This window comes from Oncorhynchus keta, unplaced genomic scaffold, assembly GCF_023373465.1.
Source record: "Oncorhynchus keta strain PuntledgeMale-10-30-2019 unplaced genomic scaffold, Oket_V2 Un_contig_19_pilon_pilon, whole genome shotgun sequence".
Classification (NCBI taxonomy): Eukaryota; Metazoa; Chordata; class Actinopteri; order Salmoniformes; family Salmonidae; genus Oncorhynchus; species Oncorhynchus keta.
Window position 1 is genome coordinate 1 of NW_026281771.1, and position 56,381 is coordinate 56,381.

Sequence of the window (56,381 nt, forward strand, 5' to 3'; positions counted from 1 at the left end):
TACAGCCTTGATTCGAACCAGGGACTGTATTGACACCTCTTGCACTGAGATGCAGTGCCTTAGACCGCTGTGTGTGTGAACTTTTTAACTGTACTAGAATGCTTAAACGGACGCTAAAAGTTTTACTATCTGTTACCGGTATCGTTTTTTTGGCAAGGAAAATATTGTATATCGGGATAATCTCAAATTTGGACTCATCAGACCAAATGACAGATTTCCACCGGTCTAATGTCCATTGCTCGTGTTTCTTGGCCCAAGCAAGTCTCTTCGTATTATTGGTGTCCTTTAGTTGTGGTTTCTTTGCAACCATGAAGGTCTCTTCTGAACAGTTGATGTTGAGGTGTGTTTGTTACTTGAACTCTGAAGCTTTTATTTGGGCTGCAATCTGAGGTGCAGTTAGATCTAATGAACTTATCATCTGCAGCAGATGTAACTCTGGGTCTTCCTTTCCTGTGGCGGTCCTCATGAGAGCCAGTTTCGTCATAGCGCTTCATGGTGTATTTGAAGGAACTTTCAAAGTTCTTAATGTTCCGCATTGACTGACCCTCATGTCTTCAAGTAATGGACTGTCGTTTCTCTTTTTTTCTTAATTGAGCTGTTCTTGCCATAATATGGACTTGGTCTTAGCCCTATTTGATATATCTTCTGTATACCCAACCATACCTTGTCACAACCCAGCTGATTGGCTCAAACGTATTAAGAAGGACAGAAATTTCACAAATGGACTTTTTAGGAACACCTGTTAATTTAAATGCACTTAAAACACTTTTGGTTACTACACGATTCCATATGTGTTATATCATAGTTTTGATGTCTTCACTATTATTCTACAATGTAGAAATAAAGAGAAACCCTTGACTGGTACTGTATATATAAATCTAACCAATTTCCAGTGCGGTCCTCCGGGCCTCGAAGACAGAATGCGGCCCCAGGGCAAAATGACCTCTGTTCTAATGCCTCAAGGGTAAAGTAATCTAAAATTATCAAAGTAATCAGATTACCATTTACATTTAAGTCATTTAGCAGACGCTCTTATCCAGAGCGACTTACAAATTGGTGCATTCACCTTATGACATCCAGTGGAACAGCCACTACAATAGTGCATCTAAATCTTTTAAGGGGGGTGAGAAGGATTACTTCATCCTATCCTAGGTATTCCTTAAAGAGGTGGGGTTTCAGGTGTCTCCGGAAGGTGGTGATTGACTCCGCTGTCCTGGCGTCGTGAGGGGTTTGTTCCACCATTGGGGAGCCAGAGCAGCGAACAGTTTGACTGGGCTGAGCGGGAACTGTACTTCCTCAGTGGTAGGGAGGCGAGCAGACCAGAGGTGGATGAACGCAGTGCCCTTGTTTGGGTGTAGGGCCTGATCAGAGCCTGGAGGTACTGAGGTGCCGTTCCCTCACAGCTCCGTAGGCAAGCACCATGGTCTTGTAGCGGATGCGAGCTTCAACTGGAAGCCAGTGGAGAGAGCGGAGGAGTGGGGTGGCGTGAGAGAACTTGGGAAGGTTGAACACCAGACGGGCTGCGGCGTTCTGGATGAGTTGTAGGGGTTTAATGGCACAGGCAGGGGAGCCCAGCCAACAGCGAGTTGCAGTAATCCAGACGGGAGATGACAAGTGCCTGGATTAGGACCTGCGCCGCTTCCTGTGTGAGGCAGGGTCGTACTCTGCGGATGTTGTAGAGCATGAACCTACAGGAACGGGCCACCGCCTTGATGTTACTTGAGAACGACAGGGTGTTGTCCAGGATCACGCCACGGTTCTTAGCGCTCTGGGAGGAGGACACAATGGAGTTGTCAACCGTGATGGCGAGATCATGGAACGGGCAGTCCTTCCCGGGAGGAAGAGCAGCTCCGTCTTGCCGAGGTTCAGCTTGAGGTGGTGATCCGTCATCCACACTGATATGTCTGCCAGACATGCAGAGATGCGATTCGCCACCTGGTCATCAGAAGGGGAAAGGAGAAGATTAATTGTGTGTCGTCTGCATAGCAATGATAGGAGAGACCATGTGAGGTTATGACAGAGCCAAGTGACTTGGTGTATAGTGAGAATAGGAGAGGGCCTAGAACAGAGCCCTGGGGGACACCAGTGGTGAGAGCGCGTGGTGAGGAGACAGATTCTCGCCACGCCACCTGGTAGGAGCGACCTGTCAGGTAGGGACGCAACCAAGCGTGGGCCGCGCCGGAGATGCCCAACTCGGAGAGGGTGGAGAGGAGGATCTGATGGTTCACAGTATCGAAGGCAGCCGATAGGTCTAGAAGGGTGAGAGCAGAGGAGCGAGAGTTAGCTTTAGCAGTGCGGAGCGCCTCCGTGATACAGAGAAGAGCAGTCTCAGTTGAATGACTAGTCTTGAAACCTAACTGATTTGGATCAAGAAGGTCATTCTGAGAGAGATAGCGGGAGAGCTGGCCAAGGACGGCACGTTCAAGAGTTTTGGAGAGAAAAGAAAGAAGGGATACTGGTCTGTAGTTGTTGACATCGGAGGGATCGAGTGTAGGTTTTTTCAGAAGGGGTGCAACTCTCGCTTTCTTGAAGATGGAAGGGACGTAGCCAGCAGTCAGGGATGAGTTGATGAGCGAGGTGAGGTAAGGGAGAAGGTCTCCGGAAATGGTCTGGAGAAGAGAGGAGGGGATAGGGTCGAGCGGGCAGGTTGTTGGGCGGCCGGCCGTCACAAGACGCGAGATTTCATCTGGAGAGAGAGGGGAGAAAGAGGTCAGAGCACAGGGTAGGGCAGTGTGAGCAGAACCAGCGGTGTCGTTTGACTTAGCAAACGAGGATCGGATGTCGTCGACCTTCTTTTCAAAATGGTTGACGAAGTCATCTGCAGAGAGGGAGGAGGGGGGATTCAGGAGGGAGGAGAAGGTGGCAAAGAGCTTCCTAGGGTTAGAGGCAGATGCTTGGAATTTAGAGTGGTAGAAAGTGGCTTTAGCAGCAGAGACAGAGGAGGAAAATGTAGAGAGGAGGGAGCGAAAGGATGCCAGGTCCGCAGGGAGGCGAGTTTTCCTCCATTTCCGCTCGGCTGCCCGGAGCCCTGTTCTGTGAGCTCGCAATGAGTCGTCGAGCCACGGAGCGGGAGGGGAGGACCGAGCCGGCCTGGAAGATAGGGGACATAGAGAGTCAAAGGATGCAGAAAGGGAGGAGAGGAGGGTTGAGGAGGCAGAATCAGGAGATAGGTTGGAGAAGGTTTGAGCAGAGGGAAGAGATGATAGGATGGAAGACCTTACTTACCTTACTGAGTTTGGCTAACCTAAAAGTTACTTAACTGATTTAGCCATTTTGAACTGTTAAATAGTTACTATAACAGGGTACATTTAGAAAGTAAACTACCCTGCCCATGGTCTGTGTCATGGTTCATTTCTATAAGGAGAATTTGAATTTCAGTTTACTGACTGTAAATGGAATTGACCCCGAACTTGGACTACCCCTCACTATAGTGAGTCCTTGTTTTATCCATCTTGGAATGGGAATAGTGGTAAAGCAGTATATACATTTACCTTCACACAGGCTAGCAAGATGCTTATTACAATGGAGCATTGTCACAGTTCAGCTGCTCACCCTCACAGAAATACTCAGTATTTCACCACTAGTTGCAATTGATGTAGGATTTGTTTACTTGCAAGTTGTCTATCACATGGTGTTTTTGTATAGGAGCGTTTTTTACTATTGACATTTTTACTTTTTACTTATTGAAATGAGTCTTCTAGGCCGGGTAACTATAAAGCACATTGTCACAGTTGGGTGTAAAAATGGCTTTATAAATTACATTTGATTTTAAATTTGCTTTGAGCTGATTCAGTGTGTGTGGTAACTGTTTTCCTTTCAATATTTTCCTTTCATCCATCTGGTTCAGTATTGATGTTAATTGTATGCTTTAGGTTTTCTAATATTGAGCACTTTTTTTTTTATCTTCTTGTCCCAGGACCTTCATGGGGAAATCCTTGCGACCATATCCGGTTCACTGACATCACGTCCTCTCCTGGTGTTTCAGAAGAAGAAACCCATTCCCCTCAAACTGTTCACACCAAAGATTGTGGAAGTGTGAGTGAGATCTCTAAATTCAGTTATTTGTGTGGAGAAAAAGGAAGACAAAAGTGATTGTATTCCGTGTAATGTCATCTTCAATCCAAGATTGTAGAGTGAGACTCGTCTTAATTCAGTTATTTGCGTAGCATTACCCCGCTGAAGATGTAATTTTTTATTGAACCTTTATTTAACTAGGCAAGTTAGTTAAGGTACAAATTCTTATTTACAACGATGGCCTACCAGGGAACAGTGGGTGTAACTGCCTTGTTCAGGGGCCAAATGACAGATTTTCACCTTGTCAACTCTGGGATTTGATCCAGCTACCTTTCGGGTACTGGCCCAATGCTTTAACCACTAGGCTTCCTGCCAGCGATGGATTGTAATTCTCTTGTAGTGTCACATGCACCCATTTGGCTTACATCAAATATTGTAGAAAGATTGTGTGAGACTAAATTAATTTATGTATAACAAATGCCTATGAAAATTGGGAGTACAAAAGAACTATGTTCCCCTTTAGTTTCACCTTCCATTTTGTAAACTTCTCAATTCCAGGCTGGACTATGGGAAAAAGCGAGGGAACACAAAGGAGGAGAGGGAGAAGGAAAGGTTGAACCACAAGTATAAGAAAGAGTTCAAGGGAGCTCTGAGAGAGATCCGTAAAGACACCGCTTCCTGGCCCGAGAGAAACTCAACGAGGTCATGGGCAGGTCTGTATGACATTACGTACACTTATCACTATAACACATGCCAGAGTCTGGTCTAGTGGTAGCGCTGCCAACTCCTGACTACATACCCCTTGGTGATGGGTATTTAAGCCCCGCCTTGGCCACTTTCTCTTCTGTGCCCTTCACCTTTCATCCCCTACTTATCCTTTTATTTTTTTAAATACTTGAAAATATATGGACTTTTTTCATGTGCAGATGACCTGATGGTTTTTTTCTTGCCCCTGTGTGTAGGGATGCGGAGAGGAAGAGGAAGGTGAAGGAGCTGTTTGGCAGTCTGGCCACCCAGGAGGGGGAGTGGAAGGCTCTGAAGAGAAGGAAGAACAGCAGACACTGACCTATTCAAAATGGCTTTGTATTGTCAGTTACAAACTTTGTAGTATTTTCTATTATACTTTTGTTTTAAACATTGCAAAATAAAATTGCTGAGAACAACGTGCACGATTTGTATTAATTTGTGGATATCATCCATTTCATATGTTATATTTGTATAACATATTTGTACAATGTCATTTTCTAAATGTACAATGTTTCAAATTTGCAAAATGTACAATATGTTAATTTACAAAACTTGTTACAAATTCCAATTTGTTGTGGCTAACGTTTGCTAGGCTTGGAGTTAAGGTTAGGAGTAAGGTTAAGGGGAAGGGTTAGCTAACATGCAAAGTAGTTGAAAGTTGCCAAAATGCTGAAGTTGTCTGTGGTTAGATTCAAACATGCAACCTTTGGGGAGCTAGATGTTTGCGTTATACACCCACCCAACCAACCACCCTACTTTAGTTTTTGCTTCAAGTAACCTTCTGTCTTATGTGCAACCATACCAAACGTAACATTTCAAAAATAAATTGAGTTTCCTGGATATATGTTCACTATGTTATGTCTAGTCTGAGACTTGTTGTGGAATTATTGTAATAAAAAGGAGAGACTTAAATGTCAACGTTATTATTTATTTCCTGCAGTAATGGAGCTTGTCAACGAGCCCCCCCGTTGGTAATTCGTTGAGAGCCCAACAAGCGGATTTGAGCCACAGCGTTTTATAGCAAAGTCCATCCTCATGAAAAACAGCAGATGTATGGAATGGGTCACAAGGTTCGGATTCATATGAAGGATACTAATAATTCTCCGCAAACAGTATCGGCTGTAAAAACTTCTCATTATGTTGAGAACAGGTTCTGGCCCTGGGGCCTTCTCCCCTTGGTACCCAGTACAGAAACATTAACTCATGCTATGGAATACGGTCTTGTTAGGCTTATCACCCAAAGGCCATGTAAATATTCTGTCCGTGTTAAATCTCCCTGAGGCCCACTTTCAGTCCAAACACAGATGGGTGTTCTTTAAAAAAAACTATTCTGTTGCATAAAACAAGCAGTTGATGCAGTAACAGTATTCTAACAATCTTGTAATTCCTGTTCTGACATCATCCTGGTTGACTTGTAATCTTACCATGTACATTAAAATATATGCATTTGTTCAAAGTAATAAACATCTTGATATTTATGTTTTCATTTCGTGTGAGTGGAAAGGTTTGTGTTTCCCCACATTTCAGAGTGTGCAGTAACAATTTCTAGTCAGGTTTTGGTTATTCTAATACAAAGTGGTTGGGAGCTCTTATATCTCTGACAAACTCAGACATCAATTTTAGACGGAAACTATTAGGAGATTAAAAATGATTACCAGAAACAAAACACAGCAGTTGTATGCACTCAAGTTAAGCTTTATTTATTATGTAGTAGTGGGTATACATTTATGTAAACAGCTTTAGTTATCTTACATAAAATGGGTGAGTCACAAGGTTTAAATTAAAATAAAGGGAATGTTTTTGTTTGAGGAGTTAACCATACAGTAGCAGGGCATGAGAAGGGTGCTCCAATGTCCGAGAGAGGTTGACAGGGTCAGGCAGGAATGGGAGCGACCGATGACGAGGGCTGGTCAGGGGAGCCGAAGCTGTGGTGGGTAGGACTTGGGGAGAAGGTAGGGTGCTGAGGGTCTGAGTGTGGACTGTTGAAAGGTTTGGACGGGAAGATCTGGGGTAGTGGAGGGAGAAGTTGACAGGCAATTAAGTCTGGGTGGGCTGACGGGTGGGAGATACAGTAGGGTGCTCAGGCAGACATTCTGGCAGCTGTGTGGGTCTCCACACTGAGGTGGTCCTCTCTCTGACCGCTCCTACATGGAGAAGTAGGTTTCATATGGAGGATTGAATCAGGGTACATAGCCTGAGTGGTAAACAGTGTATGTAGCCTGAGTGATACACAGCACAATTGAAAGTGACTATGGAAATTATAAATAAGGTGGGTACCTTTTTTTTATTTGAAGTTCTCTGTCTCGAATGATATTTGGACACCTACAAATATAATAAATGTTTCAGTTATGCAGTATTGAAAGTGTGAACAGTGCTTTAGTGTTGCAAGTAAATATTCAAATCATTTTCTGATGTCAACACATTTTCCTTTAAGCCTTAGCATCACAATGAGCCATAAAGCCATCCAGTCAGTCACACAACTTTCACTGTAACTCATTCTCTACATCAAAGCACCACTTAGACTTTGAGGACACTACAGTTACCCATCCATCGGTGATCAACCCACCTTAAACTTCTGGCTCTTTCCCTATCGAGATCCCCAGTCTGCTCTCTTCTCCCTCCAGCAGCTTCCTGTAGACGGCTATCTCAGCATCCAGCTTCAGCTTGATATGCAGCAGCTCCTGGTAGTCAGCCAGGTACTTGCCCATCTCCAGCTTGGTCTCGCAGAGTTGGTTTTCCAGCTGGGCAATGATGCCCTCCAGGCCTCCAACCTTATCCATGTGGGCCATCTCCATGTCCTCCAGCTGCTGCTCCAGGGCCATGTTGCGTGCCCTCAGCCCATCAATCTGGTTCTGGAGGTCTGTCACCTGGTTGTGGAAAGTGGTGATCTCTTCTTTAATCGACTTCATCTGCTCTTCTTTCTTGCCGGCAACCTCTTTGAGGTTTTCGAACTTGCCCTTGTACCACTTCTCTGCTTCCTGTACGTTTTTGGCCGCCACAGCCTCGATCTCGGCACGCATGTTGCGCAGATATGCGGCCAGGTCTGGACGGTCACCGTCAATTTCCGCAGTCACCTTGGAGTCCTCGATCTGCTTCATGAGGTCGGCGACTTCCTCGTCGTGAAGCTTCTTGAGGAACTCGATCTCGGCCACCAGCTGTTCGACGCGCTTTTCAAGCTCCGCCTTCTGCAGGGTGGCATTGTCTACATCTTGACGGAACTCCCTCAGGATCATCTCTGCCTCCTCTGGAGATGGATAAATGGGGGAGGTGAGTAGATGTTTTAAAACATTACAGCAATGTTATTATAGTATTGCGATCAGGTTCACTTGGTGTATGTAGACAAAACTTTGGCTGATCATACACCCCTACGAGTACAAGCAATCTCAATCAACCAATGGTATGTCTAGAAACATTGTGTCATCAAATTTGGCATTTTGATTATTCAAGGAATAAAATTATAGCTAGAAATCCTGCGTTTATATCATCATACAATAATGTCAATATGGAAGACGATCGAGATCGGTAGATCTCGCCAGCCAGTGATCAGTGTGGGACTGGTACCATACCTTTCAGTGACAGCTCCTCTTCCAGTTTCAGCCTCCACACCTCCACCTCCTCCTCAATGTATCCCCTCTCGATATCAGCAGCTGCCTTCTCATTGGTCAAAGCTTCAATCAGCTCCCTCATCTCCTTGAACTTGAGTTCATACTCTTCTCCGATGCCGGTGGGGCCTCCTTGAAGCGGCCCTGTAGGGCGGCGAGCTCTGCAGTCAGCTGGGCGTTCCTCTGTTCAAGGGCCTGAACCTTCTCGATGTAGCCGGCGAACCTCACGTTCAGCTCCTGCATCTCCTCCTTCTCGTTGGCATGCTGCTGGTGTATCTCTGTGCCGATTTCCACGGCGGATGACAAATTGCCGCCCTGGTGCCCGGACCGTCCACGGTTGTTGTACGAGGAACCGCGACACCGGGAGGGAGAGGGGCTCTGGACCCGCGTACTGCTACGAGAGCCGCTCACCTGCAGTGACTGGGATTTCTGGGAATAGGAATCTCCTCTCATGTTTGCTTCTCAGTGTGTTACAAAGTGTGTTCTAGAATCAGATTTTGTTTCTTGAGTATAGTTCCAGTTCCACCAAAAGGAATTGAAGGCCTCTTGTGTTCTCTTTCTTTGCTGGCTGGCCCACCTTATTACTGTACTGACAGTCTCTCAGATCGACCCGTGTCTTTTATAGGGTCACAAAGAATGTCTCGGACTCCCTTGAAACTCTTGCAGGGTTTTGACATGTTTTAAATGTGGATCATCACTCTCTTCCAAAGACCTGCAGCACAACAGTCTTCATTAGCTAGCTAGCATTGCGTTGTTAGTAGCGGTGACGGGTGGAGTTTGTGCGGCCCACGCCTCCGTGTGAAATAGTGATATGAGGATGTATGCCCGCTATTTTTCACTCTTACTTAGGGCACCGCTAGGGACTCGGGAGGGTATGGAGGCCATCTAGCACATTGGGAAAGACTGACGAAGTGACTGTGCTTTGGCAACAGATTTTCCTGTAAGACTTTCCGACACAGCTTCACGGTAGCCTCCCTCATACAATCAAGATGTCAGACACCATTGCAGTGGAGACATTCTTTGAACAATTAACCATCTCCAAGAATAACAAGAGTCTTTCTAATGCTGGGAACGGTGTTAAGGAGAGCATTAGGGTAATGCTTCATTTGAGTCTCCATGTAGTCTCAGGATAATGTGTTATGACAAATAGGGTTATAATGATAGTAAATCTATTCCTTGATATTTTAGATTCAGTTGCCTCTATTTGTGCACAGTAAGAAAAGCCTATATTAGAACTATGGACAACCACTATTTGTCAGTGAAATGGTCTAAAGCACATGCAACTGAGCACTATTGAAATGTTTGGAGATGTTTAAAAGTTGTAATCTGAACTGTCAAAAATTGAAATCTGCATTTCACGAGACAATTTAGTTACTTTAGTTTTTACAGTTCGCTCGCACACTCAAATCACATTGAAATCCCTTTTACAACCCCTCCTGTCATGCCATTTTCCCTAATCTCTTCATTCATGGACATGAGATTACTTTAGTTGGCCAAATGGTGAAGTAATACTCTTGTATTAGCTAACATTAGCTATGTATTACATAGCTAGATGTGTGCTGTGTCTTTGTGGGTGTTATCTGTGTCTGTGTGATTCCTCCGGCCCAAGTTGTCAGTCCCCTGTGAGGGCTCTACAGTCATGGATATAAGATGACATGTCTTCACCAAATGAGGAATTAATACATTGATATACCACATGTTTTGTAGTGAGTCAGGATTTGCTTGCTGCTGGCATTAGTGTGATGTGGGTGTATCTGTATGCTGCCTCCATGCCTATAGCCCCATACTCATTCCATTGTGAAAAGGCCTCAATCTTTGGTCTTCTCTTGACCAGAGAGGGTGAATAAATACTGCATGTTTAGTAGATAGCCAATCATCACTGCTATCTAGCTGTGTGTGGGTGTTATCTATTTGTACTCCTCCAGCCCAGGTCAGACTCATTCCCCTGCTAAGGCCTCTACATTCATGGATATACGATTTAAGTAATGCCTTAATGTACCACATATTTAATAGGGATTCATGATTAGCTAGCTGCTAACATTGGTGTGCTGTGTGTGGGTCTATCTCTGTACAATATCTGTTTTAATGCCTCCAGCCCCAGTCAGCCTCGTTCCCTGTGAGGGCAATGGCGTTGAGCAGGTTCAATCTCTAGGGTGCTTGTTAATTGGCTTGGGCCTCCGCTGTGACACGAGTCATGGAGACATTTTTAGTAATTTAGCAGACACTCTTATCCAGAGCGACTTACAGTAGTGAGTGCAAACACTTTCATACTATTCCCTATGTGGTGTGCACTACTACATACTATTCAATATGTAGTACACTACTTTTGACCAGAGACCCATGGGTTTCCCATTGCGGGCCCTGGACAAAAGTGCAATATAAAGAGAATAGAGTGCCATTTGGGATGCAGACGACTGACTCCTCCCCGCCGAAAGTCTATATGGGAGTGGCACTAGGATGTCCAGCAACAGTGTTAACTTTTTGGTTTCTCTAGAGTATACTGCATGGAGTCCAGGGTCATGATGAAGTAGGGAGGAGGAGAACATTTTTTTTTAAACAAAACGAGCATAAACGGCAGGCGGAGTGATGAGTTCAGGTAGTACCACCTTGCGGTTACTGATACATTGTGTGCCTACTTAACGCATTCCAGATTTACAATAAGTCACTGAAGTTTGTGGTCTAACCTCCACTGGAAACTGATAATTGTCTGACTGTGTTTTCTGTGACTTTAGAGGCTTTTTTTTAGAGGTGGTTGAAGTGCTGTGTTTCCCTTTTGACTCCAGGTTTAAGTGACAGTGGCAGAAGGGTGTGGAAAAAAACACAATTGTCTCTAGATATGGCAATCTGTGTCAATATGATAATATACAGTGACAAAAGTGCATTGCTATCTGTGGTCACAATAAGACTGACATTTTAGGGAAACTACTTTGACCTAGTAATGATTTTGATATATTTGTCAATAAAAAAAACTATGTGGACAAGCAAGTCATGTTCATTTTTCTTTGTGTGAGTTTCTCCTAGATAAAAAAAAAATGGAATCTTATTTATCATGCCCGTGTCTCTGTTGATTTAAGATGCCTTTGGCACTCATCGACAAACAGAGAGCTGATATGACTACACGCACAGCTAACACACACCCACAGGTAGTGTCTATGGGGACTGTCAATGCCTTCCGTCCTATTTCCATCTCTCAGCCACGACCATGTCACCTGTCTCGCTGAGGATCTGATATAATGAAAATAACTTGTTGCCTTAAAGACCCAGATAAGTCAAAAACTAGATTTTCCTGTGTTTTATATAAATTCAGTGGCCAGTTTATTATGTACACCCATCTAGTACTGGGTCGACCCCCTCCCACCTTTTGCTCCAGAACAGCCTGAATTCTTCAGGGCATTTTATTTTTTGATTGAACCTTTATTTAACTAGGCACAAGGCATGGAAAGGTTGCTCAATTGGTATCAAGGTACCTAATGTGTGCCAGGAAAACATTCTACACACCATTAAACCACCCCCACCAGCCTGTGCTGTTGACATCAGGCAGGATGGGGCCATGGACTCATGATGCTTACTCCAAATCCTGACAGCATTCAGCATGACGCAACAGGAACCGGGAGTCGTCTGACCAGGGGATGTTTTCCCCCTCCTCAATTTGCCAGTGTTGGTGATCGCATGCTCACTGGAGCCGCTTATTCTTCTTTTTAGCTGATAGGAGTGGAACCCTGTCTGGTTGGCCCATCCATGACAAGGACAATCAAGTTGTTCATTCTAAGATGTCGTTCTGCACACCACTGTTGTACTGTGCCGTCATTTTCCTGTTTGTGGACTGCCTGTTAGCTTGCACGATTCTTGCCATTCTCCTTTGTCGCACCGTTATCGGTAAACCCTAGACTCTGTCGTGTGAAAATCACAGGGGCCTCATTTATCAATATTGCATAGAAACTATTCTAAAATAGTACTTACGAATGGAATTTAGAATGGTGTAAGCATAGAAAAGTGTGTCATACACACACTGGTAGGCGATAACCATTGATAAATACCAATTGTACTCAGCCTCAGTGCTCATATGGTCAAAACCATCCCTTTAAAGCTCTTGGGGAATCTTCAACGCTGTACCATGAATTACAACGGCGCAACCAATAAAAGCTAAGAAAAAAACTTTTACGAGACTGGAATAGAGGTGCTAGTGTCAGAGATGGAGTACAACCTGAACGTTTTTATTTGGCTCGCTCAGTTGTCGCTTGACCAGTACAAATAAAAAAATATAGCTTCACAGAGAGCATCATTAGGACAATTAAAGTTGCTTCAGCAATGGCAAATATAACCTATGTCAAATGAGTAGGCAACAATCACCAATAAGCCACTATCCTCAACAGCTCCCTCCTGTAGGCGTAAAGGCCAACATTGCTGTTCTGCAGAATGAAGGAGTTGTTCCACCTGGCCACCACATTCAGCAGCGTCTTTTGCACATCACATACAGTGCATTCGGAAAGTATTCTTACCCCTTGACTTTTTCTACATTTTGTTACATTACAGCCTTATTATTAAATAAAAAATGTCTCATCAATCTACACACAAAATCTCATAATGACAAAGCGAAAACAGGTTTTGAGACAATTTTGCTAATTTATTCAAAATAGAAAACATACCATATTTACATACGCATTCCGACCCTTTGCTATGAGACTCGAAGTTGCGCTCAGGTGCATCCTGTTTCCATTCATCATCCTCGAGGTGTTTCTACAACTTGATTGGAGTACACCTGTGGTAAATTCAATTGATTGGACATGATTTTATAAGGCACACAACCATCTACATAAGGTCCCACAGTTGACAGTGCATGTCAGAGCAAAAACCAAGCCATATGGTCGGCAGAATTGTCCATAGAGCTCATAGAAAGGATTGTGACGAGGCACAGATCTGGGGAAGGGTACCAAAACATTTCTGCAGCAATGAAGGTCCCCAAGAACACAGTGACCTCCATCATTCTTAAATGGAAGAAGTTTGGAACCACCAAGACTCTTCCCAAAGCTGGCTGCCAGGGCAAACTGAGCAAGAGGGGGAGAGGCGTCTTGGTCAGGGAGGTGACCAAGAACCTGATGGTCACTCTGATAGAGCTCCAGAGTTCCTCTGGGAGAACCTTCCAAAAGGACAACCATCTCTGGAGCACTCCACTAATCGGGCCTTTATAGTAGAATGGCCAGTTGGAAGCTCCCCCTCAGTAAAAGGCACATGACAGCCCACTTGGGGTTTGCCAAAAAGCACCTAAAAGACTCTCAGACCATGAGAAACAAGATTCTCTGTTCTGATTAAACCAAGATTGAACTCTTTAGCCTGAATGCCAAGCGTCACGTCTGAAGGAAACTTGGCACCATCCCTACGGTGAAGCATGGTGGTGGAAGCATCATGCTGTGAGGATGATTTTCAGCGGCAGGGACTGGGAGACTAGTCAGGATCGAGAGAAAGATGAACGAAGCAAAGTACAGAGAGAACCCTGATGAAAACCTGCTCCAGGGCGATCAGGACCTCAGACTGGGACGAAAGTTCACCTTCCAACAGGACAACAACCCTAAGCACACAGCCAAGCAGCCAAGACAAGTCAGGAGTGGCTTCTGGACAAGTCTCTGAATGTCCTTGAGTGGCCCAGGCAGAAAGTACATATTGGTTTGTCATGTCTTTTCCTAAAACCACTCTTACAGGATTATTGTGAGGATTTAACACCTATCTTAAAACGGCTAAAATGTGTCATTCATTTGCAGATCCAAGTGCAATCCACCCTCAGATTTTTTTTTGCAACAGGCTCTTTTCAGCAACTCAAAGATTTTTTATTAAAGATTTTTATTTTTTATACATTGTTTTTAAACTGATATGTGACCAGTATTAATAACATGCAACACAGGCAACCCCAACAAATTGAAAAATGTTGTGGCTCAAAACAGGTGGGTCTCTGCATCTTTACTAAACTGTAGACATATTAGTTACCACACCCAGTCTCGGGATGGCTAACTCTCGATGGAAAGACCTGTGTGTTGTCCTTGTTAATGCAGACAGAAAAGAGCTCCAACTTCTTAATCATAGCCTTAATTTTGTCATTACATTGAATATAGTTGCGAAGAATCCCTGTAATCCTAGATTCAGATCATTCAGGTGAGAAAAAACATCACCCAAGAGGCCAGTCATGTGAGAAACTTGTCATCATGCAAGCTGCCAGACAAGTGAAAACTATGGTCAGTAAACTTTAAGCTCTTCTCTCAATGTAAAAAAAAATAAGTGTCAATACTTGATAACCAACGCACTTCTGCATGTTGTAAAAGCATTGCATGGTTGCTGCCTATGTCATTGCATAATTTAGAAAATACATGAGAGTTCAGCGGCCTTGCTTTAACAAAGTTAACCATTTTCACTGTAATGTCCATAACATCTTTCAAGCTGTCAGGCATTCCCTTGGCAGCAAGAGCCTCTAGGTGGATGCTGCAGTGTACCCAAGTGGTGTCGGGAGCAACTGCTTGCACACGCGTGCGTTACCACTCCACTATGTCTCCCTGTCATGGCTTTTGTGCCATCAGTACAGATACCAACATGAGCAGTAGCTACGTTTGGCTACGTTAGAATTCCCGCGAGAGTAACAGTTAATGTGATTGGATGTTAATTATTTGACTAGGCTACTTGTATTTGACATTGTGTTGTTATTTCGCTGAACACTAGATTATTCAATTTTAGTTTTGGCAGTGACACGAGGCTACTCAGGCAAGAAAAACACCTCACCCACACTTATAGCCCTGTTGGAAAATATAAATGGATTGTTTGAAAGAGTGAAGGATTTTTTTTTTTAAGAATAAAAAAAAAAGAATAGATGTATTTAAATGTGAAACCAATTTGTATTTAGTGTACCCCGACGGCATTGCGCATACCCCTGGGAGTATGCGCAATGCTGTCGGGGTTACCCCAGTTTGGGAATAACTGCTCTAGGGCAATTCAGAAAGCTGATTGTGGACATTATGACTGATGAATGTGTTGTTCTGGTGCCTCTAGGGCAATTCAGAAAACTGATTGAGGATCTTATTACTGATAAATGTGTTATTTTATTATGACCATGTTTTTATTTCTGCTTGCATTTTGCATGTTGTATTTATAGTTTTATAAATCACCATCCCAAAACTAGTTAATCTATGTGAACAGAAAAGGCTTCCACTCTTTGTGTGCAGGCGATAGGTTATGTGATGTGCAAAAAAAAGCTGTTGATGGAAGTGGCCATGTGGAACGCAGGACTCGTTCATTCTGCAGAACAGCAAAGTTCTGCAAGACCTAGAGGGAGCTGTTGAGGATGGATGGCTTATTGGTTTGTTGCCTACTCTTTTGCCATTGCTAAAGCAACTTGAATTGTCCTATTGGTCCTCTTTTTGTAGCTGTTCTTACTGGTCAAACCACATGAGCGAACCTTTTGGTTGTACTTTCTGACACTAGCACCGCTATGTATTTCAGTCTCTTTTGCACCATTGTAGGCTATTTCATGGTATGGCGTTGTATATTCCCCACAGGCTTTAAAGGGATGATTCTGACCATATTATGCTTATTCGGGGGCATTTCTAAATGCAAATAGCCAAAGTCGTATTTCCACAATCGTTGGAATAAAACTGTGAAGTTGTGTTAATGCCCTTTTAGTGTTACAGCTGTTTGAAAAGACCACCTGAGACTTCAGCCTGTTTTGGTGGGATGGAGTTTTGGCCTGCCTGGTGACATCACCAGGTGGTAAATTAGTTAATAGACCAATAAGAGTTCTAAACCAATGCCATTAATAGCGAGTTTTCTCCTCCCCACTTAAGACCACTCCTAGAAAAGTCCTAGCAACATTCTTGCTTGGGAAATTGCTCTTTGCTAAGAAGCTATTTTGATTTATTGTTGACCATTTTAATTGAAAGCAATCACAGTAAGGTACTTAATTGTTACAGAGAAATGCTTTGATAGAGATAAAAACAGCTGCATTTGATTTTTAAAGAAAAATACCATTCAAAAATGTAATTTTGGTGTTTGCTTCATTAGTCCACTGTTGATGCAGTCCCAAAATGTTTTGGATGTCAGCAATCAAGTTTTCAAGATATAGAACTTTCAAAATACAGAAAGTGTCACAGTATGGTGCTTGTGATGCATTTTGGAATTTTCTTTAAGATCCTGCTGAGACAGTCGGGCGGAGTCGGTGTTGGAAAAGACTGAAGTTGGCTCTCCTGTTACATACTAATACTGTACTTTTACAATGAGCATGCAGGCAAAACATAGAAATAGAATCCCTAGAATGGCACTCCTCAATACAGCCATATTGAGTGTACCCATGAATTTCCCAGTCACATAGCCTTGTGGAGAGGTTTTAACTACACTGCTCAAAAAATAAAGGGAACACTTAAACAACACAATGTAACTCCAAGTCAATCACACTTCTGTGAAATCAAACTGTCCACTTAGGAAGCAACACTGCTTGACAATAAATTTCACATGCTGTTGTGCAAATGGAATAGACAACAGGTGGAAATTATAGTCAATTAGCAAGACACCCCAATAAAGGAGTGGTTCTGCAGGTGGGGACCACAGACCACTTCTCAGTTCCTATGCTTCCTGGCTGATGTTTTGGTCACTTTTGAATGCTGGCGGTGCTTTCACTCTAGTGGTAGCATGAGACGGAGTCTACAAGAGGCTCAGGTAGTGCAGCTCATCCAGGATGGCACATCAATGCGAGCTGTGGCAAGAAGGTTTGCTGTGTCTGTCAGCGTAGTGTCCAGAGCATGGAGGCGCTACCAGGAGACAGGCCAGTACATCAGGAGACGTGGAGGAGGCCGTAGGACGGCAACAACCCGGCAGCAGGACTGCTACCTCCGCCTTTGTGCAAGGAGGAGCACTGCCAGAGCCCTGCAAAAGGACCTCCAGCAGGCCACAAATGTGCATGTGTCTGCTCAAACGGTCAGAAACAGACTCCATGAGGGTGGTATGAGGACCCGACGTCCACAGGTGGGGGTTGTGATGACAGCCCAAAACCGTGCAGGACGTTTGGCATTTGCCAGAGAACACCAAGATTGGCAAATTAGCCACTGGCGCCCTGTGCTCTTCACAGATGAAAGCAGGTTCACACTGAGCACATGACAGACGTGACAGAGTCTGGAGACGCCGTGGAGAACGTTCTGCTGCCTGCAACATCCTCCAGCATGACCGGTTTGGCAGTGGGTCAGTCATGGTGTGGGGTGGCATTTCTTTGGGGGCCGCACAGCCCTCCATGTGCTTGCCAGAGGTAGCTTGACATGCCTTTTTTGCTGAGTTTGTATCTCGGGTGTCCAATCAAAAACCCATCTTTTGACCAATGGGTAAAAATAATGTTAATTGTGTAGATAGAAGGATGGTCCAAATGTCTCAATTATACTCCGTTCAAAAGTTATTGGAGTTATATTCTCCTTTTATCATTTTTGGGGTTTTCTCACAAAACAAATGTACATCTGTGAAATGTCAACAGACCACTGAGCGTATACCAAGCTTTTTATTTTCAAAGCCTTTTACGTTTAAGTCAGCTTGCCATGATAATTTAGCTTTTTGCAACCTGCGGAAAAACTAGTTTTAGGACGACCACCAAAAAAATGTAAAATCATCAAGTTGTTACGAGAAACTTGCTATGTCAGAGTGCGGTGCTTATTATTGGCTGTATTAGGTTAGGAAATCCGACTTCTTGGATATCATTAGTGATATGTTAGAGAAAGGCTCCACTGAACAATTCAGAACATGAATAATCATATTTGTCTTGGTTTAATTTATTTTATAACATAAGGAAGTGACATGTCATCACCAAAAAAACATGCGTTTTCCCACCCTCGGAGCAGAGTGGGCGGACACCGTCCTGTATACAGTATTTGTATTTACTTCAAAGTCCACAGACAGATAGACAGAACATAAAGGTAGTCCCTTCTGTGTCCAGGTGGCTGCCTGAGTGGGAGGGAGTTACTGAAGATGGGCGTATAGACCCCACTCAGGACTGACTGACGGAGACTCCAGGACACACACGGACGCACACACACACACACACACACACACACACACACACACACACACACACACACACACACACACACACACACACACACACACACACACACACACACACACACACACACACACTGGCGTACACCCACTAAGCATTAAGACACACCCATACACACGTTACACACACACTAATAGATACACACACAGAGTCATACACACACACATGGTACAGACTCCATTAAGGAACACAACGAGGCACAACTGGACTTGGCAGGGTGACGTGGAATGTTTTGATAGTTGATTCTGGATTGTTACAGATGAGGCACTTGACAGTGCTGTACTTCTAATAGCCATCGGAATCCTCCTGCAAGTACAGATGGGGGAGAGGTTACTTTTAGAATTATTATGAAATTATTTTCCCACTTGTATAACAACTGATAACACTAAACTCTATTACCATGTAGAAAGCAGTTACTATGTAAGTACATGTTAATACAATGTCACTACAGATATTTCACGTTTCAAGTTTTAATGTCACGTGCACAAGTACAGTGGAAAGCCTTTTTTGCAAGCTCCAAACACAACAATGCAGTAATCAATATCAACGTAGCACTAAAAATAACACAAGGTAGAACAAAAACACACAATAAATAAAAATAAGAAATAAGAAGAGCACCAGAAAGTAAGAAGCTATATGCAGGGTCAGTTCCAATACTATATTTACAATGTGCAGGAATACTGAAGTGATAGAGGTAGTCATGTATAGGTAGGTGTAAGGTGACTAGGTATCAGGATATATGATCAACAGCAGCGTACAAAACATTAGTGTAAAAAACATTAGGAACACCTTAATATTGAGTTGCACTTCCTTTTGCCCTCAGAACAGCCTCAATGTGTCGGGGCATGGACTCTATTTCTTTTTTTTTTTAAGTAACCTTTATTTAACTAGGCAAGTCAGTTAAGAACAAATTCTTATTTACTATGACGGCCTCTACAAGGTATCGCAAGCACTTTACAGGGATTCTAGCCCATGTTGACTCCAGTACTTCCCACAGTTGTGTCAAGTTGGCTGGATGTCCTTTGGGTGGTGGACCATTTTTATTGTATGTCAGTACGTGTTTGTAGAGTCAGGAAAAACGTGTGAGTGTTGGAGTGTCAGTGTGCGTGAGTGTTTAGAGTCCTGTGAGTATGCATAGAGACAATGCAAAAATGAAATACAAGGGTCACCTAATGTGTAGTTACATAGGTATTAGGGTAACTTAAGGTAAAGTATTACCCTATTTGTACATAATGTTAAAAATAAGATGAATTCACAAATCATATCATATACATACATAGTGCTGATGGATCATGATGATGGTGGATGGAACCCCAAAGGACTTCTTGTGAGGAAATGGGAACCTCACCCATCTTAACAGCAAAAATAAACAATTTAACACAAAAACCCATGTAAAACAATCTGATGAATGAAACATGTAAAAGGATGACTATCTAAAAAGGGGAGGATGTGTCACGCCCTAACCTTAGAGATCCTTATTATTCTCTGTGTTTGGTTAGGTCAGGGTGTGACTCGGGTGGGAAATTCTATGTCTTCTGTTTCTTTGTTTTTGGCCGAGTGTGGTTCCCAATCAGAGGCAGCTGTCTATCGTTGTCTCTGATTGGGGATCATACTTAGGCAGCCCTTTTCCCCATCATTAGGTTGTGGGATCTTGTTTTCCGTTTAGTTTTTGTAGCCTGACAGAATAAAGATAAAGATACGATGTACGCCTACCACGCTGTGCCTTGGTCTCCTTCCATCAACGAGAGCCGTGACAGGATGATGAGGAGTAAACCATTAACTGCTGATGCACTAACCATGCTTCTATCCAACCATTTCACATGGATGAATTTCCTGACTCGTGAAAATGTCACGACAGGTCTGACAGAAACATGAAATGCCATTACAATTTTATAAACGGATTCAGAACATTTCTTCATTCGACATGGTGGGGTCTTTTTGTGTCTGTTAAATTAATTCTGCGAGAAATCGCGGTGGAAACCGAGTGATGCGATGATATGTTGTGTGTTCCTCCCACTAAGACTCGGGAAAGCATGCAGTTTATTAGGTTACAGATTAAATAAATTATGATGAACTTTAAGGGGTGGTGAAAGTACAAGGTGATGAGCTTGATGCTCCTTTCCAATAAATATCTAGAGTCTTATTCTAGTGACGTGATGATCGAAGCTTAGCTGCCGTTTGACAAATACAAATAATATCGCCCCTATCCATATTAATCTCATAATGTAGGTAGCCTACCCGCATTGTATCTGCGAACTGTTGGATAGAGCGCATGTGCCAAGACCAGATTGGGCACATTTTCTATATAACGAAACAGTTGTTGTGGCAAAAATATCATTCGATTTTAAAATGCGATGGTATGCCATTGAACTTATTTTTTTCATTGGTATTTTTCATTCGGTACCTGGGAATCTATGCACACTACGTGACTCTCATCCCCTATGTGCACTAACGTTGCGTTATAACGCACAGCCTTTTATCCACTAAAAGTAAGTTTGATGGAAACACCACTGGTGGGAAAATGTGCATCTTTGATGAAGATTTTAGAATATTTGCATGAAAATCTGTCGCAAATTGGATGGAAACCTAGCAAATGACTCAGTTTGAGACTCTGAAATATTGATTTTATTGTCACAAAAGATCAAAGCAGGGCTCTCGAACCCTGTTCCTGGAGAGTTACCCTCCCGAAGGTTTTCGCTCTAAACCCAGCTTTATCTAACCCTTTAGTTTATCAAAGGGTGGTTACATGCTGACCACACTGCTTGCATCACGTCCATGTTATTCAATCATTGCACCCACACTGCTCGCGTGTGTCAACGAACATCTGCTTAGCTGGCGCATATACCCACGTGGGTGAAAAAAAAGATGATCTGTGGTCCACACTCCGGTCAGTTGTAATAATGCAGTAAAGTTGGTTGCCAACCACCATATAAATTCCAAAGAAGAAAAAGTAGCCTGATTGAAGGAGAAGAGGTGACGAGAAACAAATTTGGTTTACCGTTTTATCTGTGGATTAATTGTCGGAGTAGAGGACCTTGTGCATTTCAGGTAAAGAGCAACCCAATGTTTGTACACCAGGACAAATTAGCTAGCAACAGTAAGCTAGTTAGCTAAATTGCCATAAATGTTTAATGCTTTTGACCTCTCCCAAACTAATATCATTGGATCAGAGTTTGTTTTAATATTTCAACCTGCGTGTCCTGATCGCATCTGGTGTGGGTGAACAAAATCAACTTGTGTGCAATGGTGCACGCAGACGCATGCGTGCGTGCGGTTAGGTCTGCATGTCAGGGTTGGAGTGAAAACCTACAGGATGATAGCTCTCAAGGAACAGGTTTGGTGAGCCCTTGACTAGAGCCTCTGACACAGATTTCTAGAGTTGTTGTTGTTATTTACTGTAGTATTTTGGGGAAAGCGCACAGTTTAGCCTAGCTAAACATTAGGAAGGCTTCTCTTGGTTTGATGCAGTTTAAACAGGTAGTATGTATTCAGGTGAGGTGATAAATAACTAGCAATAAGTTAGTCTACCAGAGCAAGTCCTTCTACTACGGTTACAGCATTGTTGCGTGAGGTATTTAATTTGATTTCCCCCTTTATAATGATGATTGGGTCCTGCTAGTGGTAGTTTTGTGATGACTGCACAATTTCAAAGTTGTTAATAAAAACAGACATATTGGGACCCAATATCGTTTTCAATATTTTAACGTTTAAACGTTCACACTAGAGGTCTTCACGAATCCAACAGATCCTAAATTCGAACGTGTCCGTGTCCTAAATTCAGACTTTTGCCTTGGATCTGGGTCGAAACTAATATGTAATTGCCACGGATGTATGTACAGTTGAAGTCGTAAGTTTACATACACTTATGTTGAAGTCATAAAAAAAAAAAAATTCAACCACACCACACATTTTTGTTAACCTCTCTGCGCACCGAACCCGTTAGCGGGATTAAATTCGACAACATACAGTGATCGCTACATAAATAGTCATATTAAACATTCATGAAAATACAAGTGTCTCACATGGGTCGAGAGCCTAGAATATTGCTAATCCAACTGCGTTGTCAGATTTAAAAAGGATTTACTGCGAAAGAATACGATGCGATTATCTGAGAACAAAGCCCCATAAAAAAACTATTTCAACCAGCACAGGCGTAACAACATCACAAATTGTTTACCTTTGACGATCTTCCTCTGTTTGCAATCCCAATGCTCATTGTTACACAATGAATGGTCTTTTGTTTGACAAAATCCATTTTTATAGCCTAACACGAAACATTTTGTGAACCGCTTGTGTCTTGAATTCCGTCTCATTCCATTTTCGACGACACATTCAATGTAAATGCACACACTAAACGTGACTTTTCCAGTCATGTTTGGTTTCATTACAATCAACTGGTTTGTTTGTAACACAACCAAACCTGATGGGTCATTTCGCGGGACGTATTGACTGAAAGAAACCGATTTGAAGACAACAAGTAATGACATCATTGTGCACCAATGATATGACCGCTGTTTCGTTGATTGACTGTATTTTAACCCAATGGCCACTGATCGTCTTGAAATCTAGCTGGGTAGATAGCCAATGAGCTGAGGTAAACGGCAATATGTAATGTTTATGTGTTGGAAGACCAACCCATGTAGTAAACTCCGGCGTAAAGAGGTTCATTCGCCATTGAAGATTCATACCGGAAGGAGCCACGCATGTTACGCACAGCATTGTTTTGGTAAAGCACATCTTCAGCTGTTTATAAATCAATCAGTATGGCGACTAAGTCAGGGAAAGCTAAATCTAAGTCTAGATATACAGATGTACACACAATTTTAGAAGAAATTGATCGGGAAAGTGAGACAGAGATTGTTGGACGACGATTCATTTAGCGATTCCCAAATGGAGGAATATTTTTTGAACATAGAGGACATTGTTTTGGACTGGTAAGTTCTTCTCACCCTAATACCATTGTTTGAAATGAATAATATAAAATATTATTTGTGATTTTTTTTATTTTAGTAGCAATATATAAAAATGTAATGTAATGAAATGTGAGATGCGTGTGTCTGCCGCCCCACCCCACGCCCACATGAAATAGCCTATTTGAGGCTGTTGAAGGGAGGGCAGGCCCACAATAATGGCCAAAGTGAAATAGAGACGGTAGATACAGCTGGTCTGTTGTAATATAATAAAGACAGTAGATCTAGCTGGTCTGTCATAATATAATAGAGACAGTAGATCTAGCTGAAATGTCATAATATAAAATAGACAGTAGATCTAGCTGGTCTGTCATAATATAAATGAGACAGTAGATCTAGCAGGTCTATAATAATATATTAAACCTTATGTTCCCTGTACTCTATCTGTTTATTATACCTGTTGATACAGGGCTCATACAGTGGAGCAAAAAAAGTATTTAGTCAGCCACCAATTGTGCAAGTTCTCCCATTTAAAAAGATGAGAGAGGCCTGTAATTTTCATCATAGGTACACTTCAACTATGACAGGCAAAATGAGAAAAAGTTAAGAAAATCACATTTTTCAATTTTTAATTAATTATTTTGCAAATTATGGTGGAAAATAAGTATTTGGTCACCTACAAACAAGAAAGATTTCTGGCTCTCACAGACCTGTAACTTCTTCTTTAAGAGGCGCCTCTGTCCTCCACTCGTTACCTGTATTAATGGCACCTGTTTGAACTTGTTATCAGTATAGAATACACCTGTCCACAACCTCAAACAGTCACACTCCAAACACCACTATGGCCAAGACCAAAGAGCTGTCAAAGGACACCAGAAACAAAATTGTAGACATGCACCAGGCTGGGAAGACTGAATCTGCAATAGGAATGCAGCTTGGTTTGAAGAAATCAACTGTGGGAGCAATTATTAGGAAATGGAAGACATACAAGACCACTGATAATCTCCCTCGATCTGGGGCTCCACGCAAGATCTCACCCAGTGGGTTCAAAATGATCACAAGAACGGTGAGCAAAAATCCAAGAACCACACGGGGGGACCTAGTGAATGACCTGCAGAGTGCTGGGACCAAAGCAACAAAGCCTACCATCAGTAACACACTACGCCGCCAGGGACTCAAATCCTGCAGTGCCAGGCGTGTCCCCCTGCTTAAGCCAGTACATGTCCAGGCACGTCTGAAGTTTGCTATAGAGCATTCGGATGATCCAATAGAAGATTGGAAGAATGTCATATGGTCAGATGAAACCAAAATATAACTTTTTGGGAAAATCTCAACTCGTCGTGTTTGGAGGACAAAGAATGCTGAGTTGCATCCAAAGAACACCATACCTACTAAGAAGCATGGGGGTGAAAATATCATGCTTTGGGGCTGTTATTCTGCAAAGGGACCAGGACGACTGATCCGTGTAAAGGAAAGAATGAATGGGGCCATGTATCGTGAGATTTTGAGTGAAAACCTCCTTCCATCAGCAAGGGCATTGAAGATGAAACGAGGCTGGGTCTTTCAGCATGACAATGATCCCAAACACACCGCCCGGGCAACAAAGGAGTGGCTTCGTAAGAAGCATTTCAAGGTCCTGGAGTGGCCTCGCCAGTCTCCAGATCTCAACCCCATAGAAAATCTTTGGAGGGAGTTGAAAGTCCGTGTTGCCCAGCAACAGCCCCAAAACATCACTGCTCTAGAGGAGATCTGCATGGAGGAATGGGCCAAAATACCAGCAACAGTGTGTGAAAACCTTGTGTCTTACAGAAAATGTTTGACCTCTGTCATTGCCAACAAAGGGTATTTAACAAAGTATTGAGATCAACTTTTGTTATTGACCAAATACTTATTTTCCACCATAATTTGCAAATAAATTCATAAAAATCCTGCAATGTGATTCTCTGGATTTTTTTTCTCATTTTGTCTGTCATAGTTGAAGTGTACCTATGAAAATTACAGGCCTCTCTAATCTTTTAAGTGGGAGAACTTGCACAATTGGTGGCTGACAAAATACTTTTTGCCCCACTGTATGTGAAACTATTCTAACTGAACATTTTCTTTCACAGTGACACTGACTCTAAATAGGAGCCCCCAGTGCCAAGGTGTCCGTCCCCCACTGAAGCTGGTTCATCCAGCTCCTGCCACAAGTGGTATTCATCTGCCCAAATGTATTTCTGCAGGCATGGATGTGCCTCAGGGCCAAAAGGGCACAGCATGGAGGTGTCGCTGTGTTCTTTGCAAAATGAAGTCCCCCATCACGTGAACCACATGCTTGGTGACCCTCTGCTTTACAGCAGAAAGAGACTGCTATGGCACCTAGCACCAGCAGCACAATATTGTGTAGATATTGTGTAGAGGACTGAGGGTCTTCCAAATATTGAACATTTTATTTTGTAAATGTATATATTATTTTCTTCATGTTTTTTCTCAAATTTTTTTTTTTGGGGGGGGGTGTGTTAGAATACCATTTTGGTATTTTGTATATAGTTATTCCATTCAAAATGTATAACTTCACCAATTTGGCCACTTGGGTACATTTGGGCTACTTGTGTGGGACACCTGGGTGACTTCGTGATAAATGTCATGTAAGCACACTCATTTTGGAAGTTATCATTCTGAAACTTTGCACAAGTACTGTTGCCCTCTTATGTTTTTCACTGAAATTGTCCCCATCATCCTATCTGAATGTTTGTTTTGTCTTGTTCATTTTAAAGATGATGATACAACAATAAAAATGAAAAAACACATGTTTTCTTTCATTGTATTATCTAAACCAGATCTATTGTGTTATATTCTCCTCCATTCAATTCACATTTACACAAAATTCAGAGTGTTTTCTTTAAAATTAAACCAAGAATATGCATATCCTTGGTCTTGGGCCTGAGCTACAGGCAGTTAGATTTGGGTACGTCTTCGGGCAGAAATTTAACCTCTTAACAAACTATAGTTTTGGCAAGTCGGTAAGGACATCTACTTTGTGCATGACACAAGTAATTATTCCAACAATTGTTTACAGACAGATTATTTCACTTATAATTCACTGTGTCACAATTGCAGTGGGTCAGAAATGTACATACACTAAGTTGACTGTGCCTTTAAACAGCTTGGAAAATTCCAGAAAATGATGTCACGGCTTTAGAAGCTTCTGATTGGCTAATTTACATAATTTGAGTCAATTGGAGGTGTATCTGTGGATGTATTTCAAGGCCTACCTTCAAACTGAGTGCCTCTTTGCTTGACATCATGGGAAAATCAAAATAAATCAGCCAAGACCTCAGAAAAAAATGTGTAGACCTCCACAAGTCTGGTTCATCTTGGGAGCAAGCCTGAAGGTACCATGTTCTTCTGTACAAACAGTAGTACGCAAGTATAAACACCATGGGACCACGCAGCCGTCATACCGCTCAGGAAGGAGACACGTTCTGTCTCCTAGAGATGAAGGTACTTTGGTGTGAAAAGTGCAAGTCAATCCCAGAACAACAGCAAAGGACCTTGTGAAGATGCTGGAGGAAACAGGTACAAAAGTATCTATATCCACAGTAAAACGACATAACCTGAAAGAACGTTCAGCAAGGAAGAAGCCACTGCTCTAAAACCGCCATAAAAAAATCCAGACTACGGTTTGCAGCTGCACATGGGGACAAAGGTTGTACTTTTTGGAGAAATGTCCTCTGGTCTGATGAAACAAAATTAGAACTGTTTGGCCATAATGACCATCGTTATGTTTGGAGGAAATTGGGTGAGGCTTGGATGCCGAAGAACACCATCCCAACCGTGGAGCACGGGGGTGGCAGCATCATGTTGTGGGGATGCTTTGCTGCAGGAAGGACTGGTGCACTTCACAAAATAGATGACATCATGAGGTTGGAAAATTATGTGGATATATTGAAGTAACATCTCAAGACATCAGTCAGGAAGTTAAAGCTTGGTCGCAAATGGGTCTTCCAAATGGACAATGACCCCAAGCATACTTCCAAAGTTGTGGCAAATTACTTCAGGACAACAAAGTCAAGGTAATGGAGTGGCCATCACAAAGCCCTGACCTCAATCCCATAGAAAATGTGTGGGCAGACTGAAAAAGCGTGTTGGAGAAAGGAGTCCTTCAACTCTGATTCAGTTACACCAGCTCTGTCAGGAGGAATAGGCCAAAATTCACCAACTTATTGTGGGAAGCTTGTTGAAGGCTACCCAAAACGTTTGACCCAAGTTAAACAATTTAAAGGCAATGCTACCAAATACTAATTGAGTGTATGTAAACTTCTGACCCACTGGGAATGTGATGAAGGAAATACAAGCTGAAATAAATCATTCTCTCTACTCTTATTCTGACATTTCACATTCTTAAAATAAAGTGGTGATCCTAACTGACCTAAAGCAGGGAATTTTTACTTGGATTAAATGTCAGTAATTGTGAAAATCTGAGTTGAATGTATTTGGCTGAGGTGTATAGTCGTGGCCAAAAGTTTTGAGAATGACACAAATATGAATTTTCACAAAGTCTGCTACTTCAGTTTGTATGATGGCAATTTGCATATACTCCAGAATGATATGAAGAGTGATCAGATGAATTGAAATTAATTGCAAAGTCCCTCTTTGCCATGCAAATGAACTGAATCCCCCCAAAACAGCCCTGCTACAAAAGGACCAGCTGACATCTTGTTCGTTATTCTCTCGTTAACACAGGTGTGAGTGTTGACGAGGACAAGGCTGGAGATCACTCTGTCATGCTGATTGAGTTCAAATAACAGTCTGGAAGCTTCAAAAGGAGGGTGGTGCTTGGAATCATTGTTCTTCCTCTGTCAACAATGGTTACATGCAAGGAAACACGTGCCATCATCATTGATTTGCACAAAAAGGGCTTCACAGGCAAGGATATTGCTGCCAGTAAGATTGCACCTAAATCAACCATTTATCGGATCATCAAGAACTTCAAGGAGAGCGGTTCAATTATTACACTTGTGAAATGCTTGGAATTATACTTCGGTATTCCATAGTAACATCTGACAAAAATATCTAAAGACACTGAGGCAGCAAACTTTGTGGAAATTAATATTTGCGTCATTCTCAAAACCTTTGGCCACGACTGTATGTAAACTTCAGACTTCAATTGTCTATGCATACAATGCCCTGATGCATTTAGCGTTCAAATCAGGTGGACAATTATTGTTTTAGGACAGTAAAAACCAATACAACAATAGTCTATAAAGTTTTTAACATCGAAACACAATAAATTGTTGTTTTGATATTTCTTATAGGCAGTTTTAAGGACACATAAGTAACGGTGTAATTTTTGGCCAATATCACCTGTTTATTGATGTCGCTGGCAGTGCCCAGTTGGAAGTTTCTTTCTCTCTCTTTCTACTCTCGGATCTGGAAGGGTCTCTTTCATCCGAACCGTCATGGGTCTGTTTGGTTCTGTTTTCCAAAAGCCTTTTCGGAATGGGTCTGACTACCCTCGGGTCCATTCGGAACGGGTCTCAGTTTATAAATGTTATATTCATGCATATCGGGTTGGGTGGGAAAGCCATAGATCCATTTCGGGAACGTGTCTAACTTTTTGAACCCGTGAAGACCTCTTCACATCCCTATGCTCATGTGTGCCCCCAAACTTTTCCTAATCCTGACTGTTTTATCTCGATTGTTTTTAAAACAAGGTGCGCCACCATTTAAAAAAGGTTGGGAGCCACTGCTCTAGAAGATGTTGTAAGTAGTAGGTAAATATCCTACCTCTGCAGCAGTATCACCACCCTCTGGGTCCACTGTTGACTCCTTGATAGGTGAGTCTTTAGACATAGCATCTTCATCCTGCAATAATAACACACATTCACTGACCAGGTCAACAGTGGGGAAGTGTTGGAAATATCCACAGTAGACAATGACCACTTTTGTTAGTTGGTTGCTGTATACACAAAACATTAGAAACACCTGCTCTTTCCATGACATAGACTGACCAGATGAATCCAGGTGAACGCTAGTATCCCTTATTGATGTCACCTGTTAAATCCACTTCAGTCAGTGTAGATGATAGAGAGGATCAGAAACTTTTTTTTCTTCTTTTTTTTATTTAGCCTAAAATGACATACCCCAATTTAACTGCCTGTAGCTCAGGACATGAAGCAAGGATATGCATATTCTTGATACCATTTGAAAGGAAACACTGAAGTTTGAGGAAATGTGGAACTAATGTAGGAGAATATGACACATTAGATCTGGTAAAAGATAATACAAACAATTCAAAAAAAAGAATTTGTTCCATCATCTTTTGTTCCACCAAGACAAAGACCATCGTGTATTATTGCAGTTTAGGTGCAATTTAGATTTTGGCCACTAGATGGCAGCAGTGTGTGCGTGCAACATTTCAGATTGAGTCACATTTCAATACTGGACAATATTTTTTTATCAAGTCTGCCCAAATGTACCGAATTGGTCAATTGATACATTTTCAAGTAAATAATTATAGAGAAACAACAATGATATGGTAATGTAAAATGTAAGTTTACACACTCCTAGGAATGTCATACATGATGGATCAGTAGCTTACACACTAACTTTCACACATCTCGATGGCTGGGTGGGGTGTGTGTGGAGTCAGAGACAGCAGGGGTCGAAACTGTAGAACCCAGTTCCTACATTTGAATATAAAAATTGATTTTATTAAACAAAACTATGCTACATTTTCTCTCTGGGACCCTCAGGATGACAAATCAGAGCAAGATTACTGAATGTAAGTACATTATTTACCTTCAGAGTTGAATGTATCAAACCAGTTGCCATGAAAAACGTTTTTTGTTGTTGTGTACTCTCCTCAAACAATAGCATGGTATTTTGTAACTGTAATAGATACTGTAAATTGGACACTGCAGTTAGATTAACAGGAATGTAAGCTTTCTGCCCATATAAGACATGTCTATGTCCTGGGAAATCCTGTAGAGGTTAAAGAAGGCTTTTTAAGCCTTGAGACAATTGAGACATGGATTGTGTATGTGTGCCATTCAGAGGGTGAATGGGCAAGACAACATATTTAAGTACCTTTGAATGGGGTATGGTAGTAGGTGCCAAACTCACCGGTTTTAGTGTGTCAAGAACTGCATCTCTACTGGGTTTTTCACGCACAGTTTCCCATGTGTATCAAGAACGGTCCACCACCCAATGGCCATTTAGCCAACTTGACATAACTGTGGGAAGCATTGGATTCAACATGGACCAGGATCCCTGTGGAAAGCTTTCGATACCTAGTAGTGTCCATGCCTCGACGAACGGAGGCTGTTCTGATGGTGGAAGGTGTTCCTAATGTTTTGTACACTCAGTGTATTCCAAGACAAGCGTGCTAACAATTGAAGGCTGTGGGAAACAAACCTATTAGATTAAATTGCTTCTTGATCCCATGCGCTACAATACAAGGCATTTATTGGTGCTTGTCATTGTTGTGACCTTTAATAAGATACAGGCCGGTGACACATACAGCTCCACTCATCTCCTAGTGTGTGTGTGTGTGTGTGTGTGTGTGTGTGTGTGTGTGTGTGTGTGTGTGTGTGTGTGTGTGTGTGTGTGTGTGTGTGTGTGTGTGTGTGTGTGTGTGTGACATGGCTACCAGCTGACAACCTTAGAGCAATTACCATGCTCTCTTCCTCCTGTATGTGTGTGTGTGTAGGTGTGTTTTTGTGCCCTCTTCTCCTGTATGTGTAGGTGTGTGTTTGTGCCCTCTCCTCCTGCCATTCCATTTAACACCGCCCACTGCGTCTCCATCTGTTCACGCAGCACAGCCAGAAACACACACACACACACACACACACACACACACACACACACACACACACACACACACACACACACACACACACACACACACACACACACACACACACACACACACACACACACACACACACACACACACACACACACACACACACACATACACATACATAGAAAGAAGCACACCACACAGTGTCTCTCAACACCCACCGTGGCCAATAAATACTGTCTCTACTGTGCTATTTTCTATTCTGCTAATAATTTTAAGAAACCCAAACCCATGAAGCCCCATGATATAGTTATTTCAAATGATAAATAAAAACTGGAATATATTATCCAGGTAAAGTATTAACTTGTAACTATGTAATACATACATTTTTTCACTTTTAATTTAGCCTTTCCCATATGAAACATTAACAAGATTTTGATTGTGTTCCTCTTGTCTTGTGGCTCAACAACCGAACATACAACAGAACAGCATCTGTGACACGAGTGCAATGAGTCGGTCTACGGGAGCTGGTGAGGTGTGCTCTCTGTTCTGTCTTACCAGCCCAAATCCATTTACCAGCCGGAGCATCGCTGCTAGCGCTGCTAGTTGTTTGTGTGTGGGTGGATGGGTGTTCCATTCAACAAACAAACAGGCAGCAGCCTCGCTCTTCCTCCCTCGTCATCAGACACCCCATCTCTCACACTGTCTAACTAACTGATGAGAGTTGGCTGGCTGCTGTGGACAACCAGATGAAAGTAGATTGATCACTCTGCTCCCTAACCTGCTGTTCCATGCTTGCTTTAGAGAGGAGGTATGGAGAGATAAAAGTAAAGAGAGATTGCGCCTGGGTCGGAGCCCCGTAGGCAGAGAAGCTCCTTTGATGGGCTCCTTTTAAATTTGGTCGATATCAATGACACTGTAATGACTGGGGCTCAGAACTCAAGCAGGGACAGACAGGCACTAAGGCTCTGTCTAAATGAGATCAATCCAATTCTGTGCACCATCTCTGGCTTCGTTCCAAATGGCACCCTATTCCTTATATATGTAGTGCACTACTTTTGAACAGCACCCATGTAGGGAATTAGGGTGCCATTTGGGACTTAGTTTCTGTATTTCTGTGTTTCTTCTGTCAAACTCGGAGGACACGTTAAGGTGTTACACAGAGGACGGATTAGGCATTAGACAGGGTTTGGAGATAAACCGCTAGGTAGCCAATCAATGGCCACAGGAAATGCCACAATCAAACGTCTTTAAAAACAAATCAAATGGACAGGGGATCGTGTCGACACACAGGCGATTAACAGAGAAAAACAAAGATTGTAATTGGCTGAAAGATAATGCTGAAGACCTTACTCGGATTACCAGAGTGGTTCCAAGGCATTGCCTCCTGTCCAGACCAAAATATTTATTCCTTTAGCAGCAAAAATTTCCACTACTTTTATCTTATTCATCAGTAGCAATTCTGGGTGTGTGTCGGTAATTATTGTTCTGAAGTTCTTGATCTTGGAACCCAGAACCAAATCTTGTGTGAACACTGGGCACCTACTCAATTTGTTTAACATTTACGTTAACAGTCAGTCATTAAATTCTAAATCCTACATCAAATCAAATGTATTTATATAGCCCTTCGTACATCAGCTGATATCTCAAAGTGCTGTACAGAAACCCAGCCTAAAACCCCAAACAGCAAGCAATGCAGGTGTAGAAGCACGGTGGCTAGGAAAAACTCCCTAGAAAGGGCAAAACCTAGGAAGAAACCTAGAGAGGAACCAGGCTATGAGGGGTGGTCAGTCCTCTTCTAAAATCTACATACAGTAGGAGCTCCTCAACAAACCTTCAATTGAGCAGTACACTGTTCTCTTCTCTGCCCAGGGAGATTCTATTTGTTTATAACTTCCTCTCAGTAGCATAACCACACCCTAATTGTATAATCCCTCTAGAATTATGTCCCATTTAACACTTTATTAACCTCTGTGTGTGCGGATGTGTGTGTGTCATGTAACAATTTATTAATCTAGTCATAAACGAACACAGGCAAAGGAGGAAGGCAGCTAAAGTTATTGTCCTAATTAGTGAGGTTTTCTCTCTGATTGATATCGTAGATTTTTTTCTAATAATAATGCCAGTGTGTGTGTGTGTGTGTGTGTAAGGACAATATACAGATAATGAATGCAATGATTGCTGTGTACCTGTGACGTCAGCAGGGTGCTTTGGGGTGGCTAATTCACCTGGCAGATTAACACTGTTAAAGCAACAATCTGTCATTTGTTTTTCATACAAATGGCAGCCCCTCCACGTCTTTTGCTATAAAGCTGATGGATGGGGCTGGAGAAATGCAACCATTCTCAAATGCATAGATTGAGTTCAGTTCTACTAAACTCTTGAGGCAAGTTTTTTCCCTCAAGCATCAATGGGTGTTTTGTCATTCATTGAATTGACCATTTGAACAGCTGTACATATTGCAGATTGTCCCATTAATTGGAAGAACATGGAAGGGCAGACTGAAGAAACCCTGTTGCTTTGCTGTTGGTTTGATGATTAATCATCACTACTATTACAAGGCCAGCATTGCAGGCAAGCTTTACTTTAATATGTCCACGATTCTGTTTAGTTTTGTTTTGAAAGAGAGACAATCCATTTGTCATCTTCAGAGACCATCAGGGCTGCAAATTGTCTGTCTGTCTGGATCTTTCTCTGCCTTTATATAAACAGGCCTTCAGACAGACAAGTGAGAATCCATCCTGCTTTTTATGACAGAGAACTAAGAACGCCGGAGGAAGAGGATAAGAAAGGAAAAAGCAACAAGCCAGAGGACTCAAGGTCAGGCTTCATTTGACAGGGGGGGGGGGAAAGAGAAGTGAATTAGCTGTCACATATAAAATGGTTGAAAAATGCTGTGCTGAAAGGACAGCATTCAGATGGCAATAGGTTCTGATGAAATGTCGGTATCAAGACTAAAATGAATAGCAAAGGTTGCTTCTGTTCTCTCGTACAGTACATTCGGAAAGTATTCAGACCTCTTGACTTTTTGCACATTTTGTAACGTTACAGCCTTATTCTAAAATTGATAAAAATGATTATTTTTCCCTCATCAATCTACACACAACACACCACAATGACAAAGCAAAAACAGGTTTTTATAAATGTATTAAAAATTAACTACAGAAATACCTTATTTATATAAATATTCAGACCCTTTGCTATGAGAATAGAAATTGAGCTCAGGTTAATCCTGTTTCCATTGATCATCCTTGAGATTTTTCTACAACTTGATTGGAGTCCACTTGTGGTAAATTCAATTGATTGGACATGATTTTGAAAGACACACCTGTCTTTGTAAGGTCCCACAGTTGACAGTGCATGTGCAAAACCACAAGAACACAGTGGCCTCCATCATTCTTAAATGGAAGAAGTTTGAAACCATCAAGACTCTTCCTAGATCTGGCCAAATTGAGCAATTGGGGGAGTAGGGCCTTGGTCAGGGAGGTGACCAAGAACCCGATGGTCACTCTGACAGAGCACCAGTTGGGAGAACTTTCTTGAAGGACAACCATTTCTGCAGCACTCCACCAATCAGGCATTTATGGTAGAGTGACCAGATGTAAGCCACTCTTCATGACAGCTCAATTGGAGTTTCCAAAAGGCACCTAAAGACTCTGAGACCATGAGAAACGAGATTCTTTGGTCTGATTAAACCAAGATTGAACTCTTTGGCCTAAATACCAAGCGTCACGTCTGGAGGACACCTGGCACAATCCCTACGGTGAAGCATGTGGTAGCATCATGCTGTGGGGTGGTTTCAGCAGCAGGGGCTGGGATACTAGTCACGATCAAGGGAAAGATGAACGGAGCAAAATTCAAAGAGATCCTTGATGAAAACCTGCTCCAGAGCCCTCAGGACCTCAGACTGGGGTGAAGCTTCTCCTTTCAACAGGACAATGAAAGCACACGGCCAAGACAAAGCAGGAGTGGCTTCAGGACAAGTCTCTGAATGTCCTTGAGTGGCCCAGCCAGAGCCCAGACTTGAACCCATCTAACACCTCTGGAGAGACCTGAAAATTGCCGTGCAGCAACGCTCCCCATCCAACCTGACAGAGCCTGAGAGGATCTGCAGAGAAAAATGGGAGAAACACCCCAAAAACAGGTGTACCAAGCTTGTAGCCAAGAAGACTCAAGGCTGTAATTGCTGCCAAAGGTGCTTCAACAAAGTACTGAGTGAAGGGTCTGAATACATATGTAAATATGATATTGCATTTTGGTAATGATTATTTTTGCAAAAAAAACTATATATATATATATATATATATATATATATATATATATATATATATACGTTTTTTGCTTTGTCATAGCGGGGTATTGTGTGTGGGGTATTGTGTGTTGATTGAGGGGATTATTACAATAAGGCTGTAACGTAACAAAATGTGGAAAAAGTCAAGGGGTCTGAAAAGTTTCAGAATGCACTGTATATGTGTATAAGAATAAAAAGTAACCCCCACTTGTTTGTCATTCATCTCAATTTAAATGTTGTGTGAGAGAGAGGCAGAGCTAAAACCAAGAGATAGAGAGCTGTAAAGTGTTTGTGTAAGTGATGGTATCAAATATTGAACAAGGTAGGAGTATGGGTCAGGTATCTCAGGTTCTCACCTGTTTGGCTGTGTCTTTCTTGACCAATCCAGTCGCAGCAGCAATATTCCCCGCCCCCTCCACAGTCTTGTGAGCCACTGCTGTCACACCTGTTACCATGGCTCCGCCCACCTGGGAAACGCCAGACACTGTTTTACCTGCAACTACCAGGAGAGGGAGAACATATGTGGTGGTCACATCTAGATAGATTTTAACCCACTTAATCTTAACATTTCTCCAAGTTTCACCTTCGTTGTAAAGCCCTAGTTATTTTGTTGCTTTGACAGTCATTTCTGAAAAACAAGCTACCATTCCCAGTCCCCAGGTGGAATTCTGTCTGATTTAAAGAAGAAATGGTCAACTTGTTAACCCTAACCCTAATCCTATTTTATTGTGTTACTTTTTTTTATTACTTTAGTTTATTACAACGTCGTGGTTACTCCACAATACTAACCTAACTGACAGAGTGAAAAGAAGTAAGTCTGTACAGAATAAAAATATTCCAAAACATGCATCCTGTTTTTAATTAACAAGGCATTAAAGTAATACTACAAAAAATGTGGCAAAGCAATTAACTTTTTGTCCTGAATACAAAGTGTTATGTTTGGGGCAAATCCAATACAACACATTACTGAGTACCACTCTTCGAATATACCAGCAAAGTGGTGGCTGCATCATGTTATGGGTATGCTTGTTTAGGACTGGGGAGTTTTTCAGGATAAAAAAGAAATGGAATGGAGCTAAGCACAAGCAAAATCCAAGAGGAAAACCTAGTTCAGTGTGCTTTCCACCAGGCACTGGGAGATGAATTCCCCTTTCAGCAGGACAATAACCTAAAACACAAAGCCAAATCTATACTGGATTTGCTTACCAAAAAGACAGTGAATGATCCTGAGTGGCTGAGTTACAATTTTGACTTAAATTTACAGGAAAATCTATGGCAAGACTTGAGAACGGTTGTCTAGCAATGATCAGCAATCAATTTGACAGAGTTTGGAGAATTTTGAAAATAATAATGGCCAATGTTACACAATCCAGGTGTGGAAAGCTCTGTCATTCACCTATTAACTTAATCCAATGAGTATTGCACACTAAGGCAATTCCACCACGCTTGCTGATTAACCTATGGGGTCACTTGTGCAATAATCACTTCCTTTTCTGTCAACCAATAGGTATAAATCTAGGGCGTATTTGTCAACCTACCCCTTGTCTCTGACTTGATGTTGTGCAGCAACAGTCTTCCAACGACCTTCCAGCTCCCCACCACCACCAGCATAATAACCTGAAGGCCCATTATCGGAACCCCGTTCTAAGGACCATTCCTCGGAGACAAGGCCTACCCCAACTATTCAATACAATTCCATATCGTATTCTGTCTCTGCTGTAATTCAGTTAAGCCTGTACTCAACTGAGTAATGTTGGTAATGGTGACATGTAGACTACCTGTTGTGACTCCATCCTTTGTTTTGTTGCCTATGAAAAAGAACAAAAACGTGAAGGACGGGTGACAAATATTTAACATCCCATTGATGTCAATGGGACCACTGTCATTAAATAAAATGATCTCTTTACATAGTCTGATTAACCATGCTCGTACATCATTTCTAATATTCAACATCTCAACATCTCATCTCAGCAACACTTATAGCATTCGACATCTCAGCAATGATTTAAAAGCAAGTTAAAGGAAAGAGCAGGTCGGCTACAATTGTCAAGACCTACCGACAAAGATAACGCCACCTTTTGTCATCTCAGCCGCCCCAGTTACTCCCTGCTTTGTCTTCTCCGCTGCAGCCACGACCCCATCCTTGGCTTTCGAGAACCCCTTTATTAGCGCGTCCATGGTGTCCAAAATGACACAGCAACAGCTGTGGAAATGTCAAACCGGGCAGTGCAGTCAGTGCCGTGAAGAACTTCTAGAACTTCTATCTCGGTAACCGGTGGCGTTACGATGGGAAGGAGGAGGAGGTTTGGGTTTTGCAGAAATGCCACCTCCCACCATTCTCTTTCTTTTGACAGACCCGGCAGGTTAATGTCGTTTATAGACCCAGTCTGGGATCTTAATCACAGCAACTTTGTAACATATCATACGAATTGGATTCGTAACATACCATACAAATTGGATTCGTAACATATCATGAATTGGACGTAAACGTATCATACGAAATGGATGACTTCGTACACAATTGGATGAGGTATTACACACAAAACTGGGACCCGTTTAGGCTAGGGAGCACTACATTCAAAAGTACTGGCTGAAATATATACATAAGTTCTGGAGCATCACTTTAACATGTATTCCAATTCCCTTTTACATGCATGACAATGATTATGGACAACAAGAGCCAGGTATTTCTCGTTAGAAGCCTTGGTGTTTCCGACTAGGTTAAATCTAGTCTACCACACCTGTTGGCAGCACACATCACATCTGTCCTCCAGAAACGATGTCTCAAGCCTAATTTTATCATGAACAATTCCGACACCAGCTCGGTCTTACATTTTCATAGAGAAGGGAAATAATAACAATTGTAGTTTATTGAGAATAATGAATTATGAAACAAAATTGACTGGTGTTGAAAAAATGGCATTCGAATTGCTACAAACCTGTGGATTGTTTGCGCACCTGTTATTTGCCTTCCAACTTCCCCTTTCGACACTGAAATCCGTGTTGCCTTGTCTAGATTTCGCCCTGCAGGTTTGAAACCGATACTCTTCTCCGTTTCAGAAGCAGACAGAGATTGATCGTAATTCCGTGGTGCTGATGCTGGGAGAGCTCGAGATAGAATGGCTGCTTTACTGTCTGCATCCCACCACCTCGTGCGCCGCCCCACACACATCCCCTCCCCTCTCCTCTCCATTACCCATCTCATTCAATCAGTTATGGTGACAGTGGATCTTGGATGGATAACAAGCATCATGGGAGAGGATGATGAATGCTACACACTGTAATCACAAATAGCATCTGTGTCTGATCACCCACTTCCCTCCCCTTTATTTCTTCCTCCATCCCCACCCTCATAATCCTCACCCCTCCTTGTCTCCCTCCTCCACCCCTGCCCTGCCACTTCCTGTGGACCACCCTGGGGGCCCAGTCGGAGTCCCTCTCTCTCCACCCTCACTTTTTTTCTGTCTCTCCTTGTCTCACTCACTCACTCACTCACTCACTCACTCACTCACTCACTCACTCACTCACTCACTCACTCACTCGTGTAACTCAGTTGTGCTATGGACGTTTTCCAACAGAAGATGTGTTTGTGGTACAGTAACTACATTCACCTTGGGCTACTTTACCTGATCTGGGTAAGGACCTGACAATTGCCAAAGATGTCAGCCACCCCAGCCATGGGCTGTTCACTCCGCTACCCCTGGAAAATGGCACCGGTGCATCAGCTCGGACAAACAGGCTCAGAGACAGCTTCTATCTCCAAGCAATGAGACTGTTGAACAGCTAAGTGATGGCTGCTCAACCTCCATTCTGCACCGACTCTAACTGTACTGAGTCACAGGTTTCTAACCACACACTCACACACACTTACACTGACACTTTTGCATTAAACGTCACTCAGAAACACTGCTGTCCAGTCACTTTTATACATGCCTTCATGTACATATTGTATCTACCTCTACTACCACTTAATCCCTGCACATTGATATGATACTGGTACTGGCCTTGTATGTGTCATTAATTATTGTGTTTTTATTTTCTAATTAGTTTTCATTTGAGCATATCTCTCTTTAAGACCCTATTCTGGACTTTCTATTTTCTTTCCTTTGACATTGACACTGCACTGTTGAGGAAGAGCTTGAACGCAAAATTGTACCTGTATCGTTTACCCCTGTTTGCATTCTGTGCATGTGACAAATACACTTGGATTTGACCGTGGTGTTTCTCATAATTATAGGAATGGTTGCCAAATGGCATTCTATAACATGCACGACAATGACTGTGAAGACACTTTGTTAGAAATGCAAATGAAATAATACTTATCACAAAGCAGCAGCAGCAACAGCAGACATGGTGGCAGCGTGCTGGATCAATCTCATAAGCAGCCAGGGGCTCCAAGGACTGTTGTGAGCATCTGCAGGACTATCACATCAATCTGTCTAAGCTTCAGTAGTAGGAGGGTGGATGGGCAAACTGGGCATTCGGTTAGCCACCATCATAGCTCAGCACAAAGCTTGTGGACATCATCTTCTCGGTCCACACTACAAATATAGTAGGAGGATAGGAAGACGTGAATTAAGATAGAATAGGGTGTTTTTAGTAAAGTTGTGCACTTTGTGCTCCCAAACTTTACACCGGATTCACCGCAAAGTCCCAGGCCATCTGACTATACATCATTCAGTATCTCCTCTTGTCTTCCCTCCATGCCTCCCTCCCAGCATTGTTTACATCGTATAAGACCAAACTCTCTAGATAATGCTACAAACACTTGGGAAAAAGCCTATGGAAAATGTCCTGTATATTGTCTTCTAACTCCCAACCTTTATGTTGCATCACAGAGAATATAGAATGCGTCCCAAATGGCACTTTATTCTCTATATAGTTTGACTAGGGCTCTATGCACTACGCAAGGAATAGGTTTGGGACACAACCATTTGGGACACAGCCATAGAGATTTGTTTCTGTGGAATAAGAAATGAAAAAACCTAATACATTCCACTCTAATAACAATTAAACAGGCACTTGTATTCCTAGCCTGATTCCAAAGACGTAATTGTGATGTTTAGACATTCTTTCCTGAGCTTAGTTGCAAGAGCGATCCTCTGTGTCTGTTTAACAGAAGTGCTTCTTTGTTGACAAACGTGAATTTCAGAGGAAATTGGCATTTCTTCATTTCCATCACCCATGGGAACTATTGGAGGACCATAACTAGGGCTGATTTGAGAAGACGTGTCTGTGTGTGTGTGTGTGTGTGTGTGTGTGTGTGTGTGTGTGTGTGTGTGTGTGTGTGTGTGTGTGTGTGTGTGTGTGTGTGTGTGTGTGTGTGTGTGTGTGTGTGTGTGTGTGTGTGTGTGTGTGTGTGTGTGTGTGTGTTCGCGTGCAGATGTACGTCTGTGCGTACGTGTGCTTGCATTTTAAAATTCACTTATAAAAGTTTTAAAAGTTAAGTAAAAAGTTACCCCTTGTACAGTTGAAATCAAAAGTTTACATATACCTTAGCCAAATACATTTAAACAGTTTTTCACAATTCCTGACATTTAATCCAAGTAAAACTTCCCTGTTTTAGGTCAGTTAGGATCACCACTTTATTTTAAGAATGTGAAATGTCAGAATAATAGTAGAGATAATGATTTATTTCACCCATGGTGTTTATACTTGCGTACTATTGTTTGTACAGATGAACGTGGTACCTTCAGGCGTTTGGAAATTGCTCCCAAGGATAAACCAGACTTGTGGAGGTCTAGAAGGTCTACTGATTTCCTTTGATTTTCCCATGATGTCAAGCAAAGAGGCACTGAGTTTGAAGGTAGGCCTTGAAACACATCCACATTGACTCAAATGATGTCAATTAGCTTATCAGAAGCTTCTAAAGCCATGACATAATTTTCTGGAATTTTCCAGAATCTACTTGAAGATCCATGGCAAGACCTGAAAATGGTTGTCTAGCGATGATCAACATTGGCTCCCCAATGGTGGAACAAACTCCCTCACGACGCCAGGACAGCGGAGTCAATCACCACCTTCCGGAGACACCTGAAACCCCACCTCTTTAAGGAATACCTAGGATAGGATCAAGTAATCCTTCTCACCCCCCTTAAAAGATTTAGATGCACTATTGTAAAGTGGCTGTTCCACTGGATGTCATAAGGTGAATGCACCAATTTGTAAGTCGCTCTGGATAAGAGCGTCTGCTAAATGACTTAAATGTAAATGTAAATGTAATTTGACAGAGCTTGAAGAATTTTAAAAATAGTAATGGGACACTGTTGCACAATTCAGGTGTGTAAAGCTCTTAGAGACTTACCCTAAAGACTCACAGCTGTAATTGCTGTCAAAGGTGCTTCTTCAAAGCATTGACTCAGTGTGTGAATATATATGTAAATTAGATACATATGTATTTCATTTTTAATAAATATGCAAACATTTCTAGAAGCACTGCTTACTTTGTCATTATGCGGTATTGTGTGTAGTTGGGTGAGAAAACAATATTTAATCCATTTTGAATTCAGGCTGTAACACAACAAAATGTGGAATAGGTCAAGGGTTATAAATACTTGCTGAAGGCACTGTAATTATGTTATGTTAGGCTTTAATTAATCCCCATTGAGTCTAATTAACACACACACACACACACACACACACACACACACACACACACACAACAAGTCTGTTTAAGCTAGAGATATCAGTTTTGTATGGGATGAGTCTCAATCCACCACATCTGCCGATGGTGGCCTTCTGCATCTGCGATGGAAGATGGCAGAGCTACAGTGCTGTTTGTCGGACCAGGAGACATCCCGGAAATCGGGATGTGTCCTAACTAACTTGCAAACTAATAGGACTTTTTATTACCAAGGATTCTTTCAACCAAGGACTATCCAGCAAACTTTCTGACAAACCAGCAACCAGCAAAAGCAGTACAACAGATACCGGGAACTGAGTGAGTAATGTTCAGTCTAAAGCTACTTCAAAAGCCTAGAAATAAAATAACATTACAATAATTTCGAGATATTTTACTTTATAAATACTGAATGCTAAGCTAAAAGGCTACCAAACTTGCAAGGAAAGAACAGACCCGGCTGCAACATTAACTGGCACTGAAGTTTGAAGTGATAGCTGTGAAGCCCCTGAGCCCAACAATTGCAGCAGGGTTCCTTCCCTACCCAAATGCAGAGGCCTCTTTGGTCCGCTGCTCCATGGCTTCCCACTGTGCAGACGTCACTACAGTACGGTACCACGTGGATATTAAAAATGACAAGGCACGGGAAGAATACAAAGAGAAGCTCCCCATGGACAATCCAGAGACATTTTTGCTGACTGCTACAAAAATGGGAACGTAATCAACCGAATCTACCACATAGACAATCCCTGGGCATGGCACACAGCTATAAGAGGGTATAAGAGGGGGCCTCCCGAGTTGGCGCAGTGGTCACTGCATCGCCATTAGAGATTCTGGGTTCGAGTCCAGGCTCTGTCGCAGCTGGCCGCGACTGGAAACCCATGGGGTGGCGCACAATTGGCACAGCCTCGTCCAGTTTAGAGGATGGTTTGGCCGGCAGGAATGTCCCTGTCCCATCGCGCTAGCGACCCCCTGTGGTGGGCCGGGCGCAGTGCACACTGACACGGTCGCCAGGTGTACGGTGTTTCCTCCGACACATTGGTGTGGCTGGCTTCGGTTTAAGTGGGCACTGTGTCAAGAAGCAGTGCGGTTGGGTTGTGTTTCGGAGGACGCACGGCTCTCGAACTTTGCCTCTCCCGAGTACATTCAGGAGTTGCAGCAATGAGACAAGACTGTAACTACCAAAAGGGGTAAAAACATTTTTTTAAAAAGAGGGTATTGGTGGAGGGTGGGAAATCGGAATACTGGAAAATGAGGACACTGAGACACCCTCTGTCAACCTATGGAATGGTGGTGCAGGGCCACTTCATACATATCCAAAAGGATTTCCACAGAATCAAAGCGAGACCATGGCTCCAAGTGGTTATCTCCACCCTGCTACCACGAAAATACTTTCACCCTGCCACCATACAGCGGGTAAATTCAAGCATTTCCCATGACTGTGCCTCAAAACCAAATGTTTACCTGGCCCACCACTCCACCTTGGACTTCAACAGCCTTTATGACCAGGTTCAGCTCTACAAGGCAGCAGGCCCCTCCTTTTCCAGGACCCTGAAGAACATCACCCTCAACCGCAGCCCCAGACCTCACAAAGACACCCTCCCAGAACTGCAAGACTCCCCGGAGGACCTGCACCAAGAGGATCCACAACAAGAGGACATAGACCCAGACCACAGCACCACCAACCACATCCCCTCCCCAACCAGTCTACCCCTCCCCAACCAGTCTACCCCCGCCCCAAACAAACCCTTCAGCCCCCCATGCCCCCCAGCCTTGCAGCAAGGACCTCAACATAGCATTCACACTTATGACCACTCCGTGAGCAGAGCAATGGGCCCAACCTGTACTAATACACCTGCCCAAGCCCCATCCTGCGACCTAAGAGGTATGTATCAGATGCTCAACATGCTCTGCTCACAACTACTGTAAAGGTCCGAGCCTAAACCACATGAAAACAACACTAGACACTATGGGACACAAAGCTTTTACTATCTCATCCTGGAATATACAAGGTCTGAGGTCATCTGCCTTTGGCATTTACATTTTACATTTACATTTAAGTCATTTAGCAGACGCTCTTATCCAGAGCGACTTACAAATTGGTGCATTCACCTTATGACATCCAGTGGAACAGTCACTTTACAATAGTGCATCAAATCTTAAAAGGGGGGGGGGGTGAGAAGGATTACTTATCCTATCCTAGGTATTCCTTAAAGAGGTGGGGTTTCAGGTGTCTCCGGAAGGTGGTGATTGACTCCGCTGTCCTGGCGTCGTGAGGGAGTTTGTTCCACCATTGGGGGGCCAGAGCAGCGAACAGTTTTGACTGGGCTGAGCGGGAACTGTACTTCCTCAGTGGTAGGGAGGCGAGCAGGCCAGAGGTGGATGAACGCAGTGCCCTTGTTTGGGTGTAGGGCCTGATCAGAGCCTGGAGGTACTGAGGTGCCGTTCCCCTCACAGCTCCGTAGGCAAGCACCATGGTCTTGTAGCGGATGCGAGCTTCAACTGGAAGCCAGTGGAGAGAGCGGAGGAGCGGGGTGACGTGAGAGAACTTGGGAAGGTTGAACACCAGACGGGCTGCGGCGTTCTGGATGAGTTGTAGGGGTTTAATGGCACAGGCAGGGAGCCCAGCCAACAGCGAGTTGCAGTAATCCAGACGGGAGATGACAAGTGCCTGGATTAGGACCTGCGCCGCTTCCTGTGTGAGGCAGGGTCGTACTCTGCGGATGTTGTAGAGCATGAACCTACAGGAACGGGCCACCGCCTTGATGTTAGTTGAGAACGACAGGGTGTTGTCCAGGATCACGCCAAGGTTCTTAGCGCTCTGGGAGGAGGACACAATGGAGTTGTCAACCATGATGGCGAGATCATGGAACGGGCAGTCCTTCCCCGGGAGGAAGAGCAGCTCCGTCTTGCCGAGGTTCAGCTTGAGGTGGTGATCCGTCATCCACACTGATATGTCTGCCAGACATGCAGAGATGCGGTCGCCACCTGGTCATCAGAAGGGGGAAAGGAGAAGATTCATTGTGTGTCGTCTGCATAGCAATGATAGGAGAGACCATGTGAGGTTATGACAGAGCCAAGTGACTTGGTGTATAGCGAGAATAGGAGAGGGCCTAGAACAGAGCCCTGGGGGACACCAGTGGTGAGAGCGCGTGGTGAGGAGACAGATTCTCGCCACGCCACCTGGTAGGAGCAACCTGTCAGGTAGGACGCAATCCAAGCGTGGGCCGCGCCGGAGATGCCCAACTCGGAGAGGGTGGAGAGGAGGATCTGATGGTTCACAGTATCGAAGGCAGCCGATAGGTCTAGAAGGATGAGAGCAGAGGAGAGAGAGTTAGCTTTAGCGGTGCGGAGCGCCTCCGTGATACAGAGAAGAGCAGTCTCAGTTGAATGACTAGTCTTGAAACCTGACTGATTTGGATCAAGAAGATCATTCTGAGAGAGATAGCGGGAGAGCTGGCCAAGGACGGCACGTTCAAGAGTTTTGGAGAGAAAAGAAAGAAGGGATACTGGTCTGTAGTTGTTGACATCGGAGGGATCGAGTGTAGGTTTTTTCAGAAGGGGTGCAACTCTCATAAAGAAAATGTAATCCCTTTTAGACAACTTCAAGAACAAAACGTTTCACTTTAGTAGTGAAGGTGTACATTTGGCAGTAGCAAACCGAAACAGAATATTTGAAAAACAGACAACCTTAGAAAATTAACAGCAATGACAAGTGGTTTAATGAAGAATGCAAAACAAGTAATTGAGAAACCTATCCAACCAAAAACATAGACCCAGAAAATCTGAGCCTACAGAAATTGAAGAATTGAAGAATCCATAGAATCAAATCACTTCTGGGAAAATTGGAACACACTAAAGAAATAACAACACAAAGAGTTATCTATCCAAAATGGAGATGCATGGCCAAACCACTTCTCCAATATTTTTGGCTCTATAACAAAGAACAAAGAACAAAGATCAAAAACATATACATGACCAAATACAAATCTTAGAATCAACTATTAAATACTACCAGAACCCACTGGATTCTCCAATTACATTGAATGAACTACAGGACAAAATACAAACTCTCCAACCCAAAAAGTCCTGTGATGTTGATGGTATCCTAAATGAAATGATGCAATATACAGACAACCAATTTTAATTGGCTATACTTAAACTATTTTACATCATCCTCAGCTCTGGCATCTTCCCCAATATTTGTAACCAAGAACTGATCATCCTACTCCACAAAAGTGGAGACAAATTTGAACCCAATAACTACCGTGGGATATGCCTCAACAGAAACCTTGGGAAAATCCTCTCCAGTATCATCAACAACAGACTCGTACATTTTTTCAGTGAAAACAATGTACTGAGCAAATGTCAAATAGGCTTTTAATCAAATTACTGTACGACAGACCACGTATTCACCCTGCACACGCTAATTCAAATCTAATTTCAAATCAAATGTATTTATATAGCCCTTCGTACATCAGCTGATATCTCAAAGTGCTGTACAGAAACCCAGCCTAAAACCCCAAACAGCAAGCAATGCAGGTGTAGAAGCACGGTGGCTAGGAAAAACTCCCTAGAAAGGCCAAAACCTAGGAAAAAACCTAGAGAGGAACCAGGCTATGTGGGGTGGCCAGTCCTCTTCTGGCTGTGCCGGGTGGAGATTATAACAGAACATGGCCAAGATGTTAAAATGTTCATAAATGACCAGCATGGTCGAATAATAATAAGGCAGAACAGTTTAAACTGGAGCAGCAGCACAGCCAGGTGGACTGGGGACAGCAAGGAGTCATCATGTCAGGTAGTCCTGGGGCATGGTCCTAGGGCTCAGCTCCTCCGAGAGAGAGAAAGAAAGAGAGAAGGAGAGAGTTAGAGAACGCACACTTCGATTCACACAGGACACCGAATAGGACAGGAGAAGTACTCCAGATATAACAAACTGACCCTAGCCCCCCGACACATAAACTACTGCAGCATAAATACTGGAGGCTGAGACAGGAGGGGTCAGGAGACACTGTGGCCCCATCCGAGGACACCCCCGGACAGGGCCAAACAGGAAGGATATAACCCCACCCACTTTGCCAAAGCACAGCCCCCACACCACAAGAGGGATATCTTCAACCACCAACTTACCATCCTGAGACAAGGCTGAGTATAGCCCACAAAGATCTCCGCCATGGCACAACCCAAGGGGGGGCGCCAACCCAGACAGGATGACCACATCAGTGAATCAACCCACTCAGGTGACGCACCCCTTCCAGGGATGGCATGAGAGAGCCCCAGTAAGCCAGTGACTCAGCCCCTGTAATAAGGTTAGAGGCAGAGAATCCCAGTGGAAAGAGGGGAACCGGCCAGGCAGAGACAGCAAGGGCGGTTCATTGCTCCAGAGCCTTTCCGTTCACCTTCCCACTCCTGGGCCAGACTACACTCAATCATATGACCCACTGAAGAGATGAGTCTTCAGTAAAGACTTAAAGGTTGAGACCGAGTTTGCGTCTCTGACATGGGTAGGCAGACCGTTCCATAAAAATGGAGCTGTATAGGAGAAAGCCCTGCCTCCAGCTGTTTGCTTAGAAATTCTAGGGATAATTAGGAGGCCTGCATCTTGTGACCGTAGCGTACGTGTAGGTATGTACAACAGGACCAAATCAGAGAGATTGCTTTGTAGGTTAGCAGTAAAACCTTGAAATCAGCCCTCGCTTTGACAGGAAGCCAGTGTAGAGAGGCTAGCACTGGAGTAATATGATCAAATTCTTTGGTTCGAGGCAAGATTCTAGAAGCCGTATTTAGCACCAACTGAAGTTTATTTAGTGCTTTATCCGGGTAGCCGGAAAGTAGAGCATTGCAGTAGTCTAACCTAGAAGTGACAAAAGCATGGATTAATTTTTCTGCATCATTTTGGACAGAAGGTTTCTGATTTTTGTAATGTTACGTAGATGGAAAAAAGCTGTCCTTGAAATGGTCTTGATATGTTCTTCAAAAGAGAGATCAGGGTCCAGAGTAACGCCAAGGTCCTTCACAGTTTTATTTGAGACGACTGTACAACCATTAAGATTCATTGTCAGATTCAACAGAAGATCTCTTTGTTTCTTGGGACCTAGAACAAGCATCTCTATTTTGTCCGAGTTTAAAAGTAGAAAGTTTGCAGCCATCCACTTCCTTATGTCTGAAACACATGCTTCTAGCAAAAGGGAAATTTTGGGGCTTCACCATGTTTCATTGAAATGTACAGCTGTGTGTCATCCGCATAGCAGTGAAAGTTAACATTATGTTTTCGAATAACATCCCCAAGAGGTAAAATATATAGTGAAAACTATAGTGGTCCTAAACGGAACCTTCAGGAACACCGAAATTTACAGTTGATTTGTCAGAGGACAAACCATTCACAGAGACAAACTGATATCTTTCCGACAGATAAGATCTAAACCAGGCCAGAACTTGTCCGTGTATACCAATTTGGGTTTCCAATCTCTCCAAAAGAATGTGGTGATCGATGGTATCAAAAGCAGCACTAAGGTCTAAGAGCACGAGGACAGATGCAGAGCCTCGGTCCGATGCCATTAAAATGTAATTTACCACCTTCACAAGTGCCGTCTCAGTGCTATGATGGGGTCTAAAACCAGACTGAAGCATTTCATATACATTGTTTGTCTTCAGGAAGGCAGTAAGTTGCTGCGCAACAGCCGTTCAATTTTTTTTTGAGAGGAATGGAAGATTTGATATAGGCCGATAGTTTTTATATTTTCTGGGTCAAGGTTTGGCTTTTTCAAGACAGGCTTTATTACTGCCACTTTTAGTGAGTTTGGTACACATCCGGTGGATAGAGAGCCGTTTATTATGTTCAACATAGGAGGGCAAAGTACAGGAAGCAGCTCTTTCAGTAGTTTAGTTGGAATAGGGTCCAGTATGCAGCTTGAAGGTTTAGAGGCCATGATTATTTTCATCATTGTGTCAAGAGATATAGTACTAAAACACTTGAGCGTCTCTCTTGATCTTAGGTCCTGGGAGAGTTGTGCAGACTCAGGACAACTGAGCTTTGAAGGAATACGCAGATTTAAAGAGGAGTCCGTAATTTGCTTTCTAATTATAATAATCTTTTCCTCAAAGAAGTTCATGAATTTATCACTGCTAAAGTGAAAGTCATCCTCTCTTGGGGAATGCTGCTTTTTAGTTAGCTTTGCGACAGTATCAAAAAGGAATTACAGATTGTTCTTATTTTCCACAATTAAGTTAGAAAAATAGGATGATCGATCAGCAGTAAGGGCTCTTCGGTACTGCACGGTACTGTCTTTCCAAGCTAGTCGGAAGACTTCCAGTTTGGTGTGGCGCCATTTCCATTCCAATTTTCTGGAAGCTTGCTTCAGAGCTTGGGTATTTTCTGTGTACCAGGGAGCTAGTTTCTTATGAGAAATGTTTTTAGTTTTTAGGGTGCAACTGCATCTAGGGTATTGCGCAAGGTTAAATTGAGTTCCTCAGTTAGGTGGTTAACTGATTTTGTCCTCTGGCGTCCTTGGGTAGACAGAGGGAATCTGGAAGGACATCAACGAATCTTTGTGCTGTCTGTGAATTTATAGCACAACTTTTGATGTTCCTTGGTTGGGGTCTGAGCAGATTATTTGTTGCAATTGCAAACATAATAAAATAGTGGTCCGATAGTCCAGGATTATGAGGAAAACCATTAAGATCCACAACATTTATTCCATGGGACAAAACTAGGTCCAGCGTATGACTGTGACAGTGAGTGGGTCCAGAGACATGTTGGACAAAACCCACTGAGTCGATGATGGCTCCGAAAGCCTTTTGGAGTGGGTCTGTGGACTTTTCCATGTGAATATTAAAGTCACCAAAGATTAGAATATTATCTGCTATGACTACAAGGTCCAATAGGAATTCAGGGAACTCAGTGAGGAACGCTGTATATGGCCCAGGAGGCCTGTAAACAGTAGCTATAAAAAGTGATTGAGTAGGCTGCATAGATTTCATGACTAGAAACTCAAAAGACGAAAAAACGTCATTTTTTTTTTGTAAATTGAAATTTGCTATCGTAAATGTTAGCAACACCTCCGCCTTTGCGGGATGAACGGGGGATATGGTCACTAGTGTAGCCAGGAGGTGAGGCCTCATTTAACACAGTAAATTCATCATGCTTAAGCCATGTTTCAGTCAGGCCAATCACATCAAGATTATGATCAGTAATTAGTTAATTGACTATAATTGCCTTTGAAGTAAGGGATCTAACATTAAGTAGCCCTATTTTGAGATGTGAGGTATCATGATCTCTTTCAATAATGACAGGAATGGAGGTGGTCTTTATCCTAGTGAAATTGCTAAGGCGAACACCGCCATGTTTAGTTTTGCCCAACCTAGGTCGAGGCACAGCCACGGTCTCAATGGTGATAGCTGAGCTGACAACACTGACTGTGCTAGTGGCAGACTCCACTATGCTGGCAGGCTGGCTAACAGCCTGCTGCCTGGCCTGCACCCTATTTCATTGTGGAGCTAGAGTAGTTAGAGCCCTGTCTATGTTGGTAGATAAGATGAGAGCACCCCTCCAGCTAGGATGGAGTCTGTCACTCCTCAGCAGGTAAGGCTTGGTCCTGTTTGTGGGTGAGTCCCAGAAAGAGGGCCAATTATCTACAAATTCTATCTTTTGGGACGGGCAGACAAACAAACAAGCCAAAACAAAGACAAAGTCTTCTCATGCTTTGTTGATTTCAAAAAATCTTTTGACTCAATTTGGCATGATGGTCTACTATACAAATTGATGGAAAGCGGTGATGGGGGAAAACATACAACATTATAAATGTATGTACACAAACAAGTGTGCGTATAAAATCGGCAAAAAAAACACTCACATTTCTTTCCACAGGGCCGTGGGGTAAGACAGGGATGCAGCTTGAGCCCCACTCTCTTCAACATATCTATCAACGAATTGGCAAGGGCACTAGAATAGTCTGCAGCACCCGGCCTCATCCTACTAGAATCTGAAGTCAAATGTCTACTGTTTGCTGATGATCTGGTGCTTCTGTCTCCAACCAACGAGGGCCTACAGAAGCACCTAGATCTTTTGCATAGATTCTGTCAGACCTGGGCCCTGACAGTAAATCTCAAGATGAAAAAATGATGGTGTTCCAAAAAGGTCCAGATGTCAGGACCACAAATACAAATTCCATCTAGACACCTAGAGCACACAAAAACTATACATAAACTACCGTTCAAAAGTTTGGGGTCACTTAGAAATGTCCTTGTTTTTTAAAAATGTCAGTCCGTTAAAATACCATCAAATTGATCAGAAATACAGTGTACAGCAACCATCACTCCTGTGTTCCAATGGCACTGTCACAACTTCTTCCGAAGTTGGTTCCTCTCCTTGTTCGGGCGGTGTTCGGCGGTCGACGTCACCGGTCTTCTAGCCATCATCGATCTATTTTTCATGTTCCATTTGTTTTGTCTGGTTGTTCCACTCACCTGGTTTCAATTCCCTAATTACATGTTGCATATGTTCCCTCTGTTTCCCCCATGTCCTTGTCGGGAATTGTTTATTGTAAGTAAGTGTGCTTTATGTGACTGGTGCGATACAGGTTTTTGTGCCCATGTGTTTTGTTACTTTTGTATGCCGGTAGTTATGTACATGAAATGGCTCCGGCTATTTTCCAAGTTCTGCTCTCCTGCGTTTGACTTCCATGCCACCAGTTACACACCCCTTAACATGCACGTTGTGTTAGCTAATCCAAGTTTATCATTTTAAAAGGTGAATTGATCATTAGAAAAACTGTTGTTCTGATTAAAGAAGCAATAAAACTGGCCTTCTTTAGTTGAGTATTTGGAGCATCAGCATTTGTGGGTTCGATTACAGGCTCAAAGCGGCCAGAAACAAATAACTTCCTTCTGAAACTCATCAGTCTAGTCTTGTTCTGAGAAATGTAGGCTATTCCATGCGAGAAATTGCCAAGAAACTGAAGATCTCATACAACACTGTGTACTACTCCCTTATAATAATAATAATAATACATGCCATTTAGCAGACGCTTTTATCCAAAGCGACTTACAGTCATGTGTGCATACATTCTACGTATGGGTGGTCCCGGGATCGAACCCACTACCCTGGCGTTAGAACAGAGCAAACTGGCTCTAACCAGAATAGAAAGAGGAGTGGGATGCCCCAGTGCACAACTGAACAAGTAAGTACATTAGAGTGTCTAGTTTGAGAAACAGACACCTCACAAGTCCTCAACTGGCAGCTTCATTAAATAGTACCCGCAAAACACCAGTCTTAATATCAACAGTGAAGAGGCGACTCTGGGATGCTGGCCTTGGCCCTAAACAGAAAGTACACAATGGTAGACTACCTGACCCAAAATTAAGGAAAGATTTGACTATGTACAGACTCAGGGAGCATAGCCATGTTATTGCGAGATCTGGCTCTAAAGAGAAGACAAGGCTATGTGCACACTGCCCACAAAATTAGGTGAAACCTGAGCTGCATTTCCTAACCTCCTGCCAAATGTATGACCATAGAGATACAAATTTTCCTCAGATTACACAAAAAATAAATACAGTTTTGATAAACTCCCATTGGGTGAAATACCACAGTGTTCCATTACACCAGCAACACGTGTGACCTGATGCCACAAGAAAAAGGGCAACCAGTGAAGAACAATCACCATTGTAAATACAACCCATATTTATTTCCCTTTGCACATCGTTGCAACTGTAACAAAGATGCAGGGATTCAATTGTGGTCGGTGAGTTTAATAAAAAAAAATATTTTTAACATTTAACTAGGTAAGTCAGTTAAAGAACAAATTATTATTTACCATGACAGCCTAACGGGGAACAGTGGGTTAACTGCCTCGTTCAGAACAACAGATTTTTAATCTGTCAGCTCAGGGATTGATCCATCAACTTTCGGTTACTGGCCCAAACCTCTAACCGCTAGGCTACCTGCCGCCCACACATAGAGTGAATACACAAATAAGATTAGTGTCTGAACATGAACACAGAAATGATGCTGCCTGATAACAACGGAGTGCTAAATAAAGGGGAGTGATAACAACAGAGTGCTAGATAAAGGGGGAGTGAAAACAATGGAGTGCTAGATAAAGGGGGAGTGATAACAAAGGAGTGCTAGATAAAGGGGGAGTGATAACAAAGGAGTGCTAGATAAAGGGGGAGTGATAACAAGGGAGTGCTAGATAAAGGGGGAGTGATAACAACAGAGTGCTAGATAAAGGGGGAGTGATAACAAAGGAGTGCTAGATAAAGGGGGAGTGAAAACAAGGGAGTGCTAGATAAAGGGGGAGTGATAACAAAGGAGTGCTAGATAAAGGGGGAGTGATAACAAAGGAGTGCTAGATAAAGGGGGAGTGATAACAAAGGAGTGCTAGATAAAGGGGGAGTGATAACAAAGGAGTGCTAGATAAAGGGGGAGTGATAACAATGGAGTGCTAGATAAAGGGGGAGTGATAACAACAGAGTGCTAGATAAAGGGGGAGTGATAACAAGGGAGTGCTAGATAAAGGGGAGTGATAACAACAGAGTGCTAGATAAAGGGGGAGTGATAACAACTGAGTGCTAGATAAAGGGGGAGTGATAACAAAGGAGTGCTAGATAAAGGGGAGTGATAACAAAGGAGTGCTAGATAAAGGGGGAGTGAAAACAATGGAGTGCTAGATAAAGGGGGAGTGATAACAAAGGAGTGCTAGATAAAGGGGGAGTGATAACAAGGGAGTGCTAGATAAAGGGGGAGTGATAACAATGGAGTGCTAGATAAAGGGGGAGTGATAACAAGGGAGTGCTAGATAAAGGGGGAGTGATAACAAAGGAGTGCTAGATAAAGGGGGAGTGATAACAAAGGAGTGCTAGATAAAGGGGGAGTGATAACAAGGGAGTGCTAGATAAAGGGGGAGTGAAAACAATGGAGTGCTAGATAAAGGGGGAGTGATAACAAAGGAGTGCTAGATAAAGGGGGAGTGATAACAAAGGAGTGCTAGATAAAGGGAGTGATAACAACAGAGTGCTAGATAAAGGGGAGTGATAACAACAGAGTGCTAGATAAAGGGAGTGATAACAAAGGAGTGCTAGATAAAGGGGGAGTGAAAACAAGGGAGTGCTAGATAAAGGGGGAGTGATAACAAAGGAGTGCTAGATAAAGGGGGAGTGATAACAAAGGAGTGCTAGATAAAGGGGGAGTGATAACAAAGGAGTGCTAGATAAAGGGGGAGTGATAACAAGGGAGTGCTAGATAAAGGGGGAGTGATAACAACAGAGTGCTAGATAAAGGGGGAGTGATAACAAAGGAGTGCTAGATAAAGGGGGAGTGAAAACAACGGAGTGCTAGATAAAGGGGGAGTGATAACAAAGGAGTGCTAGATAAAGGGGGAGTGATAACAAAGGAGTGCTAGATAAAGGGGGAGTGATAACAAGGGAGTGCTAGATAAAGGGGGAGTGATAACAAAGGAGTGCTAGATAAAGGGGGAGTGATAACAAGGGAGTGCTAGATAAAGGGGGAGTGATAACAAAGGAGTGCTAGATAAAGGGGGAGTGATAACAAGGGAGTGCTAGATAAAGGGGGAGTGATAACAAGGGAGTGCTAGATAAAGGGGAGTGATAACAAGGGAGTGCTAGATAAAGGGGGAGTGATAACAAAGGAGTGCTAGATAAAGGGGGAGTGATAACAAGGGAGTGCTAGATAAAGGGGGAGTGATAACAAAGGAGTGCTAGATAAAGGGGGAGTGATAACAAAGGAGTGCTAGATAAAGGGGGAGTGATAACAAAGGAGTGCTAGATAAAGGGGGAGTGAAAACAATGGAGTGCTAGATAAAGGGGAGTGATCACAACAGAGTGCTAGATAAAGGGGGAGTGATAACAAAGGAGTGCTAGATAAAGGGGGAGTGATAACAAGGGAGTGCTAGATAAAGAGGGAGTGATAACAATGGAGTGCTAGATAAAGGGGGAGTAATCAGGGAAGTGATGAAGTCCAGGTTTGCCTAATGATGAGGCGCAGGTGTGCGTAATGAAGGTTGCCAGGTGTGAGAAATTATGGTTTGTCGGGACAGGTGGTTAGTAGACCGGTGGTTAGTAGACCGGCAATGCCAAACACAGGAGAGGAGGAGCGGGAGCAGACGTGACAGCATCACTGTATATAGACATAATATGACATTGAAATGTTTCTACTCCTTTGGAACTTGTGAGTGTAATATTTACTGTTAATTTTTTATTGTTTATTTCACTTGTGTTTATTATCTATTTCACTTACTTTGGCAATGTAAACATATGTTTCCAATGCCAATAAAGCCAATGAAACTCACACCTAATTTCAGACATAATGTGCCCTCCATCCCCTCGGGCATCATACACACAACCAAAGAAATAAGGCCAGTCGTTCTTCAGTCATTTATATGACAGTTGTGTCATTGTTGGTGTTGTGGTTTTGTTGTTTTCTGTCAAATTCTACCTGAAAGAGAGATAATGTGAGCGAGACAGAGAAAGAAAGAAAGAGCGCGAGAGAGAGAAAGTGCCCTCCATCCCCTCTACTCTCTGTGGACAGACTCCTACACAATCTCCCCACAGCTCTGTCAGATCTGAGACAGTCTGTCTGTACTGTTGCATTATTTATCCAGACACTCCTGTCTTTGGGCCTGGTCTCATACAAATTCAGCACCTTGAAATCCAACACTACTACATTTATTAACACACACACACACACACACACACACACACACACACACACACACACACACACACACACACACACACACACACACACACACACACACACACACACACACACACACACACACACACACACACACACATTGCATCTCATTCTGCCTCCTCCTCCTCTGAAAAAATGACCTTCAATAATAGTACCATTTAATTGTCACCTTTAACCAGTGGTGGAAAAAGTACCAAATTGTCATAGGAAATGACTCAAGTAAAAGTGAAAGTCACCCAGTAAATGCTACTTGAGTAAAAGTCTAAAAGTATTTGGTTTTAAATCTACTTAAGTATCAAAAGTAAATGTAATTGCTAAAATATGTTTAACTATCAAAAGTAAAAGTATAAATACAATTTGAATTCCTTATGTTAAGCAAACCAGACAGCACCATTTGATTTATTTTAATTTTATGGATAGCCAGGGCACACTCCAACACTCAGACATAATTTACAAACTAAGCATGTGTGTTTAGTGATCAGAGGCAGTACGAGGTGTTCTCTTGATGAGTGAATGAATTGGACCATTTTCCTGTACTGCTAAGCATTCGAAATGTAACGAGTACTTTTGGGTGTCAGGGAAAATGTATGGAGTAAACATTAGCTATCTGGATTTGGGTAAAGGAGAAA

At 42.8% G+C, this 56,381-nt stretch overlaps 1 protein-coding gene and 2 pseudogenes across 3 annotated transcripts; 1 reads left to right on the top strand and 2 right to left on the bottom strand.

Annotated features, from left to right (window-relative positions):
- The first annotated feature begins 3,872 nt into the window (after positions 1–3,872).
- On the top strand, positions 3,873–5,181 carry LOC127920596 (nucleolar protein 14-like; annotated as a pseudogene).
- Positions 5,182–7,039: 1,858 nt separating this feature from the next.
- On the bottom strand, positions 7,040–8,957 carry LOC127920597 (vimentin-like; annotated as a pseudogene).
- A 9,016-nt stretch (positions 8,958–17,973) lies between these two features.
- On the bottom strand, positions 17,974–38,558 carry LOC118388032 (alpha-synuclein-like). 3 transcript variants are annotated; one of them, XM_035776890.2, is made up of 7 exons: positions 38,378–38,558; positions 37,477–37,622; positions 37,198–37,227; positions 35,776–35,918; positions 29,112–29,189; positions 19,709–19,784; positions 17,979–18,738 (listed from the first exon to the last, which is right to left on the bottom strand). In XM_035776890.2, coding segments are annotated over exons 2-7 (450 nt in total). In that variant the 5' UTR covers positions 37,598–37,622; positions 38,378–38,558; the 3' UTR covers positions 17,979–18,736. The 3 variants fall into 3 exon arrangements, with proteins under 3 accessions (XP_052360595.1, XP_035632783.1, XP_052360594.1); XM_052504635.1 differs by lacking the exon at positions 38,378–38,558 and having other exon boundaries at positions 17,974–18,738; positions 37,477–37,614; XM_052504634.1 differs by lacking the exon at positions 19,709–19,784 and having other exon boundaries at positions 17,993–18,738; positions 38,359–38,558.
- Between the last annotated feature and the right edge of the window lie 17,823 nt (positions 38,559–56,381).

What these genes read in the sequence shown, in the direction of transcription:
- LOC118388032 (XM_052504635.1), bottom strand. Translation starts at nt 37,597, where the DNA reads ATGGACGCGCTAATAAAGGGGTTCTCGAAAGCCAAGGATGGGGTCGTG. An exon ending in AGGTGGCGTTATCTTTGTCG is followed by an intron (nt 37,228 to 37,476) that starts GTAGGTCTTGAC and finishes TCTTTTTCATAG; the next exon opens with GCAACAAAACAAAGGATGGA. An exon ending in AAAGGATGGAGTCACAACAG is followed by an intron (nt 35,919 to 37,197) that starts GTAGTCTACATG and finishes CTCTCCTGGTAG; the next exon opens with TTGCAGGTAAAACAGTGTCT.